The sequence below is a fragment of the Colossoma macropomum genome, unplaced genomic scaffold, assembly GCF_904425465.1.
Source record: "Colossoma macropomum unplaced genomic scaffold, Colossoma_macropomum, whole genome shotgun sequence".
Taxonomy (NCBI): domain Eukaryota; kingdom Metazoa; phylum Chordata; class Actinopteri; order Characiformes; family Serrasalmidae; genus Colossoma; species Colossoma macropomum.
In genome coordinates, this window is record NW_023494806.1 from 31698241 (window position 1) to 31770329 (window position 72089).

General features: G+C 39.8%; 2 protein-coding genes across 2 annotated transcripts in view; both read right to left on the minus strand.

Moving 5' to 3' along the window:
- Positions 1–4175: 4175 nt before the first annotated feature.
- Positions 4176–54534, minus strand: mfsd3 (major facilitator superfamily domain containing 3). The gene is given in 7 exon segments (XM_036598904.1): positions 4176–9440; positions 16612–16721; positions 21115–21215; positions 33634–33781; positions 52650–52797; positions 52799–53400; positions 54455–54534. Coding segments are annotated over 7 exon segments (1326 nt in total). The 5' UTR covers positions 54468–54534; the 3' UTR covers positions 4176–9236.
- Positions 54535–58762: 4228 nt separating this feature from the next.
- The window catches only part of anxa1a (annexin A1a), a 14595-nt gene continuing 1268 nt past the window's right edge, over positions 58763–72089 (minus strand). Inside the window, exons 2-13 of the mRNA XM_036598349.1 lie at positions 71874–71944; positions 69884–69968; positions 68833–68927; positions 67873–67986; positions 66774–66864; positions 66072–66151; positions 65899–65955; positions 64032–64125; positions 62606–62701; positions 60924–60982; positions 60688–60810; positions 58763–58962 (exon numbers count right to left, since the gene is read on the minus strand). Of these exons, the coding sequence (XP_036454242.1) occupies positions 58903–58962; positions 60688–60810; positions 60924–60982; positions 62606–62701; positions 64032–64125; positions 65899–65955; positions 66072–66151; positions 66774–66864; positions 67873–67986; positions 68833–68927; positions 69884–69968; positions 71874–71933 (1014 nt within the window). The 5' untranslated portion in view covers positions 71934–71944 and the 3' untranslated portion in view covers positions 58763–58902. The remainder of the gene's footprint in view (positions 58963–60687; positions 60811–60923; positions 60983–62605; positions 62702–64031; positions 64126–65898; positions 65956–66071; positions 66152–66773; positions 66865–67872; positions 67987–68832; positions 68928–69883; positions 69969–71873; positions 71945–72089) is intronic.

The following is a 72089-nucleotide window of genomic DNA, read 5'->3' on the forward strand; positions in this document are numbered from 1 at the left end:
ACCTTAAAACCACTATTGTACCTTTGAGAGTACATTGTTTGTACCTGGATGAACAAAAAATGCATCTGCACAGAACCTTTATTTCTAACAGTATACTCTCTTTATGAAATTGATGCCCACAACACGTTCCAAAACAGCACTGCCGTGTCTGATCCACTCAGACCAGCACAACACACACTAACACACCACCACCATGTCAGTGGTACTGCAGTGCTGAAAATGATCCACCATCCAAATAGTACCTGCTCTGTGAGGGTCCATGGGGGTCCTGACCACTGAAGAACAGGGTAAAAGGGGCTAACAAAGTATGCAGAGAAACAGATGGACTACAGTCTGTAACTGTAGAACTACAAAGTGCACCTATACAGTAAGTGGAGCTGATAAAATGGACAATGAGCGTAGAAACAAGGAGGCGGTCATAATGTTATGATCAGTGTACATCTTAATATAATTTTTTTTATAAGGGGGCTGCGAGACAATAAGCACTGTGAATGGAAATCAGTTGGATGTGTGATTACAGGAATGGTTTCTGTAGTTCATGATATTCCTGAGAGTGCCACCCATCAACATAAAAAAAATAATAATAATCCACTGCGCAGCTCTCATAACTGGAAAAAACTGGGCTGGTTAGCCTACCTTGGATGGTTGATTAGCCAAGCTTCTTAAAATGGCAAGGTTTCCCGGTCAAGTACAATATTGATGGGCAAGGGGAGCAGTGAGCTGAATGGTGCCGAAATTGCTCAATGCGAGCATCAGATACCCACGCTAATACCTTAAGTATGCTAACTCATTTGTGAAGACATTGTCCATCTGCTATCGATTTGCGCCTCTAGACTTGTACTGTAATGCTCAGTTCATTTAATATTGAGATGCAGCTTTATAGTTAACACTTTATTGCACTTGTCTATTTTTTTATGCCTTCTAGGAAACAACTTGTGTCAGTTATCCATTCAATAAGCACTGTTGTTGTAAATTACCAAAAAAAGTTAAAATACAAAAATAAATGTAGACGTTAGCATTTCCCAATTCTGTCCCGAAAACGTATCGTATTTTGACGCTAAAACGTGTGTCATACCATGAAATGTGCACATTATTACACCTCTAGTAGGTATTGTTAGTGCTTGAACACTGACACATCATATGTCTCATTACAAAAAGAGCATAATTAAGCCTATTTAATTAAATACAGAGTAAAAATCACTGTGTTAATAGTGTGATAGCATTTTTTAAACACACTACAAAAAAAATTGTTGTGTATTGTGTGTCAAGTAAATGTCAAGATACTCTATTTTGCTGTTATGTCCACCAATTTATATTTTTGCTTGTTAGACATCAAAAATGAAACAAAAAAAACAAGACAAAAAAGTAAAACAGACAACTCACAACAGTAACTTTGAATCATCAATTTAAAATCATGTTAAAATATTTCCTACTTAAATATCTATGCTAGCAAACATATGATATCAATTAAACATCTAGAATTCACACTTCAGGCAGAATTTCTCCACTTATTTCAACAAATACAACCGTTTCCTTCTCCGCTGCACCTTCACTTCTCCTCACAAAAAGCGAGATGATTACGCAGGTATGTTAACGTGAAAGAATACTAAACTGTGCAGTACTGTGGTTCTCTCAGAACCAAACCGTGCTGCCGGGCAGTCTAAGAAAAGCATGCTGGCATGAGGAGGCATGTAAGGACAGGCTGAGCGCACGGACAGCCCATTTAGTTCCGGAACGGACTGCGGTGAGCCAGCTGACAAAATGTTCCACGGATTCTCCATCTCAGCTGGAGAACGTCTCCCAATCTCGGCTCCACGGTCGGGGGTCTCTCTCCAATCGACACCACGGGACAGACTGTCCCGCATGCTTCTCACAGTCTGCCAGCTCCTCTCCTCCATCCACGGTACTTTTCCCAAGACACGAGTGTTCACCCTCCAGTTCTTTCACAGAAAATCAAAACTGGTGTCACTGACCACCCCACCTCCAGAACTGTCACATTCTTATATGACATCTCTTCCGCACCTTCAGGAACTCATGGAAGTTATAAAGCAGGGAGGCTCTCTTTCTCTCTCTATGAATGGGAACAACACTGGCTCAGTCTAGTGGACTGGATGGGCCCACTGGAGGAATCTCCGGTAAAATTAAGGCTTAGAGATGTGCATCATTTAATCAATTGCAATTGTAATGCATGGCAAGTAGGGGTGTGCGATATGACGATATCAGATCGTGAAGGATTATAATGTGTCCACGATACGCCATCACAGGGAGATCGCTGGATTGTGTTACAATGAACATTATATCCGCTGTAGTTCTATGCACACACAAGCAATGTGGGTTTTTATTTTCCCTCAGTCAAAGCACACTATTTGCTTGCCCCTTTCATGCCCACCCTAGAGACATGTAAATAAACCAATCATAGCATACCATATTATGCCTCGCTTTTCCCTCCCCTTTTTCACAAGCGGGAAGCCATGAATGAAACAACTGCGAAGAGTTAGTCCCCCAACAAAAGTCAACATCAGTAATATGGAACTGGTTTGGATTTGCCCAAACTGACGTGACACAAACCATGGTGATTTGCAAAGTTTGCACAGAGAAGGTTCTCACGTCGGACGGCTACACGACAAACCTTTTCAACCATTTAAAGCCACAACATCCCAAACAGTACGCTGAGAGTCAAGCACTGAGGAGGTCCGCTACACTGCAGCCAGCAGAGGCTAACGCTAACGTTACAGCAAGACCAAAACAAACAATGCTAACACAAGCATTTGAGAGAGGCGCTCCGTATGAGAAGACAAGTAAATGATGGAAAGAGGTAACAGAAGCAATAACATTTTATCTGGCAAATGATACGGTTCCTATCAAAACAGTAGAAAACGAGGGGTTTCAAAGACTCCTCAAAGTAGTTGATCCGCGGAATGAGTTACCCAGCTGCAAATACTTTTTCAACACCGCCATTCCACGGATGTACACTGAATGTCGTGCCAAGATAGGAAACAAAGTTCAAAACGTGATTTTTTTTGCAACAACAAGTGATGCTGGCTGTCATGCAGAGTGCACTTTACCTGATTGGTGGTGTTGTTTACCTTTTAAAACCAATGTTAATTTTTTGACTTGTGCAAAAATTGCACGCACAAATTAAAATCAGTTCAAAAAGGTACTTCGGCCAAAATGGTCTGTTATTCTTTTTTCTTTTAGTACTATATTTTTAAATGGGTAGATTAGTTTGGTTGTACTGTTTAGTAACTGTTGAGCAGACTAAGGGTAACCATGCCGCAGTTTACAGTCAGGCACTCTCATCACCAGATGAGTAGTAGAAAAAGGTGCTAAGTTTAGAAACCAATCCCTTGTAGGATATTCCCGAGCTTTGTTCCCCTCAGTTATTTCAACATGGAAATGAACTGTTCTGGTGCACTCTGGCGAGAATAAAATACAAGGAAAGTGATCCCTGTAAAATGACTCAGTTCTTTCGGTTCAACAACTATGCAAATTTAAGTCACGTCAAAAAGGTTACAAGGTCAATGTGTACTTATTATAATTAGAAGCCATTCTAAACTGGGCTCCATAAGGTGCTTGGACCCCGACGATCGCCATTTGGTACACAATTTGTCAACAGTCCCTTAGCTCTCATAACAGCAGTCCAAAGATATCAACATGTTCTATGTCAAATTCAGACAAAGTGGTAGCTGATCGTATTGGAGGCAAATAATTATCATTTGCACATTTTAACCTTTGCGCACCACCATTTGAAAGCTATTAAAGAAAGAATTCTGAATATACGAAAAAGAAACCAACTTGCCTCTTTCCACGTTTTGTACATTTCTGGTTTTATTCATCAGCATCATCAAGACACTGAACACCAGTAATGTCAGTTAAGGTTATGTCATCCAGCAGTCTGGAAACCTGAACTGTTAGCTTCATTATTTGACAATTTAACATTAGCAAAAGGTAAAGAGCTACCAAGTTAACCTCTAGACTTTCATAGCAGCAAACAAGAATTAAATCACCCACTTTCAAAACAATGTGCTGCTGTAACTTCTAGTGAAATGGAAAAAATTCCTTTAAATAAAGAAAACAATACATCCGTGGATTGGCCAAATAAATGACCATGATCTGCAGCCAAACCTGAAAGGAAGATTTTTCCAAATCAAAGTAAGACAAAAACATAAACACTGTTTTAAGTCTAATCGTAGTTTTTTATTTATACATTTTGTGCAAGGCGTTGCTGGTATATCAGAGAACGTGTGCACTTTGTGTGTGATTTCAAGGACAAAAAAAAAAAACACCATAAAAGGAGAGCACCTTATATGGTTATTCAAGACAGCCATAATTCTTAATTATACCGATCAGACTAATACATGCTTTTGTTGTGTATGTAGTTAGCTTGCATTGTTATCTTGGATTTATTTGTAAGAATGAAATTTTTACTTTTTTAAAGGCCCCATAAAACTCAAAGTCTTCATCAATACATAGACATATCTACACATAATGAATCACCTGATGATGTTCTTCAATGAACATAAGAAAATTCAAGTTAACAAAAGACTAAGAAATTATTTTGGCAATAAAAAAAAATAAATTCACAAAGAACAATAGCCCCGTGCTATTACGTGAAGCTTCAGTACCTCCATAATTTGCAATCATGGCTTCCAACATCCATTGCATAATGCTAACTGCTAGTCTTCGTTCTTAGCGACAATGGAATTTTTGGCTAAAATATTTGAAAAGAAAGCAAAATAAAATCTACAGCCTTTAAATGTAAATACAACTTTTAAAGGAATAAAATTTAACATTATTGCATCATTGCATAGGAAATGCAGAGCACTCTAAACAAGTTTTGTACCCAAAAAAATAACCCAAATGGTGTGCTCCAAAAAAAAATCAATACAGAAAATCCAGATTTACATTATTTTACACAAGTGTCAGTAATGAAAATACTACAGAAAAGTAATAAAATTTGGCATTCATGAAAGGATTTCACTGTATCTACAAGAAAACGTTCATTATTGATGTTTGTGTGTGGTTCTAAAATGGATGCATGATTTAGAAACTAAATTATACTTCATTTCATCCACACGATAATATATTTTATAATGATACTGTGCCTTATAAGAACATTATAATAAATACATTATTTCATACCTACAGGATATCATAACTCTATTCCATACCATACTTGTACTCAGTTTTCATTACAGGTTAAAACTACACCTGAATTACAGAAATAAATTATAATAAGTAATAATAAGTCATTACAATTTCACATCATGTGCATGAATAAGCTAACAGATCCTCTTTTGGCAAACTCAATGGCCTGACGCCATGGCTCAGTTTGAAAGGCATTTAACAGCCACCTGGTTTAGTTAACTGCTGAAACTTAAATCTGGACATTTCTCATGCTAGCAATATTTGGCTGCTTTAGATGTTAATAAGTAGCAGTGCTGCTGCACCAGGACGAGGATGGACAATGCCAGTCTTTGAGACCAATGGCACTATGAGGTTTAGTATTGGAGAACCCAATACTGTGATTGTTTCCCACAAATGTAATATGATGTCTTAACCGATCATGTCATAATACTTTTATTGACAACGAAATGCCTTATTACTTGATTGGAAATGTATTATATTTATAATTTGAGTATTTTTGCTTAAATTTGTTTTCAAAAAGGTCTTTTACCCTGCATCTGTGCTTTACACAAGAATCAACCCAGTCAGTGATGAGGGGACCATCAATAAGACAAAGTCAATTCTTCTACATTATTGAGTTTTATTACATTTTTTACTTGGTTAAGTGCAAAATCGTATTACATTATTGGGAGATTATTACCGTGTTGGGTTCTACAAGTGTTTTCCCAATTCCAACACACCAGAATCAACTCATGAGTCTGCAATGAACCTTTGATAATATTTGATAAACTATTGAAATACCTGAAAACATCTGAATAACCGACATGTTTACCACTTTTATGAAAACATGCACTTTCGTAGGGAAACAATGGAGACTGGCGTGGCTTGCAAGACTAATCCTAACTGATTTGAGGCAACAATTTTTATCGCTCAGTATAGTGCAAATAAATTTGCTTCTTTTCTGGACAGCATGCTTTAAGTTTTGATTCTTTACAAGAATACATGAGAGTGCTTTGGCTACCTTGCTGTCTGGAGTAGTAGAAAACGTATTCAGGTAGATGTTTGTGACAGTTAACATCCCTGGTTAAATCACATGTTCTGACAAATTTCTAAATGAAATTGTCAACACACTTAAATATGGCATTTTTCTATTTCCATTTGTTCGCGAGTTTAACATATTGAGAAAAAAATCAAAACAAAACAGAAAATGTGCCATAAAGTTTGCACAGACCACATTTTAAGGTTTATTGTTTCCCCAGTATGTTAAATTCAGCAAATAAACAGTAATTGTGCATTAAAAAGTGCAGAAGGGGCACCAAAAAATATTTGTATATGACTTTTTAAATTGGTTTTGAGTGTCTTAAAAATTTTGATTGCTTGATCAATGACAGAGCTAAACAAACAAGTTGTTTTCATTTTTAAGACGTTTAAAAAGAGGGGATGCACTGAAATGCTCTGAAAACTGTTACAAATGGCACCATTTTGAAAACATTGAAAACTGCAGCAAAAAATTGCAAAAAACAACAAAAAAAAGCAAAACAACGAAATCTTGAACACCATCACAATGCAGCAAAATCGAACACTTAATAAATCATTTGAATGTTTATGAGAAGAAAAAATGTCCCAGTTTTGTTTTCCTTCACTCTCCTAATCTGGTCAGCACAGATGCGTTCAAACAATTTGAGCGGCAGCAAATCAACAGTGAAAATGTCGGCTATGTGTAACTATTTCACTGTTTTTTGTGAGAGAAATCAGAAAAGAAATTCACGATCTCTGTTCATCCTAAGAATAAGGAGAGTGTACGATGCTCAGGAACCTCTCCAAATTCAGGTTTGATTCCTCTGGAAAACACGACAAGCCCGCTCAATATTTATATCAGTATAAGTTAAACACTACACTTTAATCGCTTATTAACGCTAGTTGTTTTCCAATGATAAACAAAGCATTAGCTAGCTTTGTGGTCAGCGTTATAAGCTGCTGTAAGCGATGTTGCCAGAGTCGTTTTGGAAGTGACGAGCTATGGAGAAAGGATAGGACCACTGTTTGTTTATTCATGAGAATTCACACTGTTTTACTTGTTATTGTTTCAAATTTAAATAAATCTACAACCAAGTTTGTCAAGAGCTTAGCTTACACCACTCAACAACTGTAATGTTAAACACAGGTTAATGTTGCTGTATGTCTGACTGGTTTTCACTTTACTGTAGCTCGTACTGGATGATAACATCGACACGCCGATTTATTGGTCAGACTCTAATACGTATCATGTATCATGAAAATTTCTTTCAGTAACGAGAAATATTAATTTTTTCATATCACCAACCCCTAAAGCTGCAGAGTTGCAGTCCTAGGCATGAGCTGATTAAGCCCTTAAGGTTGAATGATGTGTGTTAGAGCAGAGGAAACACTAAACTGTACAGTGTTTTGTGTTAATTTTTCCATACTGGAATGGCCCATCCCTGTCCCAGGAGGTAGTGGTTCAGCAACTCACTGCTGCACAGCAAACGGTTTGTCCTGTAGCTCTAGTCTAGCTCTTTGCTGGTTGAATCTAACTGTATGATGTGAAATTTGCTTTAGCTGCTGCTGAGTTATATTTAATTTCATCCATACAATACAGGCTTGGGATCTTTTCCCATTTAGTTAGATTACTTGTGCTCAAATTCACACTTTTTTCTAAACTCAAGAGAAGGGGATTTACATTCCTACAGAATTCTTAGCTTATGCCTTAGGTTATCCAGTTGCTCAAGCAAAAAGCTCAGTTTTTATACAGTGCTGCTTGAACGTTTGTGAAGCCTGAAGGGATGGTTATTATTTTCCCCAAAAACTCTCAAATGATATTAACAGATGGCATGACATTCTGTTCAAGAATCTCCTGTTTAACCTCAGAATTCATGTTTTGTTAACGATGCATGAAAAACAGGACCCAAATCTTAACACTCCCACCACCATGCTTTGCTGTTAGGACAAGGTTCTTTTGTTGGTAGGGAGTGTTAAGTGATTCTGATTGTGACCAAAAAGGTCAATTTTAGACTCCGTCCAGAGAATGACTTACAGGTTCCTCCAGGTGGTAACTGGGAAGATTAACGCGGCCAGTGTCTTTTTGACCGCAGAGGCTTTCTTACTTGCAACCCTTCCATAAATGCCATTTTGATTGTGTTCTTCTCATCCCTGAAGCATGCACAGTTACCTGAGATGCAGCAAGGGAGGTCTGCAAATCTCTGGATGTTATGTTGGCTTTAAACTGATTTGTTCTTTTTCTTGTAGATCTTAAGGATATTTTGGAACGGTTTCCATTCCTAGGCTGGAACGCTGTCATGATAAACGCTCTCCATTTGTAAATTATTTGCCTCACAGTGAATTGATGGAGCTGAAATCTTTTTGGAGATGCCCCAGATGAACTGTCTCATGTCCTGTTTTTGAGCTAGATGTCCCGCTTGGCATGGTGTGTTTTGCATCCACCTGCACGGCTCACACCAAACTGACCAGGTTTCTCCTCACTATATGTCACAGTCCCGCCCAAACTGTTTCCTAAGATCTCGTCTTTGATTGGTCTTTGATAGGTTCCCAATCTTTTCCACATGATCTGCACGATTTTGATTAAACCAACACACAGATTTGGTCAGACTGTTCACTGAAATTGAAAACTGAAAAAGATTTCACAGCAGAACTTAAAAAACCTATAATTATACAAGAGATTCCTTGCAGAAACTTTCAAGCAGCACTGTATGTGAAGCAGCTCATAGAACTGGCACATTTACTCACTCGCATTTAGCAGGCTGAAAATTCTCCACAAGGGGGCACCAGTAACAATCAAATAATGTAGCAGTGCTTTGCATTAATGACACTGTGCTTCTACATGCACCCCAGAACATTCAATGAACACCTGTCACAAACATTCACTCACCTCACTGCTCCTCCTGCTACACTTAAGCTGTTTACTGTTCTCACAAGACACTCATTCATTGTCCCACTGGTCTACAGGTAAAGCTGTTCACTGCAGCCAATCTTCAAGCTTTTCCTTTAGCATTCTAACACACACACACACCCACACACCCACAACCACACACCTAACTGGTCCTGCCTGACTCCTGCGCTGCAGCTGAAGCTGCTCATTGAGGCTGTTCTTTCAGCTGTTCCTTCAGAGCTCCTGTCTCTGTGGCTCTCCACACATGCAGCGCACTGCTGGAGGTGAGGAAGAGAAACAGGAGGAAGGCTATGGGAAAGCCCACCGTGTCCACCATGCCACCAGCCAGGGCGCTGAAGCTCAGCTTCCCCAGCACCTCCAGGGTGGCCAAGAAACTGTAGTGAGTGGCCTGAAATTGGAAAAAAATGAATTGATTAAGCCAATGTTTTCTGAAGGCAAGAACACTCAACAAACACCAGCATGCTAAAGATCTCTACACACTGACCACAATTTATTCATGCAATTTATTTCAGATATTAGAAAAAAAACGTGTACAACTGATGATATCTTGCAGACCAGACCCCTGTTCTAGAGTCTCCCAATGATCATACACAAGGTATGGTGCACCATATTAAAAAAAATAAGAAGAATTTTATTTAAAATTGCTTTCCACTCCAAACTCAGATTATAAAACTGCAAAAGTAATACTAACCAGAAAAGGAAAGGTCGTGATTGAACTTTAAGTTGGCTTGAAAAAAACAGCTAATAAAATTAAAATGTTAAAATTTTAAAAGACTGTTGATGGTTGCTAAAGTGTTTAGATGTTGCTGTGCGGTTGCTATGCTATCCAAGGTGGTTGGTAATGTGTTGTTGGGTACTACCTTAAACGGCTACTTTATATCCTGCAAAGTTTCGTGGTTCTAGCTCGAAAACTGCGAGAAAAGAATCATTTTATTTTTTGAGCATAGAATGATAATAAGAAGATGACTACAGAGAACAGTATGTTGGCTCTTAATTAAATAATGTGTTGTCAGATGTATGTTTAAAGTTTGGAGTCAGAGAATACAATGACATAAATGACTTCAAATTTCAAAGATTGAATGATGTATTCATTTTGAAATTTTCACTTTAACTTATTCTTATAAGGTCAAGTTGAGGAGGTCATTTTGTTCATTTAAGTATACAGTAGAATGCCAAGTCGATTTTTGGGTGGGAAAAGGCATTTGCAGTATTAGTTACTCCACAGTAGGCTCAGCTATTAGCATTACAATGGCTCTTGTTCCTCCAGGACTTGAAACTGATCTCCATTTTTTTTTTCATACTAGGCTTGTCAACATTCTATCTTAATATTTAACATTTGAGTGGTAAAGGTAATGCGGAGCAAATAGCGCGGCAATGTTCATGAACTTACAGCACAATCCAAAACCTCTTTTTTAAGCATACAAAGATGCAACAAAAGAGGGAAAACTTTCACAAAAAGCTCCCTGAACATTCTGCCGCCCATATAAAGCAATGTACACACGGTAAGCATGATGTTCTCACGTAAAGGCCTCCATACAACCACCTGCGCAAGGGCTTGATGGCTGAAACACTAACCAGCACTCTTCCATTTAACGGCACTGCTGAAGCCGAAAGAGCAATGGCTTCTCTCGCTCACACAGCCCCACCACTGGAGTTAAGTGGAGTACTTTTATTCCTGCAGACTTGTTTAAGGTGTTCCGTTTCTCTCTCCGGGGCTTTTCACAAGCACTCACAGTATTGGCTTTCCGTCACCCAATACTACCTTAAGAACACAAACGAACAGACGGCTGAACAAACACACATGCATACACACCACACACACCCATACCCAATGAGGTACAGTATGAACAGTATGTCACTAGGGCACTGCTAGGTACCCATAATCTACATTTTTACTGTATGAGGTTACAGTTTTGTGAGGTATGATGTATTCATATTGGGTCTTGATTTGAGATTAATTGGCCTCCTGTAATAACGTGGTTTACGCTAACCGTGAACAATCACATGCAGGCAGCACTGGCCCAGTTCATTCACGACAAAAGAGTTAAGAGAACTAAAAATAAACTGAAAATATAAATACCCTGCACCTGTAGTTATATTCTAATAATATGGATCATTCTATCTAACTCTTGTTCAGAGTTCAAAAAACATTTTAGAATTTTAAATGACTTGGACTTGACACTAAAATCATTTTGCTTTGAGTGACCCTATACTTTATATTCTTTAATTAAAATACACTGATCTTCAAAAAATTAGTAGCACCCAGAAGGAAGTGTCGGATTGCAATGCTATTCGGAAGGAAGATAAATGTTACCAGGAACGATAAATGATTAAAAATTTAGACAGATATAGGCAATATTTTTTGAGCTACATATACAGAAGTAGTGTCTCTAAGTACGGCTTTGGGCCGCCATGTTTGCTAACGGAGTTGTAGAGGTTCCTAATGGTGTCGATAATCCATCCCATGCATCTTAAATATTCTCACGCTGTTCCTGCAGATTTTGTGGTAGGGTTAGAGTGTTGACAGCGCGTCCAACAGCATCCCACACATTTTCAATCGGGGATAGGTCTGGCGATGCGGCTGCCCATGGCTTGAGACGGCAGCAGTATGCGGACGAGCATTGTCCTGTTGGAATAGCTCACCGGAGTGTGCGTTCAGAAAAGGTAGAGCCACTGGTTGCAGGACCTCATTAACGTAATATTGGGCTGTCAAAGTGCTTGTAATAAAGACCAAAGGTGATCTGGCATTGTACGAAATTGCACCCCACACCATGACACCAGGCCTTCGGGATGTGCGACGCATGACAACAAACCACTCAACACACGGACTCGTTGGTCGTCTCTACCAAGACAAAAGAGGGACTCGTCACTGAAGATGACCCACTGCCGTTCTGAGTCACTCCATGACAATCTGGCACGACACCACTGCAGTCTTTGGCGATGGTGTTAAGGGCAGTCATCGTAATGGTCTGCATGCATGTAGTCCGGCGTCGTGCAGCCGTCTGCCAATGGTGCTGGCACTAGTAGGATGACTCATGGAGGGCATCACTGCTCACTGAATGTCCACAATCGTGGTTGTTGGGTCACTTTGCGTATGTCAGACAATCCCTCGGTTCTCCCTCTCCATGGTTCATGTAGGTCTCCCAGATCCTTCATGTCGCTGGTGCATGCCTTCTTCTATCCACTGCCGCCAGCAGCATGCTATGGGTAATATCTGCATGACCGGTATGACGTGCAATACGTCAACAAGACCATCTCACCTCCCATAGCCCTACAGTGCGACCCCTCTCGAACTCTTCCTCTCTTCTTCTCTCGTGTTTCATTAGTGACAGTTGTTTATGTTCCACACTGGTCTTCAGACCTTGGGACACATGTACTTCAAAACAGTGGGATCTAACTGCTCACCATGTGGTCTTGAGGGACAGGGATGCAGTCTCACTTCCTGCTCTAAAATGATGCAGGGGTGTGGCTAAAATAAGACCCCGCCTATGGACTAACACTGTGTTTCATGAAAATGAGGGACAGCATTTTTTGAATAAAGTTTTTTTTTTTGATTATTTAAAAAATAAACTCATGGTAGAAGTAATCTTTCAACTTTATTTTAAAAGAAATCAAAAAAGATCATTTTTAAAACATGAATGAAATATAAAATGAAATAAAACATGAAAAATTAAATTTAGGGGTTAGGGTTTGGAACAGCCATGTCCCGATAGAAAGTACCCTATAAATGATGATTTTGCATGTATCTATTGTATTACTATCACACTGGGTTTAAATATGTTGTAACATAATTCTTGTAAATATCTAAGACCTGAATACTTTTATTTAGTACTCTTTTTGGTCTCATTTTATTTTGATAGTCCCCTACAGATTATCTATAGATGTTCAAATTGTTAACAAACAACCTGTTGAAACTCAGTGGTGCGATTAGGGTTAGAATTTGGACCAAGATCAGGGCAAGGACCAGGGTGAGGTTTGGGTTTTGGGTTGAGGTTAAGGTTAGGATTAGAGGCAGGTTTAGAGTTAAAGAAAATAATGGTCAATTTAGTAGATAGTTAGTTGAATATAATGTGAAAGTAAATTAAGTATCTACTAAGCATATAAAGTGGACTATCCAAATAAAGTGTTACCCTCCTTTTTTATTGGAGAGAATGACCTGTTCTAAGAGGTGAAGAAAGCCACACTCTAAATTTTAAACTTCCACTAATGAATTATCTATACATTTCAAAATTATTATTAAAATTCAAACCTGTTAGGGTGGGTTTGTTTTTTTTTTTCTCATAGTTAAAACAACAATGTGTATTACTTGACAACTTTTAGAAGTATTACTATGGTCTTTTATCTCAATGCTACAATACTTTATGCTACAACACTTTTCTAGCACTAGTGCAGCTCTAAATGCTCTAAATTAAAAAAATTCTGCATAACTCAATGACTCGGATGTAAACAAAGTCATTTAGAATGGGTTAATGTGAAATTGTTAACTGTAGAGAAAATTACTCTAATTTCTGGACAGTGATTGTGATAGGAACCAAAGGTTATGATGTCTGCAATGCAAATATAGCCTTTTTATTAGCTATCCAAAATGACCAGTGAGTTTTTATATATGTAATGTTAACAATGATAAAATTGTCTGCAAAAATAAGTTTTCTTTGAAGACTATTTTCCTTTACTTTAACACACTGCAAGTACCTCCCCACAATGAATGGATTAAAAATATATATGTTTAAGAAAAAACGTCCTCGAATCTATCATAAAACAATGTCTCAGACATTGTGCAATGTTGTTTACCATTTTGTGTAATAACTTTCGGTTGGGGAGATTTTAGAGGCATTAAACTTTTCAGATGTCTGGTTCCCATCATCACCACTGTAAACAATTCTGACTCTGTAAGTTTCTCTAGAACAGAGTATTTCATGTTAAACCACTCTGAATGACTTTGTTTACATCGCATTTTTTAGATATCTGGATATGTTTGATACAATTTAAGTCAGATGCTGATACAGAGTCTGATGCAGACGTCATTGCAAGTGGACAAATGTCAGTAGAGAGCATAAAGGATCATCTCCAGTCGTGTGGTCCTTCTGGTCTTTAAAGTATTTCCTCCCCTAACATGATCCAGCTCATGAACATCACATTAGCTGATGAGTTGGATCAGGTCTGCAAAAAATCCTTGAAGCTGTGAAGGGCGATGGGTTTGGTAAAAATTAGAAAAATCTTAGTGTTTATAAATAGCTTAGACATACGATTTCATGTCGAAATGCAACAAGTGACACTGCTTTACGACTCAACGTTCTGAATGCAGAATTTCAAAGCCAGTAAACAGCAACAGCCCAGTGATGCAATATGGCATAGTTTTGTACTAACAAGCTTGTGTAACAACAGATTTCTTTTTTGATATTGGGCTAGAAAGGTTAAAAATGTACTACCAAAACAGTTTATTATTATTATCATCATCATCATCATCAATTCAAGTGCTTTTTGAGATGACTGATGGGCATTGATGATGCATCTGAAATGAAGGTAGCTTTATCTCTCTTGATGTGTTGATATAAAAGGCAGGAGAAGGCCCCCGAGCTGACAGTGCGGAGCCGGTGAGTGACACTTGAATGGGCGTCCCTCGCCCTCTGAAGTTTTCCTGGTTATGACAGGCAGGTGAGAGAGGGAGCGGGACGAGGGCTGACAGCGCCGCGTCTGGATTCAAACGTGCCGAGTCCCAAAATCTCTCGCGCGCCGAGCTAACGTGGGGTAATGCCCGCTGTAAACTCACTCGTCATCGCTATCAGACAGGTCGGGGTATTTGTTTCTCTCCGAGTCTGCGTTTAATATGGAACAGGGTGACAAACAGCTATTTTGGCTTCTCGCTCTGTGAGGTCGCAATGCTCATCTGAGACCAGGCAAGGGAGGGGGGGGAAGGGAGGGGCTTCTCTCATCCTGTCACAATGTCTTAAACTGATCTAGGAGCAGAAAAGGAGGTGCTTTATGGTGCCTTAGTGAGTGTGGAAGATTAGAAAACTGGTCCAGGATTAGGAAGATAGGCGGTGTATGATACTCTACATAGGCAAAAGTATGTATATGAGATTCTTAGACATCCCATTCCAAAACCAGGGGTGTTGATGTGGAGTTGGCCCTCTTTCCAGCTGTAACAGTGGCATCCTGGCATCCACCAAACCCAGATCCATCCATCTACCAGATAGTGAAGCGTGATTCATCACTCCAGAGAACATTTCCACTGCTCCAGAGTCCAGTGGTGCCGTGCTTTACACCCCTCCAGCCGACACTTGGCATTGCACGTAGTGATCTAAGGCTTGTGTTCAGCTGCTCGGCCATGAAGACCCATTTCGTAAAGCTCTCACCACACAGTCCTTGTGCTGATGTTGCTTTCAGAAGCAGCCTGGAACTCACATCAGTGAGTGATGCAGCAGAGGATAGGCAGTGTTTGAGCACTATGTGCTTGAGCACTTGGTGGCCCCGATGCTTTCATTTCACAATAATAGAACTTACTGTTGGCTGGGGCAGATCTAGCAGGGCAGAAACTTCACGAACTGACTTGTGGCAGAGGTGGCATTCTGTGGCAGTGCCACGTTTAAAGTCAGTGAGCTCTTCAGTATGTGTCATTTTACTGCCAAATGTTTGTTTATGGAGATTGCATGGCTATGTGCATGATTTTGTGCACCTGTTATTTAATGCAATGGGTGTGGCTAAAAACACCTGAACTCAGTATATTACTGATCTAGGATCAGGGAAAGAGGTGCTGTATGGTATCTTGTTGACAGTAGAAAGTAATAAAACTGGTCTAGGACCAGGGAAAGAGGTGGTGTATGGTATCTTGTTGGCAGTAGAAGGTAATACAACTGGTCTTGGAAGGAAGGAAAGGAAGGAAATAAGAAGATCTGAAAAGGTCTAGGCTGACCACCTCAGCTGACAGCTAAGGACTAATGGGCTTCTCCAGGTTAAAACACTTACTGAAGGATTCACTGTGAAACTGCAACACACAAAGTAAAGACTGTTTTTTCAATGTCTAACAAGCTTCACCTGTCCACGAGTCTTTTTGCAGGCCTCCTAGTGGCCATGTCGCCAGTGGAATGGACTCAATTTATATTGATAATTTGATACATATAGTCAAATAAAATGATTTAATTCAAAATGTTATTAATTTCATTAAAATATTTTTATTTAATTGAACTGATTTAATTGAAAATACACTAACTTAGCATTATTGTAACGATGAATAAAAAAGGCTATTTAGAAGTAAACATAAGATATTAAGTTTTACTATTTTTTCACAGTATTCTTTATTTAATGTCAGCATGTTTCCCTGAGAACCTCCAGAGCTCTTTTGTGTCCATGTTTATTCATTTATTCAACTATTTAAAATATTTTTAGTTTATCATCGTGACCAATTTCCAATTCAGAGAACTCAATCGGCCAAAACAGTGCTGACAAAATCGACTACAGCCAACATTTCAGGACACATCACCAAAAAATATGGTCACTGGTCAGCCACAAAGAGCCTGTTGGCTTGGTGTGCCAAGGCCTTTAAACCTCAGGTGCTGTACCTGGATGCTCTCCTCAGCCCTCTGTGTGCAATTCATCATGGCGGTGAAGGTCAGTGTAGTGATGAGGCCTGCTATGAAATGCTGCACGCTCAGACTCAACACCGACACCCCTGAGAAAGAGGAGATACACACACAGAGTGAGGCTCAACACTGCCATATCTAAAAAGAGACTGTACACAATTATTACATAATCACAGATATTTCAGTTGACTCCAATTATTTTTGCCAGTCGTCAGCTTTCACATTTGTATCATGCAAAAAGTCATGCAACAAATAGACTCTAAACAGGGTGTGTCTTCATCCACTGGGTGGAGGCAAATGCAAATGTAAACAAAAGGTTTATTTGAGACATGTCATAGGTCTTACACAAACAACAAAGGTTCCAGGTTCTGACTGGGTGCTATAAATAATGTTTGTTTATTTGAGCTTGAGCTGTGCCTGTCATCAGTTGGGAGCTGCTAAGTATCAAAATCTAGAAAGCAAGACAGCTAATCAGCCAATTGGGCCAATTTAGGCTTGTATTTTAATAGTTCAATACAATAAACAAAAAAAGACTACTTATGGTTGCGCATTGCATCACATCATCAGATTTATCTTGTTCTTCTTCTTTGCCTGCCAGCCACCAAACTATATGTCCTCACTCAGGGCAAATCCCCAAGCTGTAATCCACAGCCATAGTGACCCACACTCCTCTATGTGTCATTTTTTCATCCCTCCTTCCTCTCATTAACTCCTATTCATTTTCAACAACACGTAGCTACCACTTAACAACTCCCTATGAACGACTTAAGAAACATTTTATACACCATGGCAACTGCCTAGCAACAATTTAGCAGCTGCACAGGATACCATAGAAACTCCCAAGCGACATCTTCGCAACCACCTGGGATACCATAGCAACCCCCAGCAACACCTTAGAAACTGGCTGGGATACCATAACTACCACCTACCAGTCCCCTAGCAACTACCTCGGACACCATGGCAACCACCTAGCAAACCAGCAGAAAGTGGGAACCATATAAACTGCGCAGCCATTCTGCGTTTCCAATCATTCACATTTCTAATTGTGAATCTCATTTATTTCTACAGCAATTAACATTAATCGTCAGCTAGAAATTTCAAGATCATGACAGATGTACTGTATACAAACACAAAAACACTTCTCTGCATTCTTTGGAGAAAATGGACAAAAAACCAACGAGAAAGAAAGTTGGAAAGAAAGCCAACTAGAGCCAACAGTTCGGGACACACTACCTCACGTACTGATGTAGCAAAATGTTCCTACATGTTTACCCAAGTTCCAATATTACCCTCAATATCGAATAAGAAATGTTTTAGCTATGTGACATCAATCTTCAGTATTTATTGTGTCCACACTTTCTTTTCATTCTTGCTTTCAGCTTTTCAAAGAAATCTGCAGGGATATTTTCTCCACACCTCCAAAGTTCAGTCTTAGAAGTTGGTGGCACTTTTACAATACAGGTAATCCCAAACCCATTCAATGATATTGTGGTCTGGCCTTTAGGGTGACCAGACCATTATTCTGAGAACATCAGCAGCTTCTTTGTTCTATAAGTACATCCTGATCCTCTCAGCAGCATGCTTGGGTAGAATTTCTTCTCAAACAAACGTTTCCCAGAAGATATTGCATAAGGTATTAAAATTTGTATCAAAATTAGACCACCAACTCCAGGTGTTGTTAGGCATCCCCAAACTTGCATTGATCCTCCATGCTTGACTGAGGGTTGCAGTAATGGTTCGAACATTCTTCATTGCTTTGGCAACATACATACTTTCGGTTACTTCCAGAGATCTCAAACTTAGACTCATCAGTCCAAAAAACTTTACTCCATCTCAGGTGTTCTAGCGCAAATGTTCTTCGAAATGTTTCTTAGTAACAGCTTAAGAGCTTCAAATCAGACCCACAGCGCTGAGTTGTCTTCTCACAACTCGAGGATGGACAGAAATGCCTGTGGATGTTTTCAGATCTGCAGCAAGAGTAAAGCTTGATTTTGTCAAAGCCTTAAGTACTTTATCTGATGGTGACAGTTTTGGTTGTCAAGAGTTCCATGTTCTCTACATCTTTAACTCTGTTATCATCATCATCACTGCTGGTTTTGAATACAGGCAGCATGTGCATGTTTATGGCAGGCGTGTACAACCAGGAAGACGTCCTGTTTTCTTTTACAGCATCTGAACGGCCAGCTACATGTGCACTGTTTATTGGTGGAAGTGATGGCTAAAGGATGCACTGTGGGAAGAAGACAAGCTGGTACACTTACTTGACACATGCCACCTACCTAAACGTCATTGTGGACCAGGTTTGAGGAAGATGACAAAGAGTTCCAAGTGTTGTCCTGGCCTCCAAATTCCCCTGATCTCAATCTAATCGCATCTTACAGGATTTAAGGGATCTGCTGCTAAAGTTTTGGTGACAGATACCACAGGGCAACTTCAGAGGTCGTGTTAAGTTCAATGTTTTCAGATCTGAAGCAAAAGTAGAGCTTGATTTTCTTCTATGTAAAAGCCTGAAGTATTCTATCTGATGGTGACAGTTTTGGTTGTCAGGAGTTCCATGTTCTCTACATCTTTAACTGTGTTATCATCATCATCACTTCTGGTTTTGAACAAAGGCAGCAAGTGAGAGCATGTTTATGGCAGGCTATGATGTGGCCACACAACTGGCAATGTTGGGGGCACCTCTGGACCCCACTCTGCTCGAGTGTGCCTAACAAGACTTCTACATTACTTACCCAGGAACCACAGGCACACAGATCAGACGCTCATACAATATTGAGAAACGTTTTCAGCAGGATTTTTTGGGTAAGGGTGCAGATGGGGTGCAGAGTATAGCTTTGTTCAGTTTCAGGGGAGAGGAAGAGAGAGTGAGAGTGAGAGAGAAAAAATTCATCAAACACACTTGCTGACAAAAAAAAACACCCTGACTAAAAAGCCACGACTTCAGGGGAAGCGGGGGAAAAAAGAGGAAGTAAAAAAACACAAAAGTGAGGCAGCTAAAACCCCAAGCTTTTCTCCACATTTTCTCTTTTTATTTTCATTAAATAAACATCCGAAAAAGCCGTGGCAGAAGAGAAGAGAGTGTCGGGAGTCGAGAGCGGGGGTTATTCATTTATCAAACAGAACACCGGGAATACTCAACATACACTGTTCGCTTCCAGAGAGGAGTGACAGAAATCTCCATTACCAAGCAGAGCTGGGAGATAGACAGAAAGGAAGAATGCTTGACATAACTTTGGTATGATCTCCTTCGTAAGACTTCAGCAGAAACACTGCCTGTTTTACTATGCCAAGCATGCAATAAGAACATAAAACCTGGGGGGTGAAATGCATTCATAATCAAAATTGAATTTTAAAGGTAAAATTCAGTGTAAAGCAAAGAAGTAAGGCTAGGTCAGGCTCATACGACATGGATCAACTGTGAATGATGCAAAAAATGTGCATTCAAATAATGTGTGTCTATACATCGATCAGGCATAACATTATGACCACCTCCTTGTTTCTACGCTCATTGTCCATTTTATGAGCTCCACTTACTATATAGGTGTAGTTCTGCACTCACACCAGCGCAACACACACTAACTTTGCAGTAACATTTTTTTTTTTTTGAAAAGCTTATGTTTTGTCCAATTTCCATCCTTATGCCCCTTATTTGCTTGCTCCTCTATGGGAATCACGTTAGCACCAAACTAACTGAGATCTACAAATCACTTCTCCACGCTGGATGTAAGACTACTTACAGTTGCTCTACATGAACAACAACATTCAACGTGTTTTCATGAATTCTTTGGTTGATATTTTAACTTCATTTGATTTTATGCACCGATATTGATTGGCTGTAAATTCCCAACTAACAATACCGTTAATGTTAAAGGGGAAAAAATATGATTAAATTAAATTTGGACATGTTTTCTACCTGTGAGCAGCTGAACATATAGTGTATGGAACTTTTTTGGCATTAAACTAACACGTAAATCGAGTAGCCACTTCCATCTGTGTTTTATACCAAGATTTCTTTTCCCATAGGAATCAGTCATAAATATTGCAATGTCCTGTAGTAAACTGACGACCTCCAACCTCCTTACATAAAGGTAATCTTGTCCGAATGGTACTAAAGACTCACAAGTGGAACCCGTTGTCTTCTTGGCGACACCAGATTGAACCGGGATACAAGTAGTACACATTTATAAGGACGAAGCAGAAGCATGAGATCATACTAAAGAAGATCTAGAGGATCTACAATAAATACAGTAAATGTATAAATACAAGCTCAGTAATGAATGTAGGGCAGGATTACAACTTCAAGAAAGAGGGTTAAAAGTTCATGCAGAGGTTGGCAGTCATAAAGCTCATTAGAAATTATGGCAGAAAACTGTGGGGAATATGATGATTGACTTTATCATGCACTGCCGATGATCTTGACACACTTGTCAAGGTCAGCTGGTGTCACTAAGTTCTTTCTGTGTGTGTGTGTGTGTGTCTCACCTTTCATAAGCGGGGAGGGCTCCAGCACTGTGAGCAGGGAACACTGAAAAACCATGCTGATGGTCCTGATCACGAACACACGCCTCATCAATAAGCCAATACTGAAACAAACAAACAAAAGCAAAAAAAACTGTTCACTCCACATGATTTCGCTGCACTTCTAATAAATATCGCTGTGAAATATATTGTTTGTTAACTGTTATTGTCCTATGTGATGTGAAAGGAGTGGTTCAGCAACAAATTTGATTTCTACATTTTCCATCTACCCCAGATGTAGCCGATCAGCCAAGACATGACTGGCATCCAAATTTAGCTACTTTAGTTGAGGCTATGAAGCTAACATTGCTAACAAACACTAGAGGCTAATAGTCACCTATATCTTTTGTGTAAATATAATCCCCAAAACTTTTCTCAACCTGCACAACCTGCACACATTTCAGGGTAAGGCTTCATTAAGGTCACGCAGGCATTTGATTCTTTTATCATGGACACCACTGTGCTTGTTAACTGAAGGAACAGAATTTTGAGTAAAAGAACTTAAAATGTACAGACATTTATGAAGAGTTCACGTCTTACTTTATTAAATATTCGACTGGGTTCTAGCTTGAACAAGTTTGGGAACACAGTCTAGTACACAGCCATAGCATATGTGAAGCGTGAAAAGGTTCTGTAGGAATTTGTAGGAGGCTGTGTTCACAGCGAAGTTGATTTATTTACTTAGATAACTTTTATATTAAATCAAATAAAAAAAATTATTATTTACACCTAATTCTGGTCCGTCATAATCGGGTTTAGCTGAGCTCAGTTATAGCTGGGTTGAGTTCAGTCACAGCCGGGTTTACCTGAGCTCAGTTGAAGCCGGGTTTAAATGAACTCAGTAACAGCCAGGTTGAACTCAGTCACAGCCAAACCTGAGCCGGGGGTACACTACACAACTTTTACCCCGATTTTTTGCCTCGATTCTCAGTCTGGCTGAGTCTGTGCTAGTTGGCTCTAGTCTGCAAATTTTTGGGTCAGTCCGAGTCGACAGTTGGAGAGAGAATCGAGTAGTGTGTGAGGAGCACAGGCTCCGATTTTTGGCCTCCTGATCTTGTTTCAGACCAGTCAAGAGTTTATCAAATGAGATTTTTTTTGTACATTTCAAACTCTAAAAAATACCAAACTGATGACACGTTGTTAAATGCAGGATCTTCAATTAAACATGTTTACCTGCTGCTTCTTTAATGTGTCAGAGCAAATGGCAGAGAAAACAGCATTAGTGAGCACCTTCACATTTGTTTATTTGGGTTTAGGGCCCATGTGTGAAACACAAGGCCCGCGGGCCACATCAGGCCCGCCACACAATCGTACCCGGCCGACAAAAGCAATTTAATTTTCTATTAATATTAGTCGCTTTCATAATGTGCTGCACTACCAGTCCCCAGCATGCACTGCAACCTAATGCACTGCGACTCTTCTACCCCAACAACAATCTATGGGACACCAGTTACAGCTCAATTCTACACAATTCTACACAATTCCACACCAGCCCTGTCACCAAAATACGTTTCAGCTGCAGTTCAACTAACATAAACACTTCACATCAGCTCTGCAGTTCAGAAATTGAGCCCAAGTCTTAATGAACTTGCAGCGAAGAAAGTATTCCAGGTGTCTAGTTCAAGCAAATTGGTAGGTTTAAAAGACCGAGCTCCTGGGGACATTAAAATTTCGAATATTTCACATGTCCATGTAATATTTCAAAGTCTACTACAAGTGTCTGTATTTTACTGTTTAACATTCATTAAAAAAGAAATAAACACATTTTCTTCGCTGGCCCACAGATTTGATGAGATTTTTTAATATGGCCCTTTTACTGGTTGAGTAAAACACCCCTGGTTTAGGGTGTGATCCCCAATATTTCAGTCGCCCAAAAAAATCTGTAAAAAACAGTCGGATAGTGTGAGACGCCCAGTCTTTTTATAATCTGTTCAAACTAGAAGTTGTGTAGTGAACCCACGGCTTTAGCTGATTGAGTTCAGTAATAGCCAGGTTTAGCTGAGCTCAGTAATAGCCAGATCAAGCTCAGCCATAGCTGTGTTGAGCTTAGTTATAGCTGGGTTTCGCTTAGTCATAGCTGGGTTGAGCTGAGTTTAGTCATAGCCAGATACAGCTTACCTTAGATATAGTCAGGATAAACTGGCTTTATCTAACCCCCCTCCAACTTATCCGCCTAAGAGTGACCACAACACAAGCACCACCAATGTTCCCCTACTTTAGCACTGCCAGACCTCACCACAACACACAGGTTTGAGGCTCTGTGCTCCCTGATGTTACAGTCAACCTAACCAGAGCATTTCAGTACTCGGATAAGTACCACTGAATACAAATACATAAAATTAAAACCGATTCATGAAATTTGTCGTGCCTTCACTGTAAACCAGCTTTTTATTGTACGCTTAAATGGCCATGTAGAAAGTGTGAAAAAAAAGACGAAGCTTCGGAAAACTAAATAAATTACCAAATACCAACATAACAAACACACACACGATTATTCAAATTACTTGTGCCAGTGCTGGAATTATTCCAAGAGTAAAAACTTGACACTTTGGGGTCACAGGACCAGAAAGACAGCAACACAAAGGCAGAATACTTTATATGAACCACACACACACACAATTTTTCCTCAGACAGTCTAATTGATTCCCTGTTAGTAGTTTAAGAGCCTCCTGGTGAGCTTGCTTCGTGGCATAATCAATAACACGACAAGATCCACAGCCACTGGCTGATTAGACTGGGTCTAATTAGTGACCATCAGATGCTACACACATACACACACTCTATTATCTCCTAGTGCCAATCAGAGCACCCAGTGGACCCTGTCAATCACGCAGACACACACATACCCAGCGCTCCCCGGGGGCACAGGAAATGAGTGTGTATGTGCGCACATTTGGGGGCGAGGGTTATCAAGGGCCAGTCTGGGATGCCAAACTGAGATGTCAGTGGAATTTACATCCCTTATCTGGCAAATTGCTGTAATTAATAACTGACCAATTGACCTGCAGTGCTGTAATGAATCCCCATTTAATCTTTCTGTCCACTAAACACAATAATTTCCTGTCCAAACTGCCATTTAGCACTAGTTATTCATTTTTCATTTACTACACGGAAGCCTCAACAACTGAATTCATCACACTTTACAGTATTTACTGTGTCCACTCTTTACCTTTATTACAGCTTCCATTCTTTTCAGGAGACTCGCTTTTAGATTTTCTAAGAAATCTGCAGGAATATTTTCACACCTCCAAAGCTCAGTCTTAGAAGTTGGTTGCATTTTCTGCTTCTCATCATCCAAGTAATCAGACACATTCAGTGATGTTGACGTCTGGACTCTGGGGTGGCCAGTTCCTTGTACTGGCTACACCAGCAGCTTCTTTGCTCGACCTGCAAATGTTCTTATTTTCTTGTCTTGGTAATGACTTCCAACAGCTACACATCCTTTCAGAACCATAGTGCTGAGTCGTCTTCTCACAGTGGAAGGATGGACAGAAACACCTGTGGATGTTTTCAGATCTGAAGCAGGTTGATTTTCTCCTCTCTCTCAAAAATGAAAGCTTTAAGTGCTGTTTATCTGAAGGGGACAGTTTTGGTGTCTACCAGGTCTTTCAGGTGGTCGTTAGTCCCATTTTCTCTGCATCTTTTAATCATTTTTTGAACTCTAGTTTCGGCAATTTATTTATTTTTCTTTCATTTTACTCTTTCTTCTGCAACTGGATCATCTTATATCTAATCTCGTAAGAAATACCTCCTAAAAAATAAATTATGTGGTTAATAGCTGTTTACATTGAAAATGATACTTACAAATAGTTGACGTCCATGTATGGCTTCCATAATCCAAAAAGGGCTCATATCCTATCTTCTGTTTGTCCACTTCTAACATTTGTGTGGTTTTATCTAAGACCTGACCAATCATCAGCCAGGCCGGTAATTGGATCCAATATTTATAATTTTTTCCAATAATCGGAATCAGCATTTTGAATTATTGATAAAAATAGTTCTGGCACATTTGACTGGTATATGTAAATGAACTCTGCTCTGTTTAGCTGACGCCTCCATAAGGGCCCTGTATTGTGCCTTGTTCAAAAAGCTATAGGCTGTCTGCAGTAACAGCACTCATTCCTTCTCTACAATGTAAAAAGGTGGGATACACAGACTGAATGAGTGGTTATATGTGTTGATTGTTGTGACAGTGTAATTTCACAAAATGAAATGAAAAATTTGAACCACAATAATTACATCCTAGTTAGTATGTGCGCCTCACTAAAAGTTAATTTGTGGAATATCTGCCACTCAGTGCTGATCTAGTGTTGATCTAAATAGACAGTCGTATGCAAAGTTTGAACACCCCCAGCCAAATGACGTTTCGTTCATTTTCCAAGTGAAAATAATTTAACATCCTCTACCAAGAACAAACAAACAAGTTTAAATTTTGGTGTAAAATTAAAAGTTTAACATATTGCAAAAACAAAACAAAATACAAAAGCTGCAGTCACTTTTACACATGCCACATTTTATGTTTTTTTTTGTTAAATTCAGCAAATAAACAGTAATTGTGCATTAAAATGTGCAGAAGTGCGTTCTCTGCAGAGGATGTGTCAACTCATTTGACCATTGACCATGGGAGCCTACACTTCATTGGCCAATTAATTGTATTCATGATCACCTTTAGTACTATATGCCAAATTTATTAAAAGTCATTAGCAAAGCTTGAGCCACTTCAGACAAACCCACTGCTAAGCCAAAGAAAAGAAAGCGAATTAAGCCCAGGTTTGGGCTTGAAACAATGAACATCCCCGGTCTGCTTGAGCTAGGCTAAGTCTGCGTCCTTTGTCTGACCCACAAGGTCTAGCTACAGCAGAAGGCCACAGAACGTCAGTTTCAGTTAACGTTAAAGTGGGAGAAAACGAGGCGGCTCGGCTGAGGCTGTGCTTAGACGGGCAGTCGAATCAGATTTGGCCTCCCACATGTCCAACGTGTATCTGATAGTTTCCTTTAAGTATTCAGTAAAGAGAACGCAGCCCAGAAGAGCAGGACAGACGGGATGAGAAGAAGAGAAATGCTACAAAGTTCAGAAGGATATGACAAGTAATTGGCACAAAACATTTGGTTTTCTGTAATGTACAGATCAGGCTTCTTTTCTGGTGTCAGATTTTTCAACATGATTGAATCAATTGCTGGAATATGCACATGAACCACACACACACACATATATATATATATATATATGTTTTTAAATCTGGAGAAAACATGGTGTTCTTTTAGGGGCTATTCTGCCTCTTAACGCGCTGCATGTACCCTTCCGCCATGAATGGCTCTCAAAAAAATCAATTTCAGGGAAAAACAATAATCTGAAATCTATCATATTCTGCATGTCTCATGCATCAGGCTGCATATCCATAACCATTTCATGTAATAACTTTCTGCGAGGGAGCTTTTAGAGCCATCAAACTCTTCAGACGTCTGGTTCCTATCATCACCACTGTGAATGATTCTGACTGTATAAGTTTCTCTAGAACTTTAGAACTACTACTCTAGAACTAGAAGACTACTTTTTTGAATGAGAATGTAAGAGGAGAAAGAGATGGAAAAAGAGCAAAAGAGAAGGGAAAAATGCTGAAAGAGAGAGGGAGGGTAAGAGTAAGAAAGGGCGGATGAGAGAGAGAGAGTGAGAGAATGGGAACTTAAGAGGAGAAACAGAAAAATGAGAAAGAGCGAGAAAGAAAATGAGCCCCAGAGAACAAACTGGAGAAAAAGATGAGAGAGGAAAGAAAGAAAGAAAGAAAAATCTGAGAAAGAGAAAGAAATGTGTTGTGATGTGTCACAGCCTGAGGGACTGTGAGTTATCAGTGCCTCCTACGTTACACATTTGTATTCAGCTTGTATGTCATCCTAATTTGTTTGCGTGTGTCTTTGGTGTTTATATGCGTTGGTGTTTGTTTGGACACAGATACACTCGGCACAGACAGTAACCACGAAGAAGAACGACAGACCAGAATGACCATCGCTACGTACATTAAACATGCTTAGATATGAGGGATAGAGAGAAACGGAGCAATGACAGAGAACAAGAGAAACAGAGGGATACAGACAACAAGAAAGAGCAAAGAACAAAGGAGAGAATAAAAAAAGAGAAAGGAAGAAAGGAGAGATAAAAAGTGAGAGAGAAATAGAGAGAGAGGGAGAGAGAGAGATTGATCCTGATTCGACTATCGTGCAGCAGTGGCCGATAAAGCAGGCACTCTCAGATTGCTGATGGCCATCGGCGTATTTGGAGGGGGTCAGTCTTTGGCCACTCGAGCGCTTCAGATGGGGGCCAGGATAAGTGTCCAAATTAGCTTTTAGCAGCCCTGAACGGACAACAGCAGAAACCTAATCTGTGGGAAGCGAAGGACTGAATGAACGACTGTGTGAAACACACCTTCTCCCTCCATTCGGAGAGAGAGAGAGAGAGAGAGAGAGAGAGAGAGAGAAAGAGAGAGAGAGAGAGAGAGAGAGAGAGAGATACAAATTACTTTACACTTCTCAACACACAGACTCTGACAGAAGACACACTGCCTCCTTCTATTAGCAGGCGATCTGCACGGGTTTCCATTTCCAAACAGAAAAGAAAGAAAAGGTGGAAAAAGTCCAGTCTATCCGACGGTCAACCTTTCATTTTAGCACAAGACTGCAGGTCAACTCGAGTATACAGTACCAGTCAAAAGTCTGGACGCACCTAACCGGATGTATGTTTTTCAAGAAATGTACAAAATTGATCCACCAACCAAGACATGTTTGGTGTGCGAAGTTAGCTTCTAGAGTTTTGCACTTGAGTTATGAGGCTAACGCAGCCAACAAGTAATAGAATCTTATAGCCACCAGTTAGCATCATGCAAACTGCAGGCCTAAATCTGCACACACTTCAAATGTGTCGAATAATAATAATAATAATAATAATAATAATTTTCATTTATATAGCATGCTGGTGCCAGCTCAAAGTGCTTTACAGTGATAAAGTTAAACAGTAATACAAGAAATTATAAGTATTCATTTAAAATCATAAGAAAATGACATCAAATTAAAAGATAAACACCACGAGACATCAAGTTTTACTTAAATGCTAAATTAAAGAGATACGTTTTTAGATATTTCTTAAAAGTGAGCACTGAGCTTGACTGTCTAATAAAAGGTGGAATTGAGTTCCACAGTTTAGAAGCATAACTGAACGAGTCTCTCCATGTTTTCTGTATTTTACTGAAGGTGTTTTCAGAAGGTCAGTATCTACAGATCTAAGATCACATGCTGGAACATAAACAGACAGACACTCTGTGATGTAAGCGGTGCTTTAAGGTCATTTAGAGACTTAAAAACTAGTAGCAGAACTTTAAAATCTATCCTGAACGATACAGGTAATCAGTGCAGTTCTTTTAAAACAGGACTGATATAGTTTCTGTTTTGTTTTTGTTAGGATGCGCGCTGCCGCATTTTGTACGAATTGTAGGGGATGTATTGGCCTTTATTAGGAAGTCCAGTAAGAAGAGCATTACAGTGATCAACTCTGCTTGTAAGAAATGTATAAACAAGTTTCTCTGCGTCGCTCTGAACTTTAACAACATTTCTCAAATGATAAAAGCTACTTTAGTGACTGTCTACAGAGCCTTGATCATCAGAAGGGAAATGTATAACTTGGTATCATCAGCATAGCTATAAAAATTTACATTATGCTTTCTAATGACTACTTAGAGGTAGCATGTACAAAGAGAAAAGCAAACACCCTAAAACTGAACCTTGAGGGACACCACAAGAAATGCTAAATCTTGAATCTAGAGAGGGAAAATACATTTAAAAAATTTTGAAGATGGCTTGACAAAGATGAATGAATGCTGTACAAAAACTATATGTCTGATCGGTTCAAAAAGCATGCTATTATAGGTTGTGTGGCTCTGACTCGAAAGTGTTTAACTTTTCAGTGTAAAATAATAAGTATAAAAGGAAGAACAGTAAGTTAGCTTTGCCAGACCAACTTAAATAAATGAATAAGACTAGAAGGGAAAGATTGCAAACAAACTTTAAGTTGACTTGACAAAGCAGTTGCTAAGAAATCCCAGGTGGTTGCTAAGATTTTGATAGGTCATTGCTGTGGACTCCCAGGTGGGTCCTAAGGTGTTGCTAGGCTGTTGCTATGTTATCTCAGGTCATGACTAAGGTGTTGTTTGGCCATTGCTATTGTTAACCCAGGTAGTTGCCAAGGCGTTGTTAGGCTGTTGCTATGGTTTTCCAGATGGCTGTTAATTTGTATAAAATACATATGTGTGTGTTTATCTTCAGGGTTAACTCTCTCCATATATGTTATTTCACAGTTTTGATATGCTCACTATTATTCTAAAATATTAAAAAAAAGCCTTCTGTGAGTATGTTTTGATTTTTGACTGGTACTGTATGAAAACGTTTCATGTTTTAAGACTTATGTTTTTGCTCTGTATCTTGCACAAAAAGAAGCGTCAGGTTCAGCGTATTAATAGAACTGCATTACATCACATCAGCCGAGGGCCACACCTATCATACAAGAGGGGGGCAGGTGTGGGGGCTTACGTAATCTAACATGAATGGGGTGTTAAGTGTGTGAAAAGTGGCTTTCTGCCTAGCAGCAAAATGCAAAGCACCCCACCCAGAGAAGGATGGTACAGGGCAAACGTGAACTTTAAGAGAAGTGAAAGACCGGATCAGTAAACTGGGCACTTATTTTTAGAAGAAATGCATTGGGAAGTAAACACAGATAAATAAAATATAAACATTAGCAATATAGCGTTGTTACTGTTTTGCTAAAAATGTAACAGGTTGCGTTTATATTTCATTTCCAATCTGTATCAGTCTGCAGTTCTGTTTGTTATTATTTAAAAAAATGAAAAATAAATGACGACACATTAAAGAAAAGTTTTACTTCCTACAAAAAAGGCTATGAATAACAATATCAAATTCACATTATAATAAAATATCCTCTTCTACTTACAAACCAAATCTCACATATATTAAAAGTTTAGAATGTGCACTTTTAACAGAACTTCACTTCTTGCTTCAAGGAGCTACAACAATTACTATAATTATTAAATACTATAATTACTGTTATTACAGTAAAAACCCAGTATGAATGTAAGAAGCCCGTACTGCAAGAGATGATTTCACAATATGAATATGAATTGTTTCTGTCATGAAGTCAAAACAGCAATCACAAACAGCCTTTTATATACAGCCTTTTGCAACAGATATCATCCCAAAGCATCTTTCCAGCCCAACAGTGGCAAGAGAAACTCCCTAAGGGCCCAAGGAAGCCATTGAGAAGAACCACTGAGAAGAACCAAGACCAAAAGGAGAAACTCTCTAAGAGCATGAGGAAGAACCACTGAGGTGAACCAAGATTCAAAAGAAAAAAACTCCCTAAACAAGGAAGAACAACTCTTAACTTAATATGAGGATGAGGAAGAAACACTGAGGAACCAAGACTCAAAGGAAGGAACTCTTTAAGAGCAAGAGGAAGAACCACTGTGAGGAACCAAGATTTAAAAGGAGAAAGTCCTTAAGAGCAAGAGGAAGAACCACAGTGAGGAACCAAGACTCAAAAGGAGAAAGTCCTTAAGAGCAAGAGGAGGAACCACTGTGAGGAACCAAGACTCAAAAGGAGAAAGCCCTTAAGAGCAAGAGGAAGAACCACAGTGAGGAACCGAGACTCAAAAGGAGAAAGTCCTTAAGAGCAAGAGGAAGAACCACTGAGAGAAACCAAGACCCAAAAGGAGAAAGACCTTAAGAGCAAGAGGAAGAACCACTGTGAGAAACCAAGACTCAAAAGGAGGAGCTCCTTAAGAGCAAGAGGAAGAACCGTTGAGGTGAACCAAGATTCAAAAGCCAAAAAACTCCCCAAAGCGCATGAGGTAGAACCACTGAGCAGAATGAAGTTTTAAAAAGAAGAGCATGAGGAAGAACCAAGGAACCAAGACTCAAAAGAAAAAACTCCCTAAAACAATGAGGAAGAACAACTCAGAAGAACAAAGATGCAAAAACAGAAGCTTAATAAGAGGAGGAGGAAGAAACACTGAAGGACCAAGACTCAAAAGAAGGAACTCTTTAGACAGTCAAACAGCAAACAAAGCTGCGGCTTTCTTTTCTTCCCTTGACGTCTTTCTGCAAAGGTAACTTCATCTGGTCTTCATAGCCTTTTCATGTGATCACTGCTCTCCAAACACTGTGCCTCAGCAGCGGCCACTTTCTACACTGATTCAGGAACAGCATACACTGGCCAACCCACACTAGTGACCAGTATAACAGAATACAGTACTGATCTGTGTCCAGCTTGTAAGGGATACAGCTCCATTTACACACTCTTTCTTTCTCTCCATCTGTCTCTGTGCTCACAGCTCACACCTCCCTGACAGAGCTGTGTTTACTTCCATTACTCTCTCGCTCTCTCCTGAGGGCTGGACTGGCCAGGAACACGCACACATACACGTATATAAAGAAAAACAAGAAAAAAAAAATGACAGAGGAACAGAAAGAACCAGACTGGTGTTTACTGGATAATGTGATGAGAAGAGACAAACAAGATAAACAAAAAGAGAGCAAGTAAACAGAAAAAAAAGAGAAAAACTCATTTCATTTGCTGCTATCATTCATCTTTCACTTGAACCGATATTGCAGTCTAGGGCTGCACGATATGGACACACACTGCAATGTTCGATAACACAATGACGATATGACAAGCGATAAATTTTACTACAATAATCTGCCAAAACAAATAGAACAAAAATACAAATTTACAAAAGCCTGATTCACTATTGTACAAAATAAAAACAACAAAATAATAATGGAAATATCTGAAACACTTCCCAAAGCACAAAAGCTATTTGACTGCTAATAGCGGCCCCCTTGTGGAGACTTTGTAGCCTACGACAAACAGTAAGGATTCCATGAACACCTACTACTCGTGTTTTCAGCTGGCCCCCAGCTTTTGCCTTCCAAAGCATGTCACCCCAAGTGAGCTGGACCATTTGAGAGACTCTCCATACACTTCTATTAATTTCAGACTGTCTTCAGACCCAACTAAAGGCACACCTGAACCATTTTAGATCACCTTATGGTCCTCCCCTCTTCTAGAGAGACTGGATTGTCTGTTATTTTTTATCCACAGGCTTGACCAGCACTTTATGGCATCAAAATAGAGGTCTGGGGTCCTGGGGTCCAGTGTGATCTGCTTAATAATTATAGAGTAATAAGCTACAAAAGTGATGCTAACACAGATAAAAATAATGTAAGTAGCAAAGACAAACTGCTATGCCTTTTTTGTCATCATGTGATGCTCACTGATCTGTTCACATTGAGTGTCACATGGCTTTGATCAGCTTAAAAACACACAAAACATTTACTCTTATTTTGCAGCACTGAAAGGTTTATTTTTGCTGTTGGGTGCGTGTAGGTGCGATGGTTTGCGAGGACACGTCCTACGTCACTGGAGCGGATTACAGCAAACACAGGCAGGAGCTGACGAGGGCCAAAAAAACAGCCCCAAAGTAGGCGGGTGCAAGAGTGCATTGCTTGTGGTTAAAGCGGGCAGGTGTGGGCAAAAATGGTGCTAGGTTTTGGGGACCGGAGCGGACAAGAATCACACTTGATTTTGAGGGCGCAGGCAGACATGACTGGTGGTTAAATTGGGCAGGTGCGGGTATTAAATACAAGGTCCTCAATAATACAAAGAATGGAGCTGGTTTACCTATTACTACTACTACAATAATGCTGCAATACAATACAGTAATTACAATATTTACATTACTTACAATAACTATTATTTTATTTAGTTTTATCATTTTATTTATTATTTACTTAATATATTTCTTTGTTTTGTAAGGATCAGTATTACGATACATGTTTAGTTGATTCTGTTTTTACTGTGTTGTCATCTCTAATTGTACAGTATATTATACACAAACAACTAATAAGGGAGGTACTTTATTAGATACACCTACCTTGCATCTACATTTAATGCCTATTTTGTCAGCTCCACTTACCATATAGGTGCACTTTGTAGATCTGCAATTACAGACTGTAAATATTATGTAATTATGATGATGCAGATTTGTTGTAACAGTAGCCATTACGGCTTCATGCACTTCACTATACAGTCTATTGTAGGGTTGGTGATAAGCTATACTGGTATGATATCAATGCAGACGTGAATCAATATTGTGATTGCTTTGCATCGTAGAGACTGCATTCAGGTCCGAGAGTGCAATGTTTACAACATCCAAAACATGGTCAACATGTGCTCCAACAGTTACAACTTTACTATTATTTGTATTAAAGGTCACAGTTGAGAAAAAAGCGTTTTACTCTGGTCTCTTCTGGCTCCCGTCGACAGATGGACTGATGGAAAGACACTAATGCAGAAAATATATTCATCCGGCCACTAATGGTTCTAATTACGGCAACTGTAACGGCAAAGGAAAAGACTGTTACCTGTAGCGGGAGAGTAAGAAGCCTCCAGCAGAGGAGCCGCAGATGCTGAAAGCCATGGCAACCACACCATTCCACATTCCCAGCTCACGCGCAGTCATGTGATGGTCTAGAAGGAACAGCGGAAACATGGTGATGGCTCCCTGCTCACCTGAACACAAACATAAAAGAAAATCATTAAAAAAAAAACACTTTATACAGTTTTTAAATGACATTTTTATTCTGGGTTAGGAGTTTTCGTGGTGGGTGTCTGTTTTAAAGAGTTAAACGAGAACTCTTGCCTTATTAAATAGATTTATATCAAAAGGTAGTTCTCTTTTGTACACACTTCTCATGCACATGCACAAGTCAATATCTTGTAACAGCCACAAAGTGACATGACGTGGTACATGAAGTGAAACCAATAACATGCTCACATAGTAGACCTTTAGCAGTGATTGCTACAATAAAGACTATTGACATTGTCGGCTTCAGGGAAGCCTGGCCACTTTATATAATCAACATCTGAGAGCTACGTTATATGGTATTGGGACACACCTCTTAATCATTGAATTCAGGTGTTTCATTCAGTCTCACTGCCACAGATGTATAAAATCAAGCACATAGCCATGTAGTCTGCCTTTAACCACACTTTTATGAAAGAATGGGTCGTTCTAAAGAGCTCACTGAATTTGAGCATGGCACTGTAATAGGATGCCACAATTGCAATGAGTCAGTTTGCGAAATGTGTTCCCTCCTAGATAGTCCACAATCAACTGTGAGTGGTATTATTGAAAAGTGGATGCATTTAGCAACCATAGCAACTCCGCCACCAAGTAGGTTGGCTGGGTTAGGCCCCTTAGTTCCAGTGAAGGGAAATCTTAATGCTTCAGCAGACCAAGACAATTTGGACAACTGTATGCTTCCACCTTTCTGTGGGAACAGTTTGGGGAAGAACCTTTTCTGTTCCAGCATGACTGAGCCCCAGTACACAAAGCAAGGCTCATAAAGGCATGGCTGGGTGAGTCTGGTGTGGAAGAACTTGACTGGCCCACACAGAACCCTGACCTCAACCCCATCAAACACCTCTAGGATGAACTACAACAGAGATTGTGAGCCAGACATCAGTGTCTGACCTCACAAATGCTCTTCTGGATGAAAAATTCCCACAGAGACACTCCAAAATATTGTAGAAAACTTCCCAGAATAGTGGAAGCTGTTCTAGCAGCAAATGAGGGACCAACTCCGTATTAATGCCTATGGATTTAGAATGGGATGTCATAAAAGCTCCTGTAGGTGTCCCAATACTTTTGTCCATATACATTAACGATGGTAACTAATAAGGTAGAAAATCGGATCTGAGCAGAAAAGCAGAATTGAACATTGATGGCTGATGTACATTTCCATGTGATATCTACCATCATAAGATCACCAGCCTGCCAGCATGGACAATGAGCCTAACCACCCCACCCAATTGGTGATCACTAAGGGTGGCGATCCAACGATGGTATATTGCATAGCATTTCCCAAGCCTAACCCACAGCAAGCAGGAATTCTCTGCTTGCTCGAGCAAAGACTGTCAAGAGCGTCCACTGAGGTGTTACACTCCTATTGGACAGTCCTCTATATTGTCTTAAATGATCCAAGTCCTGCAAGTTGCATAATTTGTGAAATGTCCCCCCTGGACAAGACCAGGTATGCATCTACCAAGCAGTGGGCAAAAACCCAAAGCCACCTTTCTCACCAATGCCGCTAATGAGATCAAAACCCATCCTTGCTTTTTGGAGACAAAGAATTTGTCACTTTAATTCAGACAGTTGAGAGGAAAATAAAACCCCATCAGAGGAAACATCCAACCCCACTGTTCTTCAGTCGCGTGTTATGATGAGCGCGAAAGAGACCGTCGCTGCAGCTTCGGTTTAGGCCGCCGCCGTGTATTATTTAATGGCACCGGCATTATTTATGGAGCCTGGCTTCCGTGTGACTGACAGCTCTGAGACTGACTAGCGAGAAGAGCGGCGCGAAACAAAAAACAGAAAAGCAAATCAAAAAAAAAGAGAGAAAGTCGTTCGACAGACGCACGCGCCAAATTTCCCGCCAGAACGCTGACAGCGCCACGTGAGCGCTTTGACGGGTTTTTCTTTCAACGCTTTTTTTCCCTCCTCTCTCTGCGGAGTGACTGTGTGAGGTGGTGGCACTGAAACGTGTAAAAGGATCCGTCGATAAAAGCAAAAACACGAAACAAAGACGAGGGGTTTATTGTTCACATTCAGCAAATCTCTCTCTCCCTCTCTCTTTCTGTTTTCCTCCCTCATTTAGGCATGACGACTCAAGCAGTCAGTCTGTTGTGTTTTTAAAATGTCGCCTTGCCTTCGTTTTCGGGCAAGAAGCACTGCTTCACAGCAAATCGATACTGTTCACTCGGTTTTGCATACCTAAGTCAAATTCTGATGCATTTGTACTTTTCTAAGCAGTTTCAAATTTACACTTTTTTTTGGAGGTTGTAAAGATTCCTACTTTTTATAGTTGTTTATTCCTTTCTTGTGGTTCATTTCATTCTGTTCTTTGTTGTCGCTCCCATCTCTCAATCGAAATGCCTTAGCATTTCATATTAGACCAAAGAGACGAGAACAGTGTTTCAAACTTCAGCACTTATGCTGATAGACGCTGGATAAACTAAGTTCCACTGTGGTTCTTTGGGGAACTCAGTGCTTGAGCGTTTTGGGCACTTTTTTAAACTCAACTTGTTTCTTCACTGCTTAATTAACCCCTTCAACTGCAAAGGCCTGTAACAGCACCCACTCTTTAATCCTTTAGAACCAGCCTCTTGCTGGCAAGACAAAATATTTTGGCATCATGATGCAGATGATAAAGACTGTATAAAAAATACAAGAATTGAACCCCTTTCTTGGGTGGGGCTTGCGAAGTGCTCTTTGTAAATATGGATAGAAACTGCCAATAGAACCTTTATATATAATCAATGTGCCATAAAAACATGCAGGAAAATGAAATGACTTGTCTTTTGGGTCAAAGGGTTTTGGCCAGTTCTTTCGATACTACAGTTTACATTTTTTTTTCTCAGTTAAGCTAAAAATTAAGCTAGTTTTTGTGTGATTTTATGGGTTAACTCACAAATATAGTGTGTAGAAATAATTATCGAATGACATTTTACTGGCTGAGACTGCACAGAACACTTTATGGTTGTCAAAAAAAAAGGCCAAAAGAAAAGAGCTTAAAGGATTACTTCCTCTTTCCCATAACAACAGAACTTACTTATGAGTTTCACAGTAGATACTGAATAATTCATGGTAGTTACTGTTTAATCCAAAGCAGCTAGCTAATGTTATAAAACACACAGTTCCACATCTGAAATCTGACAGGCTGAATGAAGCCGTTGTAATAGGGCTTGATTTACATCTAACCATGCACTTCAACTGAATGCTGTATTAATATGTCAAGTTGTTAAAAATCATTGCGTTGTTCATGGACTAAGCTTTTTGCTTACAAACCATTTATTACTATTATAATTATAACTGGAATTATTTACTAAACATTGGTGTAACATATTGTTATTTGCCATTGTTTTATAAAAGCAAGTGTAGGAGTGATTTTACCACATTAAAGGGTGTTGTTAGGCACAACATGAAGTAGCTTCTTGCAACTTATAATGAACCATGAGACAAGCCTTCAGTTTAGGGGGGAGTTCCTTTAAAGATAGACGAAGAAACATTTGCTTGTCTACAACATACTGAAGGTTCACAGCAGATCACTTGTACGATTGTTACGATAGAAATTAACCAACCAACCGTGGCCGTTGAGGCCCACTGCCCTGCACTTTTTATGCTTTCCTTGCCACAGTAATTCAATTATGGACTGTTAACGGGGGCAGCCATGTGACCCGAAGGTTGCCAGTTCAGTCCACCTGAGCCGAGGCACCTAACCCCCAACTGCTCCCCAGGCACGGTGGATAGGGCTGCCCACCACTCCAGGCAGGTGTGCTCACTGCCCTCTAGTGTGTGTGTGTTCACTAGTGTGCATGCACGTGGGTGTTTCACTGCACGGATGGGTAAAATGCAGAGGTCTAATTCCTCTGTGTGCAAGCACAGACATATGTATATACACACCTATATCTGATGTGTGTACACAGTAGTAATGTCTAACACGGCTGACTGTTGTGAACTGTGCGACCTGTAGTGTGTATCTGTATTGATCTGTACTATTAGTGTGTGATCTGTAAATCTGTAATATCAAATTTCATGACATAATATAATCCACTACTCAGAAGCTTTGTAGCTTTGTAATTTATTTTTGATTTATCATTAGAGGAGAAATACAGAAAGCCAGCCTATCTCAGACTTGGATGTTGTTCCTTTATTGTCTCTTCCTTCAAAAACAGAGTTTTCAGAAGCGATGCAGAATATCTGTTGCTGTGCCACTAAAAAAAAAAGGTCTTTTCAGACCATTTTGAGACAATATTTTAATAAAGGAAAAATAATCCGTGTATTTTAACTGCTTAAATGAAACATTATTGCCAGACTAGTACCTGCAGGTTTTTGTATCCAAACTAATCGATTAATCGTAGTCATAATGGATCAACTAATTGATTATGATAATATTCATTAGTTGCAGCCCTAATGAAGAGTATTATAATGTTATATTTTTGTCATAATGGCCTACTCCTGTCTGAGCGTGTGCTTTCCCAGGCTAGATTTGTTACAGTGCATTTCGTTTATTTCTCCCTTCAATACCCGAAATCCTGGTATTAGCTCAGCACCAACAGCGCCAGAGTTATGATTCAAAGGGGGAGACACCACTGTGTGAACTTCGGGCCGGGTTCTGCATACAGCATTTAAAACGCTCAGTCTGCTCTTGCTCTTCCTCCAGACTGCTTCTGAGTGTTTTGGTTTCTTTTTTTCTGCTATGCTTCTTCAAACTAATTATTTTTTTTTAAAGCAGGGACTGCAAACAAACAACAAGGCTGATTATTCATTTCTATAAATAATCTCCGAGCAACAATTGTCCATTTCAGCTGGGATTTCATTAGACATCCACAAACACAGAGACGGGGGTGGGGGGGTGGGTATGAGTGGGGGGGGGGTTTGGAAGGGGACGACGAAAGAGCCGAGAGAGAGAGAGAGAGGGAGACAGAGAGAGAGAAGGTAATGATAGCTAATGGAGAACAGAGCAAAAAGAAAAACAGGAAATACGGTGGGGAGAGAGAGAGAGAGAGAGACAGAGAGAGAGCAATGGCAAAAAGAGAATGACATAAAAGACATAAAAACAAGATCATACATTGCTGCTTACATCCTGATGAGAGGCTCTCTCTGAGAAATAAGAGACACAATAAGTTTACGTAAGAGTGTTTTTGAGCCGTTGCCGAGTCGGTGGAGGACGACGCTCTGACTCACAGGACTGTATTATGAAGCCTGATGGAGAAACAGAGAGATGATTTTTAGTTGCTCTGTGGTTTTTCCCACTGATGACTGTCCAACTACAGATCTGAGCTCCTCATGCTGGACTGATTAACCCTGACGATTGTAGTCGTGCACTTGACATGATGATACAACATCGTTATCATGATAAACTAAGCGATGGTATGCTCTTCTTTGAACATATGGTGGGTATCATCAATGCTGTCGAGTATTGTAGTTCATATCACGCATCGTGAAATGTCACCATGTATCGTAATCTATTCTGGTCCTTTTGCTCACACATACTTTTCAGTGGAGAGAAATTTAACGAAAAGCATGTAAAGACAGAAAGAAAGAGAACTAACTATGGTCAAAACACTATAGCTGACTGAATTTAACGGAACTGAGAGGAACAGACACAGAATCTTTCAGACAAAGAGAGAAGAAAGACAGAGAAAGCAAGCAAGTGAAAGAGAAAGGAAGAAAAAGAGAGAAAAAGATACTGAGAGCTGAAAGATCAACAGAAAAATAGAGGAGACAGAAATAGAGAAACAGAAAGAGAAAGAGAGAAACTGAGCTGAAAGACAAAGAGAAAGGAGACAGAAACAAAGAAAGAGCGTCTTATACAGAAAGAGAAAAAAGAAAGTGAAAGAAAGAAAGGAGGAAAGAGAGGAAAAGAGAAAAGAGAGAGAAACAGGGAGGGGAAGAGAGAGACATAGACAGAGAGACTGAGAGAAAGAAAGAAAGAAAGAAACAGAGGGAAAGAGAGAAACACATGGAGGGAGAGAAAGAGTGAGAGAAAGAGAGAGAGAGGAAACAGGAAAACAGAAAGAGAGAAACAGATAGGGGAATAGAGAGAGAGAAAAAGGGAAAGAGAGGAAGAGAGAGGGGCAAAGAGAGAGACAGAGAGAGAGAAAAGAAAGAAAGAAAGAAAGAAAGAAAGAAAGAAAGAAAGAAAGAAAAAGAAAGAAAGAAGAAACAGACAGAAAGAAAGAAAGAAACAGAAACGAGAAATAAAGACAGAGACAGAAAGAAAGAAAAAAGAAAGAAAGAAAGAAAGAAAGGGGAAATACAGACAAAGAGATAGAGAAAGAGGGGAAATAGAGAGAGAGAGAGATGGAAAATAAAAAGAGACAGAGAAACAGAGAGGGGAAAGAGAGAGAGAGACAGAGACAGAGAAACTGGGAAAGAAGGAGGGGGGGATAGAACTAAACAGATGATTTGATGGGGGTCAGTGGAGGTGGAGGTCAGCAGTGGTGACTCAGTTTGATCCTGAACGTCTGGTTCACTCTGGTGGGCTCAAAACCTCCGAATCCCCCTGTAGGTGAACAGTTGATGTAGGTCACTGTGCTGCTGTGTGCTCTCCTCTCACCACACTAACACTCCTAACACGGAAACAATGCATTTCCTCGTCTCCGTGGGAATTAAACCAGATCTGGGTTAGTTAGTCCTTTAACACCACAGTGACTTCACAGAATGGACGAGAGGAGAGTGAGAGGAGAGTGAGAGGAGAGTGAGAGGGTCCTCTCAGAACCATCCATCACCTCTGACAGTGACAGGCAGGTGTGCAACATACCTGAACCTGAAAGAGAAGCCCAATCAATACACACCTGCACCTGTGCAGCACAATGAACTGGAGAACAGTAAACATGTAGGTCAACTCAGTTCTTTCTCCAGCTCTGCTCACTCACCTTCCTTCTCCCTCATTCTCTCTCCATCTCTCGCTCATGGAGCACCATGTGGTAGCTCGTCATTAATTCATCCCCCCCTCAGCCTCCCTGCAGTCCTCCTGTAGCCTCTGAAAAATATTTGCCCCTATCTGCCCTGCCCCCCTCTCCAACATCACCACTAGATCCCCAGCCCCCCCCCCGAACTCTCCAGGCTCCAGGGGTTTGATCGGGGGTTAGCATCAGGCTCTCTCTACTGAGAGTGAGAGAGAGAGAGAGAGAGAGAGAGAGAGAGAGGGAGGGCAGGCCTTACTGCTCCCAGCTTGACCATCATCACCCCCACTCTCTTATCTCTCACCTCATACTGAATAGGCTCCACCTGGACTCTTCCCTGAGAAGATCCACACCTGCCCTCATCCCAACCCCCTCCATCCCGTCATGATGCTCTTTCCCACATCCCCATCTCACGTAAAGGCGAAAGTAAAGACACTTTATTTTTGGAGGCATTTTTTGGTATTTTTCATTTTACACAAAAAAAAAACACTTCCAAGAGGAACATTTGGAGAAAAAAACAGAACAATGTGTAAAAATAAATTAAGAAAATAACAATGATGTAATTGTTCTCACAATATCTTGTAGGGCTGAACGATTTGGGCAACGTTTCTAATCACGATTTTTCTGACCAATACTGCAAATGCAATTTAAATTGTGATTATTTTATATAAATTGAGGTCCAGGCCCCTTTTGGCCAAGAAGCCCATCATATCCACTTTTTTCACACCAGAATGGCAGATAACTGTGATGGTGTTGTCAAAGCACATGGATGTTCAGCTGCTTCTGATTGGTCTGACTCATCTACAGCTAATGAGTTCCATGTTATTGAAGCAATAAGCCACGAGAGGCTGTATATTACTGCGATTTTATCATGGGGAAGGGTGTTGTTAGGCACGACGCGAAGCGGAAAACTCCGGCCTCTTGTGGCTTATTGCTTTAAAATAGTGTAAAAGACAAAAAAAATAACTTTGTAAACACAATGGTCAGCAGAAATGACCGCTTTGTCCACCATGCTTTTCAAACTGAAGCAATGGAACTCTGAGTCACTGAACGGCATTATAGGACTGCCTTTGTTAAGAAGGACACGTGATGCTGCCTCTAAATCTGGTCAAAATAAGGCACCTTAGAAGATAGCTGACTTGTACTGCCTTCCGAATGGGACAGGCTTTGTCTCAGGAGCATGCAAACGCTGCCCACTTAAGCTGCTGCCTCCCAAATGGAACACACCACACATGTCAAATGGATTTACATCGTTTCTTCACTGTTTTATTTCCTGTAAAGCTGCCTGATACTTTGAAAGTACAAAAAATGCTGCATCAATTGATACAAAGCTTCCATAAGAAAACAGAAGCTGACCCTAGATCGGATGCTTTATTCAGATCAGTTTTGTACATCTACACTGACCTCACATCAGGTCATCATATCCTCAAAACTAAAGAGCAGAACTGATCCTAGACCTGTTTCTCCAAAACATGCACAGTTCCCCCTCTCATGGATTTCGCCCCCACTACTGCAGGGGTCAAACATACCAAGGCTTCTTATTGGCCGGCCAGAGAGAGGCAGCAGTCGGCTTGATGTCTTAATGATGCGAGAAAAAAGTGCGGATAATCCTCCCGTCCCTCCCTCCCTCTGAGATTTAAGTCAAAAGAATTATACTCCAATTGATCAACTGATCTTTTAAACTGTCAACTCAAAAGTCAAGTAAGAAAGACGTGGCAGCTGCGATTTGGGGAGGAAGCTTTGAATTCTGTACATGAAAATTAAACTGTTTACCAAGATTTTTGTTTTTTTTATTTTTGGTGCTAAGCTCAGTAAAGTTGAGGGGAGTACAATTCTGACCCTCAGAAAGTGATTCAATGTGTCATGAAATCTATAATGTTGGCAATATTTTTGATGATTTAATATCATTCTTGCAAAAAAGGTGGACTTTTATGTTTGAAAATAGCTTGCAATTTTTATTTTTGGCCATTATGTGCGCATGCTTATTCGTTATTAGAAATAACAGACTAACTAGAGGCAGGCAGATATGCACTGGCCACTAGAGCCAATCAATCTTGTGGCCAGAATAACGGAAACATGTTTATCAATCAAGAAATATGGTACATACAATCCAGTTCCACACCAGGTGTTGCTTTGCTTTTCTTCACATTAATAAGAACATTGTCGCTGTGGTGACCTTGTTGGTCCCCACTGCCAAGCTGGTTCGCCATCCAATCATCCAGTCTGTGGGCCCTTAGCTTCAAAGCCTTGCCGCTATCCACAAAGCAATCAAAATCCAAAACATGGTCTTAATAACACGGTAAGAGTCAGAGCTCAATCTAGATATCCAGGACCTCTTTTCCACTGAGCAGTGCTTAGCACGGAGGGTAACCGTTCCAGTGGCTTTTCCACACAGACACGGTTCGACAAGCCAGGGCGTTTATGTTTATGTCAGTGTTCTTCCACTGCATGTAGCGGCATTAACGCCAAATAAGTGAAAGCAGTGCACAATCTTAAATCCACCAACTCAGTAAGATTCAATTTAACACCAGTTTCTAAATGTTAAATGCCGCTGCTAACCAGGAGAGAGTAGCTGGTTAGCATTAGCTTAGCTAGCATGCTGCCAGCTTTGCTCACCACAGAACAGGTTCGATTCTGACTGACAAAAGCTTTACTGACGCAAATTTAGATTCTAATGATAAACTGAGGAAGCGAAGTCGAGTGGCTGATGTTAGAGAAACAGAAGCTGAAATTAAACCTGCTCTCGGGTGTCTGGAGCCTCCTAGCTAACCTAATGCTAGCTGACTCCTTTCTCCTAGCTAACTTAGCTGAAGAAATCCAAACACCCCAGTACGGGATCAATTTGACTAACTGCCCTGCTATCACAAGTATAGACGATAAAACTTTTAACAGTGAAAGTAAAGCTAACTGACTGGTGTTGAAGTGACAGAAAGGAAAAATCGAATGATCCAATTTTTTGTAATGCTTTAAGCTGTAGCCTGCTAGGCTAAGCTAACATGAGCGCACGGTATCTCCCACAGCAGGACGGGCTTGGTTGTAGCGAACCAATGATTAAAAACACCCACTTAGAGAATAAAGACTCATATCTGAGAGCACAAATTTGAATGTCTGGTGTTGAAGTGACAGAAAGTTTGTGTAGTTTTTTTTCAGCATTTTCTGGTTCTGATTTAGCAGCACAACAGATGGAAAAAGAAACCAGACGTAACCGATCTCACAAGTCCGTACCGGCGTAGAATGGCCCAGTACGGCCATGAGAACCATTTGGCTCAACGGTGGAAAAGAGGCCTAGGAGTCAGGGGGAAATAAACTCCTTCATTCTAGCTTCTGTTACTCTGTGTCAGTATTTCATGGGCCGATGGTTAAAAGGTTAACTTATTTTCACTTTTGAATTGTGTCTGTGGGGCTTAAGACTAATTGTTTTTACATCACAACTTAAAAGAGTGCAATTTTCAAATCTCAAGAGCTGAAATTTTAATGACAGCTTACATTATTCAACACTGTCTTCAGTTTTAAGTGGTGACATTAAGCCAATTACATGAAGCTTGGGAACTGCTTTTAGATGAGTTAGACCAATCAAAAGCAACTATGTACTGACTCGGCACATGGCTTTGCACTACCTCAAGCCACTTAAAGTGGATGGTGGGACACTGGGATGTCCAGCAAGCTCATATAGGTGTGATGATGAGGTGCCCACATACTTTTGACCACAGTGTAGTTAGATTAGAGATCCCATATAGGGAACAGCTGTTTATAATATTACAATATCACTTAAAAACAACAAAGAACACAAAGCCGACTGAAGCGGTGTTGGTTAGCAGTGGCAGAGATGGAGATGATGAAGAAAAGCACCATAAGACAGATTAAGTGTCCAGGGGTCCTGGACACTTAATGTCCTGCCTGCTTTCGTTGTCTAGAGCTTATCCGATTACTGCACCTCCTCTGATTTACTCTCTCTCTCCTTTTCCTCTGCCTGTCTCTCTCTCCTTTTTCGTCCCTCACAAATACAAACACTCCAAACTTACACCCACTCGCGCTCCTACCCTAAAGACGGACAGGTTTTCAAATGAATTCATCCAGGCATTATCTACACGCTAGCGGAGAGACGCACAGACTGCGGGTGCATATTTTCCATTTTGGGGTTTTGATGAAAACGCCACAGACACAAAGAGACGCTAATCCTTACATAATCCCCTTCTGCTGCCAAAACACCAAATTCAGCTCACGGAGATCCGCTCATTCACTAAGATCGGCCCTTTCAGCACAGCCTCTGGTGACAGGAAAACATTCTGAAGTACACTTAAAATAAAAAAAATGAAACAGAGATCAAAACGTGCACTTCGCTTTACGAGAACAGGCGGAAAACAGAGAAGCAGCACCTTGAGAGGTCCAACAGGCCATGTGTCACTTCTCAGCTTTACAGTCTGTTACAATAATTGAAGGTGCTGTTACAGTGTAAATAAAAGGGAAGACAGCCATCTAGTGGTGAAGCAAGGAGCTGCACCCAGGACTGCAAGCAAGCCAATCAAACAGCAGCCCGCTTTCCATCCAGATGCTGAACGAAATGAACTGAAATGCCAGAATAAAGACAAATAATACTGTGTTTCCATCTATACAAGAGAATAAAAGGTCTCATTGTATATTAAAACAGTTTTGAGAAACACAGGCCGAGGTTGCAGAAAACAATCTCCCAGTCCAAAGATATCTCATGGTCATTACAAGCCACTGTGAGTGAACCAGTAATGTGATCATTGGCAAACTGCGCTAAAAGGTGCGTAAAAAGTATACGTCACTTTATTCAGAACGGCAGCGCCACAAAAGAGCTGTTAGATGTTTGCTAAGTTGTTGTTTGGGTTATTTTATTTTTTGGGTTATAAATCATTTTTATGATTTTCTTCTATTATCTATAATTTTCAAGGTCTTTTTATTATGATCTGGCAGAGAAAGAATGCTGTCTGACTTTTCTGACACTTTTTCTGCCATTTTCTTCTGTTGGATTTCGGTTGGGTGGGACTAAATTTCGCTCAGGTGACGTCAAATCGGCCAAAATACCAATCAGAGTCAGCATTATGTATACATCAGCTACTCGCGATCCTCTCCCTCACATAGGCCCAATCCCATCTCACCCTCTTGCCCCTACTACTTAGCCCTTAGCCCTCTGTTTTGCAAGTTCACGCCTAGGGGTAGGGTATCCCCATTTTTATTGAGATAGAGGGGTGGGGAGAAGTGTTAGGGTTACATATCCCTCCAAACGGAGGTTTTTCATAGGGACACACCAAACAGAGTGTTATGAGAAAAAAAGAAAAATATGGCCGCACAAGCGACCAAAGGAACCCACAAGTGTAAGTATTTTCTCTGTTAAAAAATTACGATAACCACCGTATTATCTTATTTAAATGTCGTTTCAATGTATTATGGTCATTTTCTTCATAACAAGCACAAAAAATAGTTAATAGCATGCTAATGTCTCGGCAGCTAGCTAGCTAACTTTCCCGTTCCACCTTAAATAGTCCAGCAGTTCTGGTGCCTGAGGCGCCAGAATGTAACTGCTGCACCATTTAAGGTGTAACGGGAAAATTCGAACAAGAAGCTGATGATTAGCTGACTTCAGCTTCATATCACCAAAGAATTAGGGGTGGGTGATGATAAATAATTGTCTTATCCCCCTCTTTGAAAACATATAATGCTCTTAATGTAACTAAAGCCCAGCAGTGAGGTTGCTGAACTTTTCCCTTCTCTGCCATCACCGCAGACTGACATGGGTCGCCTACAGAGTACCGCTAGTAGCCTGTTAATAAAGCGATGTTTTTTTTTTAATTTGAGGGTTGCCCATTTCATAGGGCAAATTTCAACCACTACCAGTTCCAGGGTTAGGGTGACGCTCAAAAACAAGGGGTAGGGGTTAAAAGAAGAAACGGGATTGGGCCATAACGTGACTGATCTCTCCCCCTGCTTCGAGTTCCAGCCAAAACTCCCAGCAAGTAGATTAGTAGCTTTTCTCAATTTGCTAACACTGCTTGTTATGAAGGGTTATTACACCGTTGTTTATAGCATAGCTAGACGCTGCTTCCTACTTGTGTTGGCCACAAGTTGCTAGATCCCACCATAAGCGATTAACTTCATTTCACGATGGCTAGTGGTCCACCTTTAATGTAGGAATAAAAAGCTAATACGTTAGCAACCCCCCCATCATCAACAGTTCCCCACAACTGTACTTTCCAGTGGCGCACAATGTCCGCCGTGTCCGCAAGTACGACTATGCCAACTCATAACTGAACCATGTGTGACCTTAGAAGTTTCAGATGCATGGTCCAGCAGTTAGCTAGCAAGCTACAGGTCACAGATATTAGATGACCATTAGCTTGTTCTCCGTTTTATTTGCCATTCAGAAACTTGCTAAGACCAAAGTGGTCTGTTTTTCTCTGCGGGGGGCTCAAACGTGTAAGGTTGAACCAGACTGACTGGCAGTGACGCTCACCACTGGCACTGAAGCCGGGTTGTTTACATTTCCTGGGAGACGCAACTGTCATTAAGGCGCCTGACCTCACCTGGTCCCTAATGAAAATGGAGGGATAATTAGGTCCAGTTTATATTCACTCACTGAGAACTTTATTATTCATTAATCTACACCTCCCTGTATCTATACTCATTGTCCTTTTTATCCGATCCACTTACTACATAGAAGCACTTTGTAGTCCTACAGTTACAGACTGTAGTCCATCTGTTTCTCTGCATACTTTGTTACCCTGTTCTTCAATGGTCAGGACCCCCATAGGACCACCACAGGTATTATTTGGGTAGTGGATCATCCTCAGCACTGCAGTGGCAATTCAATTGGATGTTCCGAAAGTTCAGCCTGAATATGGTAAAACAGCTTTTAGTTCTAGCGCTCCATCCTGGTTCTGGCCTGTAAAATATGTGGTATCATTTGAAAATGAAGCAATTTATCTCCTTGACCGACTAAGATAACTGTTGAAGAATGTATCACTATGTTTGCTTTTGTTTTCAATTCTTTTTTTTCTTCTTTTGGTTGTTATGTGCTGCCTTCTTGGCTAGAACTCACTTGCAAAAGAGACGTGAATCTCAATGCCTACCCTGGTAAAATAAAGGTAAAGTAAAATGAAAAAATCTGACTGCACTTACAAAAACAAGCAATAGGTTGGTAATAACAAGTAATAACAAAGGTAATAGGTTGGTTCATTACATTAGATAGCAGTAGTACGACTAACAATTCTACTACAACTAATAATATGTTTTCTTTATAAAGCACCTTTCACACTTTCAGTTTCACAGCCTTTCAGTTTTATTCATACAGTTGTATGCAAAAGTTTGAACTCCTCCCATCAAATGATGTGTTGTTGATTTTCTAAGTGAAAATAAGTTAAAATGTCCCCTACAGAGACATTTTAAACTTTTAAAGCCATCTTTCCTGCACATTTTAGAGCACAGTTTCTATTTATTTGGGTTCAACATGCTGGAAAAACCAAGACATAAAATACAAAATGTACAGTACAATTCTGGCCTGTGCCAAGGTTTTGCTTCATTCCACCCCCTACACACTAAATTCAATCCCAATCCAAACAATGACCCAACCAGGCTGTGTGCTGAAGAATCAATGTTCCTCAGGGTTTTAAGGTAAGAAATTGTAAGTATACATATAATAGCAAAGTTATGTGTATAATATCACAGTAAACAAGTCTTGAGTGAAGAACTACAATCAGCAGAATCTAGGGTTAGATTACTGCAGGCCTCCTCTGCCGTAGTGCACTAGTACGTATACTGATACAGGACATAGAATACACCACATACCATAAACTAAGGGAAACTGATAACAGAGCGTTTGGTTTCAGTTTCAGGAGGTAGTTTAGAATTGCTCTGCGATACTGGACATTGGATCAGTGTGAGCTGCTGCTTAAGCTCTTTATGTTATAGATCTCAGCAGAATCTCTATGCACTTCATATCACTGCCTCCTTTACTGACTACCCTGGATTAGAGCTGCAACAAGCATCATATCGACAAACGTATCGATTAGCTGGTCTATTATGACTTTGATTAACTGATTACTTTTTTGGGAAGCTAAAACTTGCAGATGTTGGCAATAATGTTTCATTCAAATTTAAAATGCAAGGATTATTCAGGCACTAAGGGCAAAGCAGAGAAAAACAGCAAAACATTCAAGCTAGTCTGTGCGCATTAGCATACAAGCAACCCTGATAAAGCAGTTTAGCTGAGTTTCAGATTCAAAATGCAGCTCTTCCCTTCAGCCAGCACTGCTTATTCTACCTGCCAAACTAAAAGCAGAAATAGCTGAAAAGCAGACCGTCATGCACTCTTTTCCACTTTTGACTACAGTTTTAAGAAGATATTAGTATCTCTTTGTGTTGATTTCTGTAGTCGATGTATATTCTCTGTTATATATGTGCCTGATAATCGTGCGACCCGACATACCAGTTGAAGTTCTTCTTAAGGTGTTAATTTTATCATTACCGTTATAACGGTATGTAAATAAATGCAGATGGCGCAAAGTACAAACTAGAGATGAAACGATATCATGACCAAAATTATCACGATTATCGGTATTATCGCGATATTGTTCAAATGTTTTGAAAAGTAAAATAAATAAAAAAATAAATACTGATACACAAACTGAAACTCGTTTCACCAACTTTTATATTAACATATATATAACATACATATATATTTATATTATATTACGCACTTTTTGTTTGCATAAACAATTAAAAAAATAAGGTCAATACATTTTTAGTATTACTTTTCGTATTACTTACAATACTTGTAATACTCTGTAAACAAAAGAATAGCAAATGTATTATTATTGTTATTATTATTATTATTATTATTATTACTGTTATTCTTATTATATTATTATTTTTACTGTTGTTATTATTAATATTATTATTATTAATTACAATAACTAGGGATTTCCCTGCATAGAGAATTAAATCTTGACCAACTCTGAGGTGGGTCTTAATGGAAAATTACTACTTCTAAGAAGTGCTGCACTCGGGGGATTTCTGTCCGAACTGCATCTGCAGCATTATTGTGCCGTTGTGGCGCTGAACCCCTAATCAATACAGTGCACCAGGAAAAACAGCCAAAATCACAGAGGAATTGCGTGACCGCGCTGTGAGCTGCAGACAGTGTAGAACTCACACAGTGTGAGTTCACCTGTGGAGCTGCTTCTCTAAAAGCATTTTAAAACTAAAACATAACTTAAAATTAACGTGCATCTGAGCTGCGGCAGAAACACTCCTAAAGTTTAATCTCTGAAACTCTGCTTTTCCTGAAAGCAGCACACAGCGTTTACTCGCGCAAGGTCCCGTCTCAAAGCACACATCTTCCCTATGTAGTGCACTTCGTGGATCATGAAATAGCAAATCCTTCACCCAAAGAGTGCAAGAAACGTTCGACTAAGTCATCTATAATCAACATTAACAACAGGTTACAAATTCCCTATTTAAAACTCAGCTGCTTGTTAATGATGATCGTGTTTGTTTGAACAGTAGTGCCCTATGTAGGGGACATTGATTGATTTGAGACGGTGTTACTCTCCTCTCAGACAGTAAACACTGCAAGCTAGACGAGAAAGGGGAGCTGTGCAGATTGAACCTCTGCAGCGTCTCGTTCCAGAGCTTGTGTGACTTAACTCAGAGCTCATTTTGGAGACTCTGCTCCACAGAAATGTGTTAAAAGCTTTAGTTTCGATTCACAGTTGATTCACTGATTGTTTTTCTTTTTTCTTTTATTTTTTGACGCTAAAAGCTTCATTTTATATTATTAACAAACCATAAGCATAGGTTAAACCACACAAACCGTGACATTTCTTCTATTTCGAAGTCCCCACAGACTTCTATGTTAAAGTTAACCTTGCATTCTCTAAAAAGTAGCGGGTGGTGGTCGCGAAATGACTCGTAAAGTTTGATGTGTTGCCCCCTTTCGCCGCTATTTTCTTTCGGCATGTTCTGCAGACAGGGTGGTCATCTTCAATTAACTTTCCTTCTGCATCCTTATAAAACCCAAAACATGACCAAACGTCAGACTTGGTCTTCTTAGAAGGCTGAAATATCTCTGAATCTCCGAGTTTTCACACCGCGGTAATCGACCGCGGTTTTAACGATACTTTAAAGTTCAAGCGGTACTACTAACTGTCATTAATTTTACAGCGGTTTACCCTGAAACTGGTAACCGTTTCATCTCTAGTACAAACAATGCAAAACATGCTGATTGCCTCACCTCTCATGTAGAGAGTTCCAGCCTGAGGTAAGTTACATCAGTTTATTGTCAATGGAGCAGACATCAGACTGTAATGAGTTAATAAGTTAACAAGGAGTGGAAGTAAAAGCCAGTCTTTTAGGGTTAGCCGTTAGCCATTAGCCTAGCGTAGAGACTAGTCTGCTTTCCATGTGCAGCACTCCTTGCTAAGCCAGCTGCTTCAGGCAACACCGCGGTCTTGGGCTACAAGCAGAGAGGCTCCGCAGCTTCTCAGCTAAAACTGTGCGAACAGCTGTATTATTTACTAAATTCCAGCAGCGTCTGATGGTCAGAGATTAAAGCTTGAGAGACACACATATGACACAAATGACTTTCGGACATAAAACAACATTCAGCGTCGTTTTTAAGAGGCTGAAGTTGGCCTCATATTCAAATTTTCCTCTTCCATCTTAAATAGTTAAGGTAACTGCTGCCTCATTTAAGGTGGAACAGGAACATTCAAACAAGAAGCTGGCAATTATGAAGCCAACTTCAGCTTTGTACCGCTCAGTGTAGCCACTGTGGGCTTTACACACAATCGCCTTCATCTCAAAAGGGTTAAGAAAGCAATATTGGCATATGTCTATATAATGTTCATTTTCATTTTTACTACTTCGCTCAATAAAAATATTTTAGATTTACTGCAGTTGTTAAATATTGTTCTTATTAAAATGGACATCCAGAATAATATGCCATTGTCAATCTACAAAAAAAGGTTTTTACTTTAGCATCCAAAATGGCTTTATTTGAAAAAAATATAAATGAATACACTATACCATGATATAAAACAAAACCATCAGTAATCCTAATTCTACCATGATACAAATTATTGCCCATACAGCCCACTACTAGGTCATGCACAACCCTGTACTGCAGTTTCTGTATTAGTGTTTTTTAACTAAGGATGCACCAATACCACTTTTTCCCCTTCTGACACTGATACTAACTCTATCCTGGTATTTACACAATTCCACTTTTAATTCTGTTTTGGTAAAAGCTGTGTTCTGTGTCACATACAAACATTTTAAGCTTGAATAAATGGCATTTACTTTCTGAACTATAGATATATGAGATGCCGTTCTGACAGCAACTATATTACAATAACACAAATCACGCTGTTAATGGCAGGTGTTTTCAGAGGATTTCACGGCTTCGTTGAGGCAACAGGCCGCGAGACCACGCTGCTATGTGATACAGCTAGCAAGCTGCTACGCTAAAGGCTAAACCAAGGGTAAAAGCTATCATTACCCCAAGAGACCGTGTATTCCTACGATGTTACATTCGCTCCCTCAATAACAATCTGGACTAACATGAATTCATGAGCCTTGACGAGGTCTTGACGAGGCCCACCTAGTTCAAGATTGACATAAGAAGAGATGTAGAGACGATATGTATAACGATATGGCTCCTGTTGTTTTGTCACACCATAAAAAATAAGTCTGTTATACAGTTATAACTAGTGCCAGGATATAGCCAAGTGAGAGGGAACAGCACAAGGTTAAGTGGTTTGATCAGCTTGTTATTCAAAATTTTGTGAAGATGTTAACGATCCGCAGAAACAATCATTAGTTGCAGCTCAGATATTGATGTCACTATGTGCACTGGTACTGAGCATGCACTGGGTGTTCACTCACTCACCTAGCTTATAAGTAAGCACATAAAGCATGGTCCACGGTGTCCCGGGCACATCCATCAGCTTCCTCCAGACCCTCCATGGCCGCACAACATCACGGGAGCCCCTGCGTGTTTCACCCTGTGCCCGGCCTGGCTCCCCGTCCAGCACAGGGGGCGCCCCACACGAACAGTGCTACCCCTCCATAGACGCAGGCCAGCAGGGTGAACATCCAGCCCCAGCCAGCCACATCGATGACTGCCAGCAACCCGCCTCCAGCAAACACAGAGCCGGCCTTGTAGCCCACCACCTGAGCGGTGTTGCCCAGCCCCAGCTCGCCCTGCCCCCGCAGCAGGCGCACGGCCGCCCCGTCCACTGCAATGTCCTGCACCGAGGCCAGCACGTTCATGGCCAGCAGGGAGCCCGCCACCGCTGCGTACTGCGACTCGGGTGCCACAGTGGCGCTAGCCAGGCATGTGAGGGCCAGGCCGGCCACAGTGGCCACCAGCCAGCACCGCTTGGTGCCCGTTCGGTCCACCAAGGGCGCCCAGAGAACCTTGAGCACCCAGGGGAAGTAGAGCACCTTGGTCAGGCTGATGCGGGTGAGGGAGTGGCCGGCGCCGCGCAGGTACACGGGCAGCAGGGATGACTGCAGGCCATATGGGATGCCCTGGATGAAGTAGAGCAGCCCAAGAAACACCAGCTTGTCATTCATCGCGGAGGGAGGGAGGGAAGGGAGGAGTGCAGTGGGTTGAACCTTCAGGTCATGGTCTTTATCTGAACAAATAAACAAGACTGGCTATCATCTCACAACACACACAGTATAAGCTAAAAAAACACTGTAATAGCAACAACAATAACATTAATAATACAAGTACTAATAAAAGTAGTAACATTTGCTTAAGATCAAGAGACTTTTTAACTGAAATTTTACTGACAACGACTCATGCAACGTTACTCGAACCAGCTCATTTATTTATATTCAAAAAATCATATCCCAACGAACAGCATGTACATGCCTAATTTCCATTCCGTATCAGATGCTAAGACATTATTATGAGATACTAAGACATAATGAGGTCGTAAGTCACTATTATGAGATACTAGGTCATAATAATGAGGAACTAAGCAGTATTTATGAGCTGCTAAGTCAAAATTATGGAATATTAAGTCAGAATTATGATATACACAGTATAAGCTAAAATAACACTGATATCAATAACAGCAACAACAATAGCATTGATAACAAAAGTATTCATGAAAGTAAAAACATTTGCTGAAGGTCAGAGACGTTTTAACTGAAATTTTACTGACAACTGACTAATGCAACGTTACTTGAACCAGCTCATTTATTTATATTCAAAAAATCATATCCCAAAGTACAGCATTTACATGCCTAATTTCCGTTCCACCTTAAATGGCGCAGCACTTACTGGCGACTGTGCAGATGTCACAACGCAGCTGCTGCAAAATTTAAGGTGGAACGGAAAATAAGAAGCCAACTTCAGCTTCATTTTCCTCTTAGTTCTCCACTTACGCACGTTTTAATCACTTTAAGTTCAAATCTATGGGGTAAACCCTTAGCAAACGATGATTATTCAACTGTCAGTCTTTAATATACAAGAAAATAACACAGGAGAAGCGACGGAAGGAGCAGAAACACCAACACTGGCCGTTTCTGCTAACGCTAGCGACTCTGCCAAACGTTTTCTACCCAAATAACTGCATACTGAGCGAGTCGCTTCCGTCCCAAAGACAAAGTCACACGTTGTATTCACTACACATGCAGCGTTTTGGCTGTTTTTACGAAGCTTGTGTGAAAGAAATTTACAGTCGGGTTTCATTCAGCCTCCGTCCGTTGCCGCCACGGTCTCCTCTCAGCACAGCCTCCGTGTACCAGCGCGTCACTGCGCGGTGACGTCAGGCCCTCTGAGCCAATCAGCGCCCTCGAGTGGAAAAGCCCGTCAGGGCTGATGACTCAACAGCGCCTCCACGTCGAATGAGCCAAGTATTACAACGAGGGGGTTTCTTCAGGAAGACTGACTCACTTCTGTGACTTCTGGGTGTGTTAACTTGACATTATTATGAGATACTAGGTCATAATTATGAGCTAGTAAGTCATTATTATGAGATACTAGGTCACAATGATGAGAAACTAAGTTATAGTTATGGGATGTTAAGTCATAATTATGGGATAGTAAGTCATATTAATGAGCTGCTAAGTCATTATTATGATATAGTAAGTCACAGTTAGGATATAGTAAGTCATTATTATGAGATACTAAGTCGATTATGAGAATGTAAGCCATAATTATGGGATACTAAGTCATAATTGTGAGATATTAAGTCATATTAATGAGCTGCTAAGTCATTATTATGAGATACAAAGTCATAATTTTGAAGTAGTAAGTTGTAATTATGAGATGCTAAGTCATAACTGAGAAACTTTCGCCATATTATCTTATCATAAGATAGAAAATCATGAGATCCTAATTCAGAATGAGACAGAATTTCACTACTATAAGACAGCAAGTCATAATTATGATACTAAGTCGAAATTATGAGACAATCTAATTATTATGAGACCGTAATTCATAATTGAGATACTAAATAATAATTCTGAGCTATTGTCTCATTATTATGGGATTGCAAGTCATAATAATGAGATGCTAGATCATAATTATGAGAATCATTCTAATTATTATAACTTACTAATTGTCTTTGTTCAGCGGCTGAAACTTTCTTCCATAGTTTTTAAATGTCTCGATGCTACTGAGTTGTAGCTAAATTTGTTGATCAGAAAAATACAAATTTTACAAAGACAGCAAAGTAGTATGTGTTCATGCAAAATAGTGATCTTATACATGTGCAAAATATACAGAGAGTCTGATAGGATTAACTGTAAGTTACTGTTTTGATTTTTTGTCTGAAATATTTATCAATGACCTGATCATTCACAGCGGCCTTCACAGAAGATGCTGAATGACAGACACTCAGAGTAGAATGGACACTGAACGTTCACTGTTTTGAGTGTTTGTTCATGTTTTTTCAAAACTGTACTAAAATTGTAACACCCTTAGGTCTTAGACTTCCTCCTTTTAAGTCTTGGTTCCTCTCGGTAGTTCCTCAGAGGAATGGAACCGAATTATACAAAAAAATTTAAAATGCCCCGAGTTACTAAGGAAGAATGGCTTAATCTACTCAACACTGAGTCAAGATTTCATTTAACTTATCCAAAACAGCCCAGAGGAGGCTGGGTTCCTCTTTTAAGCCGTATGTTCTCTCACTGTTTTTCCTCAGATAGATATATTAATATGTATTCATACGCTAAAAATGTTGAGATTACTACTCTGCACTTTGTGAGGTCAGGCACTGATGTTGAGGCCTGGCTCACAATCAACGTTCCAGCTCATCCCAAAGCTGTTCAGTGGGGTTGAGGTCATGGCTCAGAGTTTCTCCACACCAAACTTGTCAAACCATGACTTTATGGAGCTCGCTATGAGCACAGGGGCTCAGTCATGCTGGAACAAGGCCTTGCCCAAACCGACGCCACAAAGTTGGAAGCATATAATTGTCTAAAATATCTTCATATGCTGTAGCATTAACATTACCCTTCACTGGAAGAGGCCTGCTCTGTTATTTTACATGGTCTAACACTTCATGGCTGAGCTGTTGTTGCCTCTAGATGCTTCCATTTCAACATAATAACACTTACAGTTGTCTGGGGCAGATCTAGCAGGGCACAAATTTTGGGAACTGACTTGTGGCAAAGATGGTACGACAGCGCACGATTAAAGTCACTAAGCTCATCAGTACAACCCATTCCACTGCCAGTGTTCATCTATGGAGATTGCAAGGTTATGTTGCAAGGGTGTGGCTAAAACACTTGAACACAATAATTAAGATACTTTTGGCCATATGGTGTATATGTATATGACACATATCTGTTCTGATTGGCTTTTCTGTGTTGTGCCTCATTCAGAAAGCAGTCCAAGCTGAAATACTTCTTATAACTTCAGTGTTAATGGGCGGAGCTGAACTGCTGTAGAATGAATAGGCAGATATATGTAAATGCATTTGTTTTCTTGACGTCACAAAAACAACAAATACAAAACAGGCTGTTGCAGCTTCATTTCTATATATGGTATCTATGGACAGTATGTTTGTTAACACTTTATTTGAAGGCTACCTACGTAGGTACTACATAACCCAAGCATAAGCACTAAATAACATATTTACGAAAGAATATTTGAGTATTTATGACAAGCTTATGCTAGTAAGGTAAATGAGGTAAATTACATTCCATTGATATAAGAGACCCTAAACTATGGACAGTTCCATTTACAATATTATTAAGTAGCATCATTCACATGTAGGAGGGTCCAGTTTAGTAGTTTATATCTATTGCACATAATTCTACTTAAGTTAAAGTACAAAACCCACAAGTCATTACTGAGTGTGTTTACATGCACTTAATAATCCAATAACTGTAGAAAATCAGATTTCGCCAGTAATCCAATCAATGCATTTACATGCACTTCAGTAATCAGATAATGGGGGAAACTTCAGGTCTACATGAGTCAGACAGTAATTGGATTTCTGCTGTGCAACCGGCCAATAAACTCACAGAATAAGACGTGATGTAAAAAAACAAAACAAAAAAATAAAAAAACCTTGCGCCACTCCATCTAGAAGATGAAGAAAATTTAAATCCTTCATTTCGTCAAGCATTTATTTGGTTTCAGTGTCACTCCAAAAGAGTTTTGCTGCCATCTTGTGGCAACGCTGCTTGCTAATTTCTGGTACCGCTGTCTGTTTCACACATGCACAGACTGAGAAATCTGAAAGAAATCAGAGTAAGAGTTAACATGCACTGAGAAATCTGATTACTGAGCTAAAATCCAGCTCTTTTCATCAGATTTCTTACTCGGATTTCTAGACTGTTCTCAAATCTAAGAAATCTGAATATGCTGTTTACATGATCATTTGAATAGTCGGATAATTGCAGAAATTTGGTTATGATCAGATTATTGAGTGCATGTTCACACACTCAGTGTCATTTCTTTCAGTTTATAGTATCTTGAAATTGCTGGCATAAGCTGTTTATGAATACTCACGTATTGCTTTATGTTATTCAATGCTTATGCATGTGTTATGACATCCAAATGTAGGTAGCCTTTAAATAAAGTGTCACCATATATTTTAAGATTTAGCAATGTTTACGTAGTATATATACCAACTGATGAAAACCTTGTATCTGTAGCTTCAAATGTGACCAAAAAATGAATTATTTTACAAAAATGAACACCAACAAACTTTTTCTGGCAGGGCTTAGTGTCATAGTGCTGTCCAAGGAGTAAAATTCATATACACAGATAGTTGAGAAAAGAAATGCCATTAAGTGTATGTAATTTTGTGCAAAATTATGCATCACTTTTTTTTAACTTTTAACTACTTAACAGTTCCAATTTATGTTCACTTGCTGAACTTTTTTAGTTCATCATAGCATTCAGACAGTGGTGGACCGTCACTACTACAGTTAGGCCTTCAGTTTGGGCCATAAAGTCAAAAAAAAAAGAGATAAAAAACACGGCTCCATAATAACACTCATTTCTGCTAGTACCCCTATGGGATTCTAGTAGTATGTCAGTGTTAAGCTGAGGAGGTGTATTTAATGAACTGGCTGATTGGTGTACTCACTTGTATAGAAATTTAGACCCTGGAAATATGCACAAAGTTTCTTGTGCCATGGGACATTTTTAATTGACATCAGTCCCCAGTAGCCATCTCCCAATAAACTTTCTGTACTACACCATAATTAATCAGCCATCAAAGAGGCTCTGCTACACCTCTCCCTAATTTTCTGTGTTCTTTCATGTTCTAACAGCAGGGTGTTGCCTGCATTCCTCAAGATTGCAAAGGAGGAATGTAGACTCTTTTGTTTTCTACCACAAGATACTGAGCCTTACATTGAAGCCCCAACTGATAGCATCAACTTCACACACCCACTCACACCATTCTTCACCGTTCCCACCGTCCTCTTTCAGAATGACTCAGTCTATTATCATCTTGTAGTTTAAGTACTACAACCTTTTTGTTACTGAAGCTATTTACGCTAACAAACCACAGGACACGGAAATGGCACTGAACAAAAGATTTATTCATCACTTAAGTCTCGATTATATTCCTTCTTCATCCCAAGTTGTTTGTTGGCAGAAACTTAGCAGAAATTGACTCGCTTCCATCTTCGTTGAGGACAGAAAGAGAGAATACACGTCTTTACTCATCGCTTCCGACCAAGGCCAGCAGGATCTTCTCGTAGTCTCCTTTGGTGTCATCCTTTAACAACAGACCACACATTCAAGACAGTAAAATAGCATCTGAACAGCAGGGCTTTCCCTACTAAATTGACTGTAACATTCTTGGTAGACATGTACAATTTGGACCCTTCAATCCATCTACAATAGTGCAGGCCGAAGCTCAGCTGCAGCACACTGTATGTTGCTATGATAGAATCTGTGATTGGAACCAACAGTGTCCTGTGGGCAGCATTATGTGACCACTGATGAAGGACTAGAGGATGACCAACACAAACTGTGCAGCAGCAGATGAGCTATCATCTCTGACTTTACATCTAGAAGGTGCATCAAAAAGACAGGAGTGTCTAACGGAGTGGACACTAAGTGGACGCAGCAGGTTAAATGAGGACTATGCAGAACCACAAAGGTAGCATACTGACCTTAGCATTGGGCACGTCACTACTACAAGCGCATATTTTTTTCCAATCGAGACAAAACAATGGCAATATTACACACACATTAACGAGTGCACAGGTTAACATCAACCTAACTACCAACGCAACAATTCCCTGTAAAGCATGCATCCACTCTCCACCTCTGTAAGCAAAACATTTACCCCAATGAAGATGACTGGAATTTAAATCGGACAGCTGAAATGTACATAATAAAGATGTACAAACTGACAAGCATTCTTGCAATACTGCCACGATGGGTTTATACCTTACCATTTATATCTTACCTTTGAGGACAGGTCGCAGATCACTAGACAAATTATTGTTTTCTTTAACTTAAATGACATTTTATATTTGGCTTTGGAAATGGGCATCCTCTACTTTGTCGAAGTATCAGGTCTCACATTTACACACACCCCTTAGACACATCTATTGAATATCTGGAGCTTTAAAGTGAAAGTATATTCACAGGAACACTAGCTCAATGCTAAAACACTGAAAGCTTGACCAAGGTAATGATGGACAGTCGAACGGCTGCAAAGCAGTGATTGCAGGACAAAATGAAGTGGACATCCAGAAAAGATGTGGACAGACAAGCTGTGCCGTGAGTCAATACAGCTGTTAAGATTTTCTCAGAATGGAAATTCTCAGAATTTACTCAAGGGGGGCCCCTAGTGGCTCAGGCCAGTAAGGTGCCCATAAAACCCATTGGATGGTATGGGCCTAAATGGAGGGATGCAAATGTTGCACTACAGAATACTAAACAACACAGCAAATAACTGATCGAATTATATGCTAGTTTTAGGCCGGAATGCCCCTTTAATGTAGTCAATGCCATCTACTAATCAGAACCTACAATACAATACAAGTCTGTGCTGAAGCAGAGCTGGCCTATTAAAGCCTTTGTGAAAAGTGAGTACTAACACCAGCTCGGCACCAACATAACATTGCAATTCCCTTAGAATTTCCCATAGTGTTCATCACTACCGTAGGAGTGGTACTCAAGCTACTGTTAAAATAAAGATTTCTACATTAAACACTGTGGTATAAAGATATGTGCAGGTGTGCAAGTTCACAAAATGACTCAAAGCAATAAAAGTCTCAATTTCTTAGAGCTGCATCAAAAACACATTAAATTGAATACGTGCTACCTGCAGATAACCTCATAATGCATACTTCAAATTGTCATACTACATTTCAAAAGCCTTGTTTTTAATATTTAAGTATTTTGGAATCCCACAAAGGCTTTGCATAGTATGTTATTGTTCAGTTGTGCCTATTGTTACTCTTTGGCACTCAATAGTTGAACCTACCAAAATGTCCTTGTAGAGAGTCTTGCCGTACTTCTTCTTGTACTCCTGTTTGATCTGCACCAAATCCACCTCAGAGCGGCTCACCAAGATACGGGTCAGGATCTTGCCTCTGTAGCCGGATCCCTATGAATGAAAAAATAGTTTGAATTTATATGCATTCAGCTACACGATTTGTTAGTGCATATATAGATGACTGTCTAACCTATGCTGGGGAGGGGCAAGACCTGAAGACTTACCTTCATTGCCAGGTTGAGTTTTTCAGCAAAAAAAACAGGTTTGCTTCCAGCACATTTCACTAGCAGACAGACAAAAACAGAAGTACATGAGTGATCAACCCAATTCACAAAGTTGTAAAGTCTCTTACAAATCTGGGATTTGATATATAGAGAACCTCAGAGGCATAAGTGAGAATCTAAAATCTTTTCTGAGCATCACATTCAACCAACACCCTTGAGATGTACTCAACAATACCGTCAGTATTAAATCTACCCTCTTATTCATATTTTCATCTTGAAAAAATCAAATGAACCCAAATGTGGTCAATCAGACAAGACTTGATTCATGTAGGGCTGTCCACAATTGCTTGATTAAAAAATATATATATTTATGATTAGAATTCACATTCTCACTAAATTAGCTTTAGTGATTGGTCTGCAACTTCAAGTTTAGCAGATTCTCCACAATTTGAGCACTTCTGTGAGCATCATAGAAAGAGAGGAAACCCACACCAGTAGGAACTTACATATGCCACGCATGTTTGTAGTTACAAAATGCCTGTATATAAAGCAAAATGAAAGGTTTGCTGTTGCAAATTGCATACATATGAAGTAAAAATATATACAAAGTAAAAGGGTTTGTTTAACTAGGTTTAGGCTGAACAGCTCAGCAGACAGCTAACAGGCTCCTCCAACAATAACCAGACTCACTGTAATACTGTAAAATACAAAGTAAATGACGTCTGTTAGAAGTTTCAAATATTTTACATGCTTAAGTAACGCTGGCCCAAGTGGCATTACAGCTTGTGTGGAAAGTGAATACTAGCACTAGTTTGGTGCCAACATAACACTGATTCCCCTGGAATTTCCCATAGAAATCAGTGTTATTGTAGCAGTGGTCCTCAAGCTACTAATATAGGAAATATTTCTGCATTAAACACTGCTGTATAAAGATATGTTAATGTGTGATAAGTTCACAAAATGACTCAAAGCAGCAACAAAAACTCAATTTCTGAAAGTAGCATTAAAAACACATTAAACTGAATTTGATGCTAGCTGCAGATAACCTAATAATGGATTATTTGAATTGATATACTGCATTTCTTACCATATAGAGTTTTCAAAGGCTTTGTTTTTTATATTTTTTCCGTATTTTGGAATCTTTGAAAGGCTTTGCATTGTATCTTCCTGTTCAGTTAAGCCTATTGTTATTGTTAGGTACTTAATAGTTGTCTAATATAATCGGATGGCCCTAGTTTGGTGTCTAAAGTTTCAGCATGCGATCACTAAAATCCGATCTTTACACACAAATACTCCTTCCAAAAACATTCCACAAACACTGCAAGTGCGGCTGCATTGAGCACAGCACGGCCCTGCAGGTTGCAACACATCATTCCTGTCATTCTTCTATTATTGAAATCAAGCAGTCCTGACAGGGAGTGGCAAACGAAAGGACAGAAAGTTCAGCAAAGTGAGGGGCTTCTTATGAACTCTTTAAATAAGGCACAAAAGGATGTGGCAAAGTGTCAATGCCAAAAGTGCACTGATGCTTTTTCCTGAATGGCTTCATCATGCAGTTAGCAAGATAGTTTTGCGCCAAGCTTGCAGTTGGGAAACCATGAGGCCATGAGGTCATCCATCATAACCAGTACCATATTACCACTGAGTTAAGAAATTGTGACTGAATGCATGAAATATCTTACCAACGGCAGTCAAGCAGTTCTCAATGTCTCCCTTCAGCTCCAGGTCGATTGCTTTGGCCACGTCCACCTTGCTGTACTTTTGATACTGCTGGAACACTGGAGGGCAAACAAAACGAGATGAAAAACACACTGAAGACTGAAGCTCACAACAGAACGTATAAACTACAGCGTTAGGTTTAATAAAGAGCTGTTGTGCATGCTATTTTAAAATGTTACATGTTCAAAATGTTATACAAAGAAAGAGAAAAAGAAAGAAAAGGAAAGAACGATTGGACAAATGTCAACTACCTCATCCAATAATAACATATCTCATCACAGAACGCAGGTAGGAAGGAAGAACAGAAGACAGGAAGGAAGGCAGGCACAAAGAAAGGCAAGAAGGAAGGAAAAACAGAGTTTAATATCATTTGAAATGAAATCAGCAAACACTGTAACTATTTAGCTGAATCATTAGCCAGCCAAAGCTAGCTGTTCCTCAGAGAAGCATTTTTTCCACTCCAAGTTACTAAAAATGAATAGCAAATGGTGAGCACTTCATTAGAAATAAACTGATGTAAAAGTAATATTAGTAAGATTTAATTATACTTAAAAAGTACTAGAGAACATTTAAATACTCCAAAGAAGTTTCACTGCAGTGGTCAAGCACTTACTGTTCTCTAAACCACTTTTAAGAAAATGGGCATCTGATCAACATCAGTGAAAAATATGCTCCCATTGGAGAATTTTCATTGATAATCATCGGCCACAAACTCAGCCTAATATATGTTCAAAACCCTCAACATTTACGATTTTACAAGTGGATCTTACAGAGACCCTAAAGTGACATGGCGATTATTCACCATGAGTGACATGAATATACGAGTTCATATATTGAGGCCATGAATTATGTTTCTCGTGGCAACAACTTAATATATTGAGGCCAAGTGGGCAAGAGAAGCTTAACACGTGGCCTCAATATATTTTATTCATGGCCTCAATATATTGATTTGTAGCCTCTATATTTTAACTCGTGACATTGATATTTTACTCATGACCTCTATATATTAACTCATGGCCTCAATATATGAACTTGTGGCCAGTTTATTTTAACTCGTGGCATTGATATATTAATTCATAGCCTCTATATATTAATTCATGGCCTCTGTATATTAACTCATGGTCTTTACATATTAACTTGTGGCCTCTACATATTAACTTGTGGCCTCAATATATTACCTTGTGGCTTTGATATTTTAACTCATGGCCTCTATATATTAAATTGTGTTCTTATGTTAACTTGTATATTAATTCATGGCCACACCTTTTTAAAAAACAATCACCATGTCACCTTAGGGGCTCCATAGGATCTCTGTCAAAATTCCACCCCTTTTTTTCTGTAAAGTGGATCGTTCCTGGTATCTCACTCTGTTTATGTAAAAGACGCTACCTTTCCTGAGCTGAGGAGCACTCCTGGTGGTCAGGATGTCAATGAACACAGCACAGTCTGTGCCTTTCCTCTTCTCTCCTGCCTCATACAGTGCCTGGACAGAAGAGAATGCAACATAACAATCAACAGGAAAACTTTCAGCATCTCCCTTTACTAATTTTGTCACAGGTGGACAGTTAGTTGAAGGATGAATTCTGTAGTTTTGCTCTCATGTTGGAGTGTTGAGAATTGTTCAGGATTGACAGTTGACATTGACTGATGATTGACTTATGCAATTTAACTGTTTATTCTAGATCTCTTGTGCTTTAGCTAGTTGAGAAAATGCCAGATCATTAACAGGGAACACTGACTAACCCCATCAAACACAGATATGCTACTCACTTTTGAGATCATGACAATGTTGGACGGTGTAGCTAACGGTAGTAAAGACAGAATATGGCTGACCCTTCCACAGACCAAATAATTATATGATTCTTCAGGATTTTAGCTCCTGCAACTTGTATGATGATGCAATATTCTTTCAATTACAGATGTCTAGATACGTTATGACAGGCAATAACCTATAATCGGCACTCAAAAATAACTCAAAGATAAATTCAGACGCCCAAGGGAAAAAGCCTTGGTGGCACCAAGAAGACAAGACTGAAAGAGCTACCTTAGCAGGATAAGGACCAGAGATAAGGGTTGATTCGTTATGTATCAGTATCAGTCAATTTTCAGCCCAAATATGCGATTGGCAATCGGCCGATATTCCTCTAAATTAGCCATTCCTAAGAGCTGATTATTAAAGTAAAACATGTGAGCCATATTTTCGCCACCATTTAAGGTGAAACAGGTTAATTTGAACAGCAAGATGGCAAATTGGAAGCCAACTTCAGCCTCGTCATATCTATTTCACTAAAGAACAACATTTTTCCTGAAGTATATTACATATTTGGCTCCCATTTCGCTGTAAACTCAATGTATTAACGTGTAGAGCTGCAATTAACACGTTTTTTTTTTTGTCAAAGCTTTGAGGACTGGTTTCTGTTAGCATGTTAGCATCCGAGCGCTAATCTTAGTTTAGCTTACACTGCACTAGCTTAATTACCTACGGCTTAAAAATAAGATGCGGAACTACAAAAACGATCGTATGTCAGCCCTTTTAGCCTTTTCAGTATATTTCTCACCGCCCTTCTGCACGGATAACGTTAAAACCCATCCATGAAGCAGGAGGATTGTTTTGTCCTGTTAGCTGTGTCGGTTGTGTAGGCTCCGGTTATTTCAACAGCTATGCTGAGGCACCAGAATGTAGCTGCTACACTATTTAAGGTGGAACCAGAAAAATTCAAAAAATAACTTGCCAAAAAGAAGCTGACTACAGCTTTGTCAAGGGTTGAAATGTATGAAAAGGGATGAGGAGGTTGTTCTGTTTCTGCTTGACATGTAAGTAACATTAACATTTGCTGTTGCACAGAATCAATAGGTCAGTATTGTTTTGTCCTGTTTGCTAATGTTTGTGGTTATAGCTTTGCAGTTGCACTAGTACTGAGTTTGCTAACACACAACCTAGCTTCCATTACTTGCTGTTTTGTTGTTATATCATGGCACTTGTCTGGACAGCATCCAGCCCTGCCCTCAATCAGCATCAGCTATCGGCAGATTGTGCTGAAAGGTGATTGGCGATCAGTATTGGCCCCAAAAACACTGATCAGTCCGTCTCTGACGAGGACTTACGTGAGCAGTTGGAAACACTGACCTTAACTAACTTTGCCAGCATTAGTTTGTAGCATACTGACTGTCATTATGATGTCACATTTGAAATAAAAGCTTTCAAAAGCATAGAGGAGACAGATCTACTATACAACGCGTGTGCACAAACACTCACCCTGGCATCCTTGTCTGCCAGGTCCTCGTTTACGGTTTTGTCTTCACTTCTGGCAGCCTGACGGAAGAAATGAGAAACAGATGTGATACTTCAGTTCCTTCCACACACGCATACATACTTGCACAGCAACGGATAAACCATTCTTGTTTGCTTGCGTGCCGAGATAAACCCACCTTGCAGAGAGCCAGAAGGGCGTTCCTGAAGTCTCCGCTCGTGTCAGACTTGATGTCGTCCTCCAGTTCCTTCTTGAATTCTGCAGAAAATCAGACGCAGTTTGGTTGCTCATTCCTGGTACATCACCACGAGTATCAAAGAGCGAAACTGCCCTTAGACCAGTTTATACGGTGAAGCTTATACACCGTTCATCAGTTGCATGTTTCTCAGTGCTTCTCAGCTGAGAAGTGCTCATCTCAGATTTAGTACAGCAAGCTGGTTTAAACCACATTCATGCTGATTTATGTTCATGAACTGTAAATCTTGGTGGTGCAACTGACTGTAGTCTCATTGGGATGGAAAGCTGTCTCAACCTCTTTCACAACATGAAATACAAATGAGTCACGTACAGCCGTATTCAAAAGTTTGGGGACACCTGGTCAAATACATCCTCATTTTAATGCAAATTACTGTTTATGTGCTGAATTTAAGATAGAACATAAAATGTGGCCTCTGAAAAAGATTACAAAAGCTACTTTTTATATTACACCATCATTTTATATGTCTTTTCTGCCAATATGTTAAACTCAAAAAAATTGTGAATTAAATTTATCTGAAAATTGCCATTTTTAAGTGTGCACCTCACCATCTGATTTGACCGGGAATGTTCAAAAGTTTGCATATGACTGTATTGTAATCACGCCAAAAGTGGTCAAGCTTACCATCCTTGTAGGCCTTTTTGATATCTCTGATCTCTTTGTTGGTTCTGGAGGCCAAAATCTCAATCAGCGTGTCCTCATCTGTGCCCAAGCCCTGAATAGAGAAAGAGAGAACACTGATGAGTACACTGATATTATGAAATTATGTAAAAAGGTGATCTCTATGGACAACTAATGAAAAAGGATGGTAAAGATAAACTTCCATTTAACTGCCAGTCAAAACCAGAGTTGGCAGAGTCGACCTAAAGTGGAACTTCAGCCAACATGAATAATTTAACCATCGCTTCATCTGTTGTAAACACATCTACTCACCTCTAACAGCAGCAGTCTCGAGAGTGAGATTTTATGGTTTAACTAGGAAAACCCCCTTCTGATGATGCACCTTACTGCTCTGGGGTGAGCTGTGGGAAATGTTTTTTCCTTCTGAAGTTATTGCTAGAAAGCCAGATATAATGTTTGTCTTTATAAGTGACTATATATGTACATTTATTTATTGCCTTTGGGGATGGGGATTCCTGATGGTTGTATGACATATTTACGCAATACACACTGGGTATTGTAGTGATAGAACACTGAGGGTTGAAAAACACTCAAACTGATGAGACTGAGGGATGCAATACTGTGCTACAGAATATAACATAACAAATAACCTATTAAATTGTAGTTTTAGGCCATTTAAATGCCGATTCAAAGGAAACGAGTTAAATTAGCTATGCTACGACTGAGAAAGCACTCAACAGTGCACTGCAGCAGTACTGTAATCATGGGACTGAGAAGCTCTGGCTAAGAACCATTTCTAATAGTCCATTCTTGTCCATTTTTGTTTTGTTTTTTTTGTTTTTTTTACACAATTTGAAAACCAGCTGTCCTTTATATTGTGTGGAAAGTTCATGATAAATGGAGATACAAATGGTCCAAAATAAAATCTTGTTACATTAACTTACTATTAAACTTCTTTCATTCTACTATAAAGCTATCTTTCGCAACATATGTATGTTTTGTTCCAACGGCAATAATTATTTTCAATAAGCACCACCCAACTCAGGAAGACACACACTGAATTCAGTTTTACAATGAGATGCGTCAGCATGCCGTCACTCACCTTCATGGCCAGTTTGAGCTGCTGGGCATCGTACTGGGCAGGAGTCTTCAGCAAGGCCAGGACCACATCCTCCAGCTCACCACTTAGAGCAGACTTCAGAGCTGCATCCAGGGGCTGCACACAGGAGACAGAAGACAGAGTGATCTAAATGCTTAGGCTTAAACATCTAAAATTTGCAGATTTAGAGCAAATGTAACAGTGAAGCTGATGCATATGTAGGTCTAAAACTATTTTTGCTCTGAAAAGCTAATATTATAATAAATACATTTTTTTCACATTACAAAAACATTAAGACCATTAGTAGTGATTTTATGTATGACAACATGTTTATGCCCAGTATTATTTGTAGCTGTCACCCAATCCCTAATGGAATTTAACAAATCAATGAGATGGCTGGGGCTGGGAGCATCAAGAAGAAATCTGGAACCATAATTGTGCTTTCTAGCTCACAAGATATCAACAACCTTTTTGAAAAAGAAATAAGACCGTTTCGATTTGATTCAAAATACTGCATTTACCATTCAATATTTTAACCATTCAATTATTTTAATGTATCTATATTTATTCTACATTCTGTAAGAGAGCACAAAATAAAGAAAAACCCGTATGAACTGCTTTAATGAAAGACAGAAGTCACTGTGACAACACAATAGGTGTGGTACATGTTGAGAGAAAGTGAGCGAGTATGTGGGCGTGTCAGGCTTTAACAGCTTTACTGAGTGACTGAGCCTTGTATTGACTTTGAGTGAGTGGGTCTCAAGGCTTCTGCAAGTTGCTTCATGTACTTCAGGTAAGCCTAAAAGCTACAGAGTGTGCCTCGGCTTCAATGAGTGAGTGCCTTTAATGGCCTTACTGGCAAACATTACTACATCCCGTGGCTTGGACTTGCGCAAGTGTGTGTGAGTGAGAGTTTTACTGGTTTACTTTAATGAGCGAGAGCACATAGGTTCGAGATTTTACCTTGCCAGAAGCCTGCTGATAGGCGGCTTTGATCTGCTGCCGCTGGTCATTGCTCCTCTTTGCAAGCACCTCGATGATAGTGGCCTCATCCACACCTGAAACCATCACAATATAGAAATGAACACAAAATTACAGTCATATCTGGCAACCACGACTGGGCCATAAATGTCAAAACTCAAAAGTAACGAGAGAAAAAGATCTTTACAATAATGCTAATTTCTGCTAGCACCCCTATGGGATTTCTAATAGTATGTTAGCTATAACACTCGTGCATTTGTGCATTTTTTGACCATTCTAGAGTAAACATGGACAACTAAAGTAATTAACAGATATTAACATATATTTGCCCTTGTATGTAGCTGTTTTCCAGAGAAGAGCTCCCACATAGAGCTGCCACTGTTTTCTGATTCACTAAAGCCTGGTTAGGCTACAGTTCATATTCGGAGTCAGTGATGTATCTAGAACTTCCAGAAGGACTAGAATGACATTTCTCATTAAATTTGTCCAACCCACTGTAAATCAAAATGTCACTAGTTGATTTAATTATCAGTTCTTAATTATGCTGATAGTTTATAGCTTTCTGTTCAGCTCCTGAAGGCCCAACCAATGGGAAAGCTCAACTGTATCTATCTAGATACCAACAGGGAAAAAATCCTGATTGGAGAATTTTCTGTTGGGCGTTTGAAGATTCAAACCCTTTTCGATTCCAATGAATCAAATGAGTGTTACTACAATACTTATGAATGACAAGCGTGATGATTCTATTAAATAAAATGAGTTAAAAATTAGACACGTATTTTGTAGTTCGATGAAGTTATCAGGCCTTCTCTGAAATAACAAATGGCACAATATAAGACAACATATCTGAAAAGACAGCTAGATGTCAATTTAACCTATACCCAGTTATTTTAGTACAACTCAACCACTGTGCATACTGTGAACAGGGCTGTGAACAAAGAAAAGAGACAATTAAATTGTTACTCCTACTTAGTTTTATGGCAACTAATCATCAGATTAATCTTCAAATTTCAGGATCCATTACAGTACTGACCCTTCGCCTTGATGGCTTTGTCCAGCACTGCAGCATCTCCGCTGGCGCTGAACTGAGGAAAAGGCCTCACCGTTCCCTGGACAGACTGCACACACCAAACACACCCTGTTAAAAAGTCAACAGGCCCCACACACCCTACCACAGCAATGCATGTGTGGGAAATCTAAAGACAACAAGAGGTTTTAAAGAATGTGCAGACAAACACACCCCCTTTATAAAAACGAAACACACCTTCGTGACCTAGAACAGACTCGCAGCAAATAACTCAATCAAGAGGCACTACAGGGTCATCCGTAGTAACTCGGGGTAATATAAACTGAAATGTACAGTATAAACTATCTGGACAGTAACAAAAACGATTCTAAAAAATGATTCTTGATGGCCATTTAGAATGTAAAGAGTATCCAAAGAAATGTCTCTTTAAAGAAGGAAGAATGATGCGATTGTGTAGTGTGATTATTTTCCTAAAATAAAATTAAATGCTGTATTACTGCAGTGTAGGAGATGCTGAGGGCCAGTGTGTTTAGCTGTACCGCTACACAGCGTCAGCTTTTATGTGAGATGTGAGATCGTATGCTCATTTTAAATAGCAGTAAATACAAACAGACTGAACCTAAACACCTACAGCTGCCATAAGTGGTATTAAACCCAGACTGGGAAAATGATACTGCTAGCTTGGTGCTAACAGAAATACTGCAAATTGCACAAGATGCTAGAAAGTAGCATTAGTATAGCAGTGGCAAACAAAAGGCTACTTATTACGTAGACATTTTTCATTAAATGGTGCTAAATTGTGCACATGTTCATGACAAGAACTTTTTACAAAAGTCATTAAATTACTAGAATATATTCCTCCAAAACTGCTGCCATTTATCTTAAAATCTTCAATATTACAAGAGGTTCACTGTTTTTAGCAACTGAACTGTTAATCTTGAAGGTATAAGCAGTTTAAAAATAGAATTACCCAACTTTGCTGTAGTGGTCATACAGGTTCGCTAATATCAACAACATTGGGAGCTTCTTATGTGCCAAACTAAATATTCAGAGGTTATGAATACTTAAAATGGTATAATTAACTGGTTCAGATGTAAACAAAGTCATTCCGAATGGTTTGGTGCGAAATGCTCCGTTTTAGAGAAACTTACTGGGTCAGAACTGTTCACAGTGGTGGTGAATGGAACCAGACGTCCACCTCCTTATTGGCTTTGAAATGGCTTTGAATAGTTTTCCTGTTTTACAATAGTTTTGAGATATTTTTGGCTTAAAACATTTTCTGAAATACACTCAAGGCGAAGAGATGCATGTTGGGCGTGGTAAGGCAAAATAGTCCCCAAACAGTACCTTTTTGTTGATTTTTTCCAGATTTTCCACGATTTTTACACTCAACATTACATGTTTAGACCTGTATGGACTCACTGGCCATTGTGCAATGTAAATAACATGGCTGTATTTGTGTTCCTATCACCTCCACTGTAAACTGGGAGTTTGCAAGTTTCTCAAAGAACCACATTTCATCAAACTCCTTTCATTTCAACACCTGAACTATGCAGAAATCAGTGGAATTCTGATTGGGTGGGTACAGACCCCCAAACTCCCCTCCACTGAGGCACCAGACTGTATCATCTGTCTAACAGAGCTCCAGAGGGCGTGTAGCGAGGGCAGAAACAGTTAAGGCCTTTTCCTCTCCCACCAAAAAGGATGACGGGGTACAATGGGAGGGGTTCGGCATACCTCTGACTCATACGCTCCTGCATGTGGGTTCTCTTTCTAGCACTTTTCTTCTCCTCCTCATCCTCCTCCCCTCTTCTTGTTCTCTTTTTCTCCCACCCTCCCTATCTCTCCTTCTTCTCTCTTCCTCTTTTATTACTCACTCTCTCTCTCTCTACACTTCTCAATTTTTCCACACGCTGCGGGAAACGGGAAAAAAAGAGAAAGAAAAAAGGGAGTTGCTTATCACTCCTCACTCCAGCAAACTGCTATGGAAACTTACCAAGTCATCGGCCCCGCCCAGATAGATGGTCTGCTCGAGAAATGCGTGGATGAAGGACATGTTGGGCAGATCTGCACAAATAAAACCTGGTCAACATGATACTGTAGTAAACTTTTCTCATAAATCAGACAGAAAAAAGGGTCATGACTGACTGAGGATAGAAATCTTAGAGATGCAAGGAGGCATGAAGTGCTGTGCAGGGCCTGATGGGCTTGA